Genomic DNA, 72,089 nt, shown 5'->3' on the forward strand with positions numbered 1-72,089 from the left:
CAAGCAGAAGGGAGGGTGGGAAGAGACCAGACTGAATTTTTTAAGATTACAACACTCAGAAGACTTCAGAGTCAGACTGACGAACATCTGCAAGTTTACCAGAGACCATTTGTGTCTTATTCTGCTCCTGCAGCACATTTTCAGGGACACACACAGTCTTCCAAGGTGCACCAAGAGAGCAAGGTCTAGAGCACATGGGCAGTGCCAAGTGAGTGGACAACAGCTCCAAAGAGGGCTGCACAGCTGCTTCCCCAGCGTGACATGTGCTTGGGGCTGCTGTGGTGAATCCAGGTGCCCAACAGGAGCAGCCCATTTGACAAACACTAATCTGGACAGGAGCATTTGATGCCTCATCAGTTTGATGGTACAACTCTCATTACCCCCTCCTAATCTCCCCCTCAAAACTCTATAAGATAATTTTCACCTTGGGAACACCATAGAGATATCAGGTTATAGTGGCTGAAATGAAGCATTAGTTGAAGAGCATGAAATAAGAGATATTTTTGAAAGTGGATATGGTTGATAGTATGCTATGGAAGGTTAAAAACACCAAACAGCCATGATAAGTGAGTATCTCTTGGGGAAGGGCTGAGGATGAGGTGGGAGATTCCAGCTAGGTGGACGCCTAAGCCTCAACATTATGAGGAAACCTGCAGATGTTTCAAGGTCTATTTCAATATGCAGAGCTCAAGCTCTGAGTCTATATAACAGATGGCAGTTTCTGAGTCACTAAACATTATTATTTGGCAACAAAGTTATGCTGTCTCAACCATTTCTCATGGGATTCCTGCCACAAACTGCTGTGAAAGTGATGTGTGTTCTGTAACATTCAATTGCAGAGTTTCTAAATCGTTGAGCAGAGTTCCATATAACTGTAGCACAGACACATATATAAATAAAAGATCTAAAGTAAACTTGGCATATATCAGCCTGAGTCAGAGAAATCAACACTGGATTCCAGAGGACCACCATTTTCTGTGTATTTCTGAATTATTTATTCTTGCATTTCATTACCTCCTAACAGATTAAATAATGATTTTTTTAAAGCAAGGTTTTGTAGAGAATTTTAGTAAATATGACAGGGGAATTATACCTTAACACCAAAGTCTGACATTGAAAGTAGCTTTCTCTTTAAGATATTTGCATAAACAACCACACCCTATATACAGATTGATTCCCACAGTGGTACTAAGAGTTTTATATGTCCTACTCAACAAGTAGATAAAAGCTCCAAGGGCCAGATACACAAAAGTTTTTAGGTAACTAAATAATTTAATTTAATTTAGTCTGAGTTTGGTGGGATCTAGGTACAGGATCTGGCCCTTTGTATCTTTGCAAGGCTATTGGAAGTACTACTCTTATGGACAGGATTAAGAAGCCCTAGCTCCAGTCTCATCAGCCTTTTCTCAATCGCATCAAAAGAGTTAATAGAAATAGCACATGACCTTTCTGTGATAAGGCTTTTTATCACAGCAGCCTCCCAGAGAGTCAGTGTCTACTTTGCAGAGCTATTAATAGACAACATTCCTACAGGAACATAGTTCATAGAGCTGCGTGCACAAGACATGCACCAAAACCTCACAGGCTCATATGCTCTGAATCAAAATAAACAAGCTGCACACACTGCACAGTTAAATGTTCAATACAAGCTCTCTACATAACAGCTACATACCTGAAACCCTAAAGGGGAGAGAAATGGTCAAGGGCAAGTAACAGCCTAATGATTTGGTATCACATCTTGGGCAACGAGATTGTTATTTTCAACCCCTGCTAGTTCCCTTCTGCCTGTTATACATTTTATTTGTATCCTGTAAGGACTGTTGACTAGGAATTGAAGGAAAATGATGAACTATTAGAGCAGAGGCTGTTTAGAAGAGATCAGAATTGTCTTACGTCTGGGAAGAGGAAATACAGAAAAAGGGAAAGGATGGCTTCTCTTAAAGCCAAGCAAACCTTTAGAGTTAAAGCACCTCCCTTTCAGAAAGAGCATCTCTTTCCTCCTTCTCCCACACAATGCCATGCAGTTTATTGAGTTAAAAGTCTGCTGAATTAAATGTTTCCTTCTCAGCAATATGCCAGTGATATCTTGAGCTGCTCATAATAGAAAGCAAAGCCTGCAAATATTTTTTGTGAACAAAACCATTGATCGTAGGCACTTATGCATCTAGAAAGTGATAACTCCTTTCAGTGCTGCCTTTTAGATTGTCATTTTTGGGAGAAACCTGCATTTTTGAAAAACAGAACCAGGGCATCATGTTACATAGGAAAAAAGACATGATGGTCTGAGCTGCAAAAAACAATCTCCATTTCTTCCAGGTTTTATCTATCAAAACAGGGCAACAGAGCTTTGCAACCCTGGCATTGTACACTGATGTCAAGGTGACTCTGTTATACCCTGTTCACTGTGCTAGGTATGGTAAAGGACCTACTCCATCAGCAGAGATTGTAGTTATAGTTTAAGAAATGAAACAGTTAAAATACACTTAGCTAAACTACAGCCATAAATAAAAACATGACAACAATACTGGACAATCAACATATAGAAAACTTCTGGATTTTGTTTTTAAAGTTTATGGTTTTCCTTACTATTTGCTTTACACATACACCATTTTTAAATTGATCTGGTGATGATTCCTAGCCCAAAAAAAAAGTTCTGTCTGATTCAAGGAACAAAAAGGCTATTATTATATGGACAACATCACAGTTTAATCTTCATTGCAAAGTATACGGAGTGAAATCCTGTTCCTTCTGAAATGCACAGGAGTCTATCATTGAGCTCAATAGAGACAGGGTTCAGCCATGAGCTGAAGGTATTTCTAAACTGTAAGATGAGGCAGCCAGCACAAAATCTTATTAGCTAACATCAAACAATGCTTAGACAAAAAAGAATTTTCATATTCATACAGTTGTGCTGTTGGAGGTGTTTGCAGTGAAGGCACATTAAACACATTTACAAAGTCAAGCTTTATGAGCTCTGCTTCTGTAACTGTGTACATGTGCAGAATTAGATGCTATTAGAGCTGGACCTTTGTGATCTTTTCTTCTCCTGTAATGTTTATAATCTGTCGCTGATTAGCGAAATGTCCAACAATCCTAGAGCTGTCAAACATTTTTTTATTTGATTTTGTAGAGAAGCAGACAGTAAGAGACATGAGATGCTCCCTAAGGATTTTATCTGCCCAAGTTTTCTCCTCCTCCATATTTTGTCCTCAAGTAGTGATGTCCATGCATCTCTGCTGGTATTCCACCTTGCACCTGAGCTTTGGCGAGAAGGAATATCAGCAATAGTTCTGCTTCTCAGAACCTCACCTCTTTTTTATTTTAACTGTCTTTTTCCTGGCAGTTATGAAGCAGAACAAAGTATCGATGCACAGGCTTCAATAAATGCCTGAAGTGTAAAGAAATCTCTGAAAGGGATGGGTGTTTTCCTTCCATAAGGCAGACTACATAATCTGGAGCACATTCTTTAGCCAAGTAACATGCTGCGTCTCACTTTAAGAGAAAAGTAGTGTAAAAGCATCTCACCTTGTTTCATCACTATGTGTTTTTACAGTTGTTCTGTTGCTGCTTCAGATGTTGTAAAATGCACCAGTTCAGTCAACTGCTGCTTCAGCATGCATGAAAACAGGCATGGGAAATTCAATACCCTTCTAGGGTTTTTTTCCTTCCAAGCTCCCATCAGCCATCATTCCATCTCTTCACAAACAGCATCCAGATGTTAACAAACATACCAAACTTACTGCTTTTCAGTGGCACAACCTTTTTCTATTTAGCTGTTTCTATCATTTATTTTGTCTGCCCTGCAGCCTTTGGTGATTGTTCATATTCCCAGCTTACCACAAAATATGTTGCATGAGCATCAACCAAGGAATTCTTTTAATATGAACCAAAACAGTATTATTTGCTTCCAATCCAGGGAAATAGAACCTTCATTTAAATTTATGTTCCTTGGAGCTTTCACTAATATTTTTCTGGATGGGAAGTCAATGTGGAACATCACTCAATGTTCCAGTTGGATCCTAATAGTGAACTTCTATTTTCAGAGTTCCAAACAACTCAGCTCCAAAGAGACTGAGGATCTTTTAAATATTTTTTGAAAAGTGCTTCATTTGGTAGAAAATAAGTCTACATGCCATGAACTATAGGTTTTAAGATCAATAAAGGTCTGATAAGGTTGAGAAGTGACAAAAGTTGAATATACTGTGCCTTGCACAGGCTTTGCAGCATCACTGAACACATTAATGATTCTACACTTTAAAAAAGTTTCTGAGTTAAACTTATGGGCATGCTGGTCTGAACAAGATTCTTTCAGGTCTTTGCAAATGACAGTGAGAAAAATTTAAAGGAAATGCAATTATTTAGATAATGAAAATTATCATTACAGTCAGCCTTTAGAGACACCTAAAAATTCTGAGACCTGTGGGCTAGATTTTGCATCAACACTGTCCTTAGGTCAAAGGAGCTCCATTCTAGGTAAATGGGAGAGAAAAGGAAGAAAGAAAAACAGGACAAAGAAAGTTAAAGCAAAGGAATGACAGTGCTGTCTTTGAGCACAAGCCTTGTGCTCTGATCCAGAGCAGCAAGATGGGGAAGAAAAATTCACAGCAAATGTCTTGGTTACAGTCCCCTGCTCATGCCAGAGTTTCAGGCTTGCTACCTATTTTCCTATGAAAGCACCTCACTTTCCCCAGGAAATTATTTCCCCCTGCTGCAATCAAGAAAAAACTTACCAGCAACATGAAATGAGACTGCAACTCAAATGCAGTAGATGCTGTATTATGGCAGGCTAGACAGATAAGGTCAGTTGTGACACAAATGTGATTATGGGAAAGGCCTCCACTATTTTGGTTTGTTTTTACACAACCTGTGCTCTGCAGTTGGGTATTTATTTAAAGAAATAACGCATACAAAGTGATCGCTGACTGTATGCAGCAAAGGGCCAGATGTTATTGGGTTACACTTCCCTGGACAAGCAGCACTACAAGTCTGAGCAGAACTGCTTCATTAAAAACACAAGAAGTGAAAAACAACTCTAGGCTGTAACAGTGCAGTCACTGCCTATATTCCTACCCTCATTTATCTAACAGTGTTTACTACTTTTTCTCCCCAGGAGTAAGATTTCAAATAATTACTCTTTTAACTTGCAGTCTCAAAACTCTGTTCTTTTCTTTTATAGAAAGGCTCCATAAAGTCTGATTCTGTTCACTTCCTTTCCAATTACAAGGTCTTCTGCAAACTTGGTCATTCATACCCAAGAAACAGCTTGAAAGGAACCCCTATGAGAAAAAGTGTTTAGAGGTGATTAGCAAAGCCCATGAAGATATTCGGGGCAAGGTCCAGGTTTAACTTCAGCTACAAGAAAATATTGAGCTTTTATTGTCAAATTAGAATCAAAACCACAGAGAACCCACAGAGAAAACCAGCAATGTTCAGAAAATACTCTCTCTCTACCCCATAAAATCATGGCTATAAGCAGGGAAATCTCAGGACTCCTCAGCAAGATAGGAAAAACTGGATTTTGCCTCCTGGAATAAGGAATTTGTACTGGAAGTAGGGAAAAGTTTCCTTAGGGAAAATGAAAGAAAAAGCAGGCACAAGTGGGATGCAGAGCCAAAGAGCTGGGAACCTTTGAAATTGGCCTGTTGCTGTCCTAATGAGAGAAGGGAAAAGTTGTTGGTGACTGAAAATCATACCTCAGATACCCTATTGCTCTTCCTTCAGCCTTTGACAGCTCCCAAGGAAACAAACCAGGACTGCAGTACTTTTGTTTGTTTACTTCTGTTTGAGCTTGTTCTTCCTCTCCAGGGCAACTTTGACATTCAAAGGGAAGGTTCTGGCTACCTATTGCATTGAGTTTGTGCACAGAAAGATTTTGGTAGCAGAAGGGGGTACAGGGGTAGCTTCTGTGAGAAGCTGCCAGAAGCTTTCTGATTTTTGTCTGATGGATTCCAGGGAAGCTGACTGCAAGGTGGATCCACCACTGGTGAAGACCAAGCTCATCAGGAATGGTGGTAATGCCTATGGGATTACAGATTTAAGAAGGGAAAAATCCCCTTTAACTGCAGACAGAGAGAAGAGTGAGAACGTGTGAGAAAAAGACCTTTAGAAGTGACACTTGGTGTAGCTCCTTTGGCTTTGTTGCCATTTTGGTGCTTGCTGAGCACTAGTTGAATCTTGTTTATGGTAGACGTAGTTTTCTACCCCAACAGAGAAAGTCACTTTTCAATAAATCTGTACTGGGCCTGCTGTGTTCTGTATGTGAAATTGTTAAGCCAGTTCCTTCCCCATTCTGCGTTATCTACTTTATGTAAATGATTCATGGGCATTGATTTGTTGGTTTGCTTTTTTTGAGAGTATGTAGTTATACAAAGGACTATATAAAATATTCATGAGGTTCAGATATAATACACCTGCAGTGTGGTTGCATTACCTACCAAGTCTTACCTCAGTTAGACTATTTATTTTGGCTCTGTTTTCATAATGTTTCACTCTTTCAAGCCATGTAACTTTTTAAACAACAAGGAAATTAAGAAACTAAAGTCAATGAAGTATGTTCAAAGCTTTCACTTTTACTGATTTTACCCCTCCAGATATTCACAGATCACAAATCTTGATCTGATCAGAGCCAGATGGCATGAGTATACCTAATCCATTATACTAAAGGTTTTAGAGGGGATTACTGAGACAGTAAAAAGCACACATCAAAGTAGAAAAGAAGAAAAGTTTTCTTCCTCTTTGCACTGAAAGAAACAAGCCAGCTCTTAAAATGCACACAAAATTAAATCATTTAATGTAACAAATGCTTCTCTTAGTAGGAATGCCAATGTTAAATGAATAAAAAAACTAATGTATGTATAAGAAGACCATGAGATGGTGACACGAATGAGTTTTGCCAGACCCAAGTTTCATCTCTGCCTATCACTGCTCCCAAAGGGAACCAATTGTGCAGTTTTCATTCCATTATGCTGATGTATTGCTTTTGCTCCTTCAAGAAAGGGGAAAAACTAGACGCTTCACCAATTGAAAATAGTTTTGTTCTTAAAAAGTGATCATTTGGTTTGCCTACTTCATATTAGAATTAAGAACTTCCACTAGCTAAGGGCTTAAGCAGTACTTTTTGATGAATTGAATTGCATAATTATGCTAAATAATACTAAATAAATATTTCTAACAATGTTTTTGAAATAAACACTGAAAAGGTTTTTATATAATGACCTGCAGTTATGAGGAGCTGAGGGAGCAGATTCACAATCGTTCTTTGATTTAGGAAATTGAAGCATCAGGAAAACAAAAGACAGCTATGAACAATCAATGCATCACTACTAAGGGCTGCACAGAACCACGAATACAGCAACTTCCCAGCAGTGGGAAGAAGATGGAAATACTGCTGAGCACACTGTAGTCCACCAATGCCCAATCCTCCCCAGCCTGGCAGGATTTGTGGCCTACTCTGGTGGTGGGCAATGCAATCAGTCCCCAAATACCCTGCACAGCCATTAACCCCATACACAACAGTGAACCTAATGCCATTGGAAAGAGAGAATGGCTTCATTCAGTTTACAGGCAGAAATATTCATGCACCATTCATAGACTATTTGGTCTGAGTGGACATCCTTTTAATGGCCTACACATGAGTAGGATGAAAGACTAAAACCCTCTGTGCACTAGCTGCCTGCTCTTGAGTTTTTAACTTATGAACAGACATCAACTTATAAATGCTATCTACATACCAATTCTGGGAAGGATTTTTGGAACACTGCTCTGCAGTTGGGGTGGGAGAAGTACAGAGGAGTCACAATTTTTATCGGTTACATAAACTTTCATTTCTATTATTTCTAAATATGCATTTCTCTTTTCTTTTCTTTTTTTCCCCCCTACTTGCTGATGTTGATTTGGCATTGTTTTTATCTACACTAGAATATGTGGTTCCTGTTTTCATGGAAAGTTTTGCTTTCACATTTTTGGTAATAACAACAACAAAAAAACCCCATACTGCTTTCCTGGCACTAATCAGCCCAATTTATCATGACTCCAGAGCTAAGAAGTTGTGGCTTTGTTATGGGTACAGTTAAGCACACTCTTTTCAGTTAAGCATAATATTCATCCTGTCTCTCAGCTGGATTTTACTTTCAATATACACTACCTAAATCTAGAACAGCTTCTTGTAACCACAATCAGAATCTAGCCCAGCCACTTAATTCAGGAAAGGAACACAAAAATACCACAATACCATTCAATGTGACAGCATTGTTATAACACATTACATGCTAAAATGTTGTGGGAAAGAATGTGCAAGTAAGTTAAGACTTTCTGCTTTGTGCTGCTTTGGTGGGGCTTGACGTATACAAGCAGTGAGATCTGTCACACCAAGTGTGTGGTTGGAAGGTCAGCCCCCATATGTGGCTGGGCACATTCAGTAAGACTAAATTCCCTCCCTGGGAATTTTCCTTCCTCCATAGCCTGGAATGTACATGCAGGCACAGGGATTGACAGTGCTGTTGTCCTAAAAACCTCCTCCACAATTGCAGGCAGCAATTCTCAAAGCAGCCCACACAGTTGAGGTAGGACAGAGGCCACAGCCTGACCTGTTCCAACCCTCCACTCACTCTTCTCAAGTGCCAACACACAGATCAGGGTGATGTTCAGCCAGCGAAAGCTTGAGGCCATTTCTTACACCTCTTTGACAAGTCCTGCTACTCAAAATCCTGTGGGCAAGTGTGAAAAGTGACAGCAATAAAGACAATGAAGAAAGGTGTCCTCATGGTAAACAGCCCAGCCTACACCCATACTGTGAAGAATCTGTCAGTTTTTATGGAGCAATGAGAACTGGAGCCATCTCAACTGATTTTTGCATCCTTGATGTTCTACATTATCCAAGAGCTCTGTTCTACTTTCTTTAGTGGAACCTAACTTTATGTGATGCACCAGCACATGCATTTCCAGCTATGGCACAAAGCATTTAAACCTGCAGGGATCATCTGCTCCTCACTGTGCCTTGAAAACATGCTGCTGGTGTGCACATCTTCCCTTGCCTCACTGCATACTTTGAGGTTACTTTTGAAACTCTTGTCCTTTATCCCAGTCAGAAGGCCAATTCACCTCACATCATGTATCAGAAATGAGGACCAAATGGGGGCCTGACACTCTAGAATTCCTTCTATAATTTTCCAGTGCTGAGCCCTTAGGACTTCACTACACTGGAAACTGCGTGTGCTACTTATACTACTTTGTAGGCTTTCCAAAATAGCTGAAATAAGAATTAAATTAATCCTAGATGCAAGACAGTGAGTCCAGAATCATGAACTGTAAGATTTGGTAACAATTCTAGAGGGAATCATCCCAGTTTGAAGCAAAACAAAGCTTATCCAGCCTCTCCATGCTTGATCAGCTGGGGCCACTCTGATTACTGTTGGGGAACTAGTAGGGAAGAAAAACCAGAGAAATCTCTTTGTTATTATAGGGCTGACCAGAAAGGGAACCAAATGCCTTTGTTCCTTAATTTTAAGCAATTACAGCCCATTCCCCTTTTATTCTCTCTAACTGGTAATCAGCCATGTCCTGCCACCCAAGAATGAAACTGCCCTACAAATATGTTACACACTAATAAAGGAATTTGGTTTTTTCCCCCATCATCTCTGTCTTCCTATTTTAGGAAGCTGGATTTGGCTTTATTTCCCTGCCCTCCTTGCCAGCAAAATTTGTTCTTTTCCCTGCCCAATCGATACCTTGAGTACATTTCAATTCCTTGCCATGTTTCTCCCCCTTGCCTATCGCAAACCTACTATTTTGCATTTGTTCTTTTAATTATGGTTTCTATATTTTTCCCTAAAACAGGCTGCCATGAACTTAGTAACAGCATTGCCATAAATGCAAAAACAGTGTTTAATGAAGTAAGTGAACAAGGAGACAAACTCCAAGGAGACAAAACTGCAGCTACACAGCCCACAGTGAGGAATGTCTCTAAATACTCATGAATAAACAAGCTGTAAGGGAAGTAAGGGCATTCAGTCAACGAAGATGGATGAAGTAACAGTTTCTTCGTCTCAACTGCTTGGCATTTAATATATCAGTGAGATGGCAGCAAGCCTTGGCTTTAGTACAGCTTGAGCCTGCAAGGATAACAGTTTGTACCTCTGCCTTTTGGGTGCCACAGTTACTCCTGGTCAGACAGTAGTGTGGGAATATTTGCAAGGTTTTGCCTTGAGAATGAAGGAAACAAATTATGGCATGCAATTGTCAGATTCCAAGGTTATACAAGTCACAGAATTGTAATATTTATTGTTCTTTTTTCTCTAAATGGACATCAAGTAGCCTTGCACTTTGCTGAGCTAACCTTTGTCTTCTGCTCAAAAGAGGATCTTTGAACTTTTTGTTCAATAATACAACTCTTCAACATATTGTAATGTGCCTCACATGAATCACAGCAGCTGAGTAAGAGGTAAGGACCCAACACTGACATCTTATCTTCTGTTAGAATTAGGCAGTTATAAACAAGGACAAAGCAAAAGTTACAAAGTTAGGCAAGGAGCTTGTCACCCTGCCAGCGTCCAACTGGAAGAAGCTTTCTTCTTGGAATACAATTTAAACAGATGTATGGATTCAATTAGCGCCCGCCCAATATGAATGGTGCATAATTTACATTTACGTCAAGCTGCCCTATAAATCTGATAGCTTTACAGTCATCTGCCTGTGAGTACCTTTCCCGCCATTCTGACTGGCTGCCAACATGTTTTGGCTATTTATGCAGTGAGAAACAAAGGGAGCTCTTTTTTGGTTCCTATGTCCTTTAATTTTAGTTTTGGGAAGAAAGCTCATTAATTTTCCTATCCTTCTTCCCCTGCAGTCTCTTTCAGAGGGAAGAAGAGGAAGGGGAGAAAGAATATGAGAAGAATAGCAGAAGGTGGAAAAAAATGTGAATGTCTCAAGCATGTCCTCATGACTTTAAAATGCTAGGAAAGAAGGATCACTATTTCCATTTCACTCCCCTCCTCCAGTTTCAAGCACTCTATGGGAGAGGAGATGATGACATTAAGAAGTGTATCACGAACAGCTGAAGCAGGAATATTGACTGTGTCTGAAACATCAGATAGGTTTTCTCTGTCAAAGATTTAGGAGTTGTGATGTAAAGCCCAACCATTTCCTTCTCCCATTTCACTGCTTATTTATTCCTAATACAATGTACAACAATCTTTGGGGGAAGTGTTTCTCTCCATTGATTCTCCAGAGATCTCTACTTACAGCCATATTTAAGTATCACTCATGTAATGCACACAATGCACCTCTAACATTAGCTGCTCTCCTTTCTTTTGTTCCCTAATTGATCCAAGGAAAGCAAATGAGGTAAAGGCACATTGCAAACAACAGCTGTTCATTGAGTTGACAAGAACTTTGGCAAACTCAAGTTGAACAGGAGACAAAATTTTGTATGAGGGCAAAAATTTTGTATGAGGACTCAGTGCTGTGACACTCACAACAAGACATGAAAATGAATTTCAAAACATCTAAAAGATTTTATAGTAGGTAGCCACTAAACAGGCAACAGCTGAGAACTGTTTGTATTAGTGAGTGATGCAAGAGAATTAATTCTCAAAGGAATCAGGAAAAGTATGCTCCATGGCATTCTTGGCAAGGTAATGCTGGCAGTTCAACAGGTAATTGTAGGGAAGGGTGGGGGCTTTTATCCCCTTTTGTCCTATACTCCTACAAAAAGAAAAAAGAAAATCCAGGGAATATTCAGACACTTTTTTAAAAAAAAGTTGTCATCTATGGTTCATTTGAAAGTGGTTCATATATTCCAGAGAAAAAACCTTGGCTGGAAAAGTCACAGCTGTATGTCACTAAATCTTTTCATTACAAACCATCTCTTCTGATACAAATTAGAGCTCAGATCTTGCAAAAGGTCTGCCCTATAATGAGAAGAAGCCATGAGTGCTCCTGTCCAGAAAAATACTTTGGGCTGAGGTTTTATTTCCAAGCAGAACTTTGTCCAGATTTTCAGAGGGCACAAGTACACCCAAGGCAAAGCATCTGGCATGAGTTCTGGCACCCCCACACCAAGTGTGGTGTGGTTCTGTAGCATACCTGGGACAGCATCAGGACCTCCCAGGGTCACTGCTTCCACTTCTGTTCTCTTGCACAGATAGTTTGCCACTCTCTATCCACAGCATCTGCTGTTTGTCCCTTGTCAGATCCTCTTCTCAACCCTGAACTCAGAAGACAGAGGCCGTCAGACAAAGCATAAATCACCCTCTCACCTGAAGCTGCAAGGCTCAACCCTTTCACAAGGCAAGCACCTGAGCACTGACTTCAGCTGAGAGGCCACTACAGTAGCAATCTAATAATGTCAGCTCATTCAGCTCAGAGCTTGGCAAAACCACATCACTTGTCCCTTGCATGCCATAGGGTATCTTCTGATGTTCAAGGCTGCTTGCAAGGAGGCTTGATTCCAGAGTCTGGCAAAGTTGGCTGTCAAAATGATTGTCTGGGCTTTTAGCCTACGTTTTCCATTTGTATTTTTCATGTTTATACTAATTTATGCATATAAATAAGCTATATGTACCCATTAGCTTTTCTACATTTTAATAGCTAAGTATTTCTGAGTGAAAATTAAAGAGATGTTAATAACATGGCAAAGCTAATTAAACATTGAGTATGTTGCTATGTAGCTAGCATTTTAAGAAGAACTACAGCTGCTGTGATGGGATTTCATTTATGTACAAGAAAGCAGCCTCTTAAAACAATCAGAAATAGTTCGATATTGTATTTTTCTGAATAATCTCTTTCAGCTGTCTAAATAATTTAAAAAATCTGATGGGAGAAAAATCAAGCCATTTAACAATTGTACAAGAAAGCTTCAATTTATACAAAGAGGTAAGGCTTTTTCTTCTTATGCCCTAGATGATTGTTGTTGCAATAATGCTATATACTTATGATGGATCTGGATTAAGTAATCCAGTCTTAAACGGACCAAAAAGAGATATACACATATTAATAAGAGCACAGATAAAGCACATCAGCGGATATGCCAAGGATCTCTCAATTGCCAAATACAGAGACAGGGAGTATCTTTAGAGTTCAGTATATAGCTTCTCTGAATGTTAACAGCAAGCACAGACAGGCAATTTAAACAGACTTAAGCAGCAGGCAAGCTATACTGCACTGCCTCAGCTGCCTCTCCTGCTAAGGATCCTGTAACATCATGTGAAACACTTATTTTCCTATTCTTACTTTACAGAGTAGATCAAATTCTGAAATATAATTTTCCATATGAAATGTAATTGCCAACTGTAACTCTGTTAATGTAGCACTGCAAAGTTCTACTTCTTTTTGTTATATCCATGTCAACCATTAACTCTAAGCCTTTCCTTTTTTAGATTACAGTGTCCATAAACTCTTTGAAACTTACGACAGCTTGTTGTTCTGCTGAAGTATCACAACAGTTATACTACAGCTGTACTGACCCTGGCATCTCATGTTGTGCCTTCCAATAGCTGTGCAAACTTTAGTGGGTTTACACAACTTAAACATCTGCAATTTATACAGCTCAGTAGACAAGATCATTACACAGTTGAATGCCTCCAAGCATCACTTAATCTAGGAAGAAATGGTTAGTAAAATTAAGTATGAAAACCAGATATGGCTGTATCCACAGAGGAGTCAGTTCTGAAAAATGGCATAGTGGCTACATTAAAATGGAGAAAAGTCATAATTTAAAGCCATACTGCCTTTGAAGGAGAAGCCTCTGTTACAGCAATGGCACATAAAAGGATAGAAACAGATCCCATAAGCTCAGTGTTATTGAGACTGTGAATTTTTGGATGGTTAAAAAAAAAAAAAAGAATATATTCAATCAGGCTGACACACAGCACTCCCAACTTCTACAAAATTGCCCTTGGAATAAGATGTTGGCACACTACATTTGAGCAAAAGCAGACTTTCAGAATGGGATAAAGCACTGTGCCATTTAGAATAGAAGCAACAAAGATTAGATGCAGCTAACTATGATGTCTTATATAAATAGAGTCAAGCAGGTTATATCCCAGCCTTTCAACAACCTTCCCTCTTCAGACAGTCTGTCACTCCTATGACATAATAGGGAAACCTCCAGATGGGAGTAACATTTTCCTATGATGATTTTTACTACAATCTCAAGATTCATTGCAGGGTTATTTCCACTGATTGCCTCCCACAGGTCAGAACCATCCAGTTAAGATGTGCATCTAAAATAAGCATCGCTGTCATATTCCCCAAGGCAACAAAACATAAGGAAGATTTTGCCAAGATGAAAAACAAACAAAAGACCCCAACTGAGACTAAAAGTCAACATGCAAAACCTGTTAAATGGCAGCCCTATATAAAAAGACTGACATGAATCCTGCATCTTAAGATTTATGCTCCTAAATTTGGGTCTTTGACTCCTGAGTGAAAGATTTTCTTTATGAATGTCTTTAAGGAACTGACAATAGAAGTAGTGGTCAGAGATGATGGTTTGCTTAAGCACAGCACTTTTTGATAGAGAAAGCCACCATCTATAGCTATATGAGAAGAGAGTGCAGCTGCTGAGATGATGCCTTGAATGGATTGCAAGGATGGCATCTTCCACAGGATAACAAGAGACAACAAGTGAGGTCCCATTATTGTGACTTGCAGCCTTGTGAGATGATAGATGATGGGTGCTCAAATGATAATTTTGTACAGAGTATTTGCCTTGAACATACAGAGAACAGAACTTAAACACTTTAACCTGAACTACAGTCATCTTTATAAACCTCCCTCACTACATACTTGGCAGTAGATCTTCAGGCCCTCTGGCTTGAACCTCTAACCTATGAGCTAGGAAGCTCACTGGCATGACATGTAAGGGTGCAGAGGAGCCAGATTTTATTTTTCTCAGCTCCACTCCTGAAGCTTGCAGAAGAAGCAAGGCAAAGAAATACAGTCCAAAGAGCAAGCATATCTCTTAAATGAGGATAGAAATGAGGCAGATTGTTTCATCTAAAAAAAGTAGAAATACGATGGATGTCCCTAAGCTTTGGTGAGGCACTAGCAAAATAAGCGTAAAAAATTGTACTGTTAGAACCAGTCGATGTACGGTATCCACTCTCTTATTACAGAGTTAATCACCCAAAGCCCAGACCATGAGAAACAGACTAATTCTGGACTTGAAGAGACACAGAGGGAATCTAGCAAGACTTCTTCCAAAAACACAAAATGCTGCTCAGGTGAGCAAGCTAATCTTTGATTCAAAGGCAACAAAATGAAAGATTTTTTTGCATTAGGATTGAAAAAAATTATGTATATGACTTACGCTTCTGTGCAAAACATTAACAAAATGACCACACTGTAGCAGTGAGCCTAAATATAATTTTCATTAGAAATGTCATACAGAGTCATACTGAGACTATGTCTGACAGTAGGCTACAGCTTAGCAATTGTGGGTCTAAATCATTTGCAAGAAAAGTAGATATGTAACAAGCAATTCCCATTAGCCCAAATTAAGAACTTGAAGAAAAAGAGTGTTAAAATAAAATACCTACTGTGAAAGCTATAGAATGAGACTGTGATCCATATTTAACAGTCTTAAATTAAAAGACACCAGAGAATTGCTGGTTGCCTAATGCAACTTTGTTTGTTAGAATGCTGAAAGCAAGAGTATCTGCACTGTTACAAATTTATGTTTGAGTTGGTGAGGATTTAGAGAGCTGTAAACAGGCAAGATAAAACCCTGCATCTGACTAGGAACCCCAAGAGCTCTGAGTGTCCTGGGAATGATTTTGTGCATATGACTCATAATACTCAAATATCTGTTTTTTCACAAGACATATATATATATATAACATAAAAAAATCCACTGCAACTGAACTTGATGTGTCAAAAACTTCTTGTTCCAGGAAAAGTGTGAGATAATTAGGTACAAGACCATTCATTCTACATGATGGGCAATAAGGTGCCAGGCCATGTCAGCTATCCACTCTGGCATGGCATGGCAGGGCAGGGCACAAATGGACTTACTTGATCCAGCAGCAAGATGGCAAATGTTCTTAGGGAGACCAGAAGATGATACAACGATGAGCAGAACATACCCCAGAGCCTGAGCATAACAGGCCCTTAGGTTGTTCCTACATGTCTGGAATTCAGCATCACATCAAAGTGGATATTACATTACTATCATTTACATGTTTGTTTTAGGCACCATGTAAGTAAATTTTCAGCCTTAAGAAAATGACCTGGCAGGAACCGATCTCCCGTTGGGCAGTGTTTATTATCCGGGACTGAGATGCAGGGTATAGCCCCAGCAAATGACAGACAGGAGTCATTTTCAAGCTGTACAAGAGCCCCTGCTCTGCCTTAAGGGAGAGTCTCACTGAGCAGTAAGTGATGGGAGACAATTATCCTTTTCCATTTCCACATGACAAAGCACACAGGGACATTCTGCAGTATTAATTTTTGACAAACTCTGTACAACAGCAATTACAACAGAATATAAGAAATCAGTTGCTTTGTATTGCTAGGATAAATTCATTCACAGAGCAGTCAAAAAGCAACTTGGAGATATGTCAGTGATCTCCTACCTTAGGAAAAGCATCAGGGCAATAGAGATTTCTATTCCAGAAAAAACAAACACAAAACCAAACAAAAACCCAACAAAACAAAAAGAAATGGAAAAGCCAAAACAGAAATCAAAAAACCACACCCAGTGTAACACTGAGATGAGCTTAGTAGAAGAAATGAAAGTATATTTTGCCTGGCATAAGTAGAGAGTAGCTCAAGGTAATGTAATGATTTGGCTGGAACCTTGGCGTTTCCAGTTGGAAACCCAATCTCACATCCACTGAAAATCATGGAAAGACTTCCAGACATAAAAGTAGGTGAGATACAGACCGAATCCTTAACCAACACAAATGGGGAACAAGTTGGTAGATAGTATTGGTTTGCAACAAGGAAAGGTTCCCTAAAAGAAGAAATTCCTGTTGCAGGAAAATATTTTTCTTCACCATTATAATTTTATTTTGATTTAATGAGCCATTAGATTAACTTTAAAGGCACTACAGTACATCTCTGTGCAAACAGAATATATACCATGAAACATTTGTTCCTGTAGGTAGTTGCTCATCCCTAGATGAAAGCTTCAGAAGAGTTTTCCTCACCACCCTTTACTCTTTTCAAAATTAGTGACAAGCAGTTTCACTGCTTGTAGTAAAGCACTCTTTCAAAGAGTATTTGCCTGAATAAATCTGAATGTCTCATTAGTTTTGTAGATTGGGTACAGTTTAGTTGTGTTTGTCTGAGTCTTTGCTGTTTTCTCCAGACTTAGAAAATCCAGGAGCTGACACTTTGAAGAGTCTTTGCCAAGCAGGAAAACTTCAAAATACATTTGACTAAACTGACCACATGAAATTAATACATTAACAACTTGGAAGAGAATAACTTACTCATACACAACTTAGATATTGTTGCAACATGATCTTTTGAGCAGAAATATATGAAAGGTTGTTAAACCTACATTAAAAGAAGCTCTTGGCCCAGGACCCTCCATCAGCACTGCTGTACTAAACATCTGTCTGGAGACATGTGGACACATATCAAGTGCCCAAAATGTGTCCATTATACCCAGAGCAGAAACCCTTTGGCACCAGAAGGGAAGCACCCTCCAAATTGCCATCTCACCACCTCTGACCTGTACATTAGCCTTCATCTTCATCTGACAGTAGTAACACAGCTCCATCCAGGTTTCGGAGAAGCCACCCCTTGCAGACCACCCTCCTTCCACACTGCTACAAGCACTCATGCATGCACAACAAGCCTGGACACTACTGGGTCAGAGGAAAAAAATACCAGAACAAAGACTGTTGCTGCCTAGCACACCAAGCCACACCTTCAACAGCACTAGGAGAGGCCATCCCAGCAGTTTCAACACCCTCTTTCCATATTTTGCAAACCAGGAAGAAGAGGGAAACCTGGCTCTGCACAAGACTGGGGATATTCAGCTGTGCAGGCAACACTTGACCCTTTAGCTTTCAGATTTCAACTACAACCAGCCATGCCCCATCATGGGACAAGATGTCATTTCTTCAGCTGTCCAACTGATAAGCCAGTGCCACTGTCACATACGTGCTGATGTTTCACACCAGCTGCTGCCTAGGTTGCCACACTGCCACCCAGCACTTGCACGGATAGTAAGAATAATGTGTGATTGAGCATTGGGAGCAACAGCTCTCAGTAGAATTCAACAAGTTTGCCCCTTACTTTATACATTGCCCAATTCCAAACAGAATCACAAATCTCCCTCTGTGAGCCTAAAGAGTTGCCATCACAAAAACAAACAATATTTTCTGTTTACCACAGCTGTAGGCTTCAGACACATAGCCTGGCACCCGGTCACTAAACACACCCCTCACATCAACTGAGGCAACAGTTCCAAATAAGTTTACTGCTGCTTTTTCCTTTGTTTGTAACTCGTTCTTCTGCCTCAGTCCTTCCTTGGCATGAAGCAGTGATTGAGCAATAGCACATGCATCTCATATTTCCACTGCCACAGGTTCAACAAAGAGCACAAATCACAGAGATAGATTTATCATGGCTGCAAACCTCTCCAAGCCTGGGCTGCAGTTCCTCAGTCTATGAACAGCTGCATTTCTGACCTACAGACAGCCCCTGCATCAAGAAATACAAAGTATCCAGCATTATTTACTAACACTCATCAATACCCTTCCGGTTTGAAGTGTACCCTCTTAGCCACGGCGGGCATTTTTTCCAAAAACAAAACATTGAGTATTGGGAAGCAATGGCGAGATCCTCACATACAACAGGCTCCTCACCACTCCACACCATGCCACAGGAGTAGAGCAGCTGAGGTAGCCTGAGAATCTGTGGATTTGCTTTAAGCTCAGTGGAAACAGAATACAGCCAGGCACAATCCATTTTAGCACACTTTATATAAGTGTGTCAGGAAATAGAGGAGATGACAGAGTCCTGTGGTAGTGATTACCATCTGCAAGGGAGAGGAACAAACTGCACAGACCTCTGATCATTTGCAGGAATAATGCTTGTGACAATATAGACCTAGGAATTTTTATTACAATCTCTGTATAAATTATGTGATTTCATCATGTATTATCTAGTACTGTACTGTTAGAAGGAAACATTTTAAGCAGCAGTATAGACTACTGTTTTAAGAGGTGAACAAGTTCATCAGCAAGTTTGAAAGATTTCAACTTCTTGTGAACATCACTTTCATCCATGTAAAAGCTTTAAAAATTACAGTGAACAGCAAGGAAATAATTACATATTGCAGAAGAACAGATAAGATTTCATAGATGTTAACAGCCACACTGAGCTGTAACAGCATATCACAAGCTCTTTCCACAGCACTCTGAAGGTCCTTGTTCATGATCTACATTGGAAGAACCAGTGGAGGATCAGTAAACAAATGCCTACTATGTTGAGACATCCTAGCCATTTTGAGCCCCTTTGCAGAAAACATCTTCTGGCGGCAAATCCATTCCACAAGTAAATCTTTCTTTTTGAGGAATTTGTCATTCCCAGCTACAGGAAGTTCACATCAGTCAGTTCCATCTGCATCTGGCTGTTAGGTCACTTTCTTGTACAGCTTTGCAAAAGGGCCTCATTCTGGCTGTTATGATATCTGATGCTACACTACTCTAACTGGAGACTCAAGGTATGATATCCAGATCCAAGCAGGAAGCACCTACCCCTAAACATAAGCATCTCCTCAATTTGCTGTCCACAGTAATTCCAGCCTTTACACAACCACTGCTAAGGTAAGATTGGCATTGCAGGGATGCTGTGTGAACATTTGACATAACACAGGTCCTGTCTGCAGAAGGTAGAAATCTAAACAGACAGAAATGTAGGAAATGCACAAGTAAGTGATCCACCAGCAAAGGCTAAATAGGAGTAGGGAAGAGTCCACATCTCCTCATATCCCACTTTTGTGTGGTTTCCAGGGCACTGTCACCATTCACTAGACCTTTCTGAAGCAACTTCGAAGGAGTTTGCTAATTCTCTACCTTCCTCCATGTACAGAGCATACCACAAGGCATATGCTCCAGTGTTGTTTACAGAGTAACAAGTAACAGAGCAGTCTGTACAGCTTCCAAAGGAATTCTTGGTCGCTTACTCTGCGGTTACCATTAATACCAATATGTGTTTCCTGGCTACCACTCCTTGCAATGTTTATACACCAAGAACAGACGATCATTTCACAGAAACCAAAGAGCCTAAATGAGTGCAGAGACTAATTTCCATACAATAAAAAACTTGGTGCATTACATTACCAGAACAGGTTAAATTCTCAAAGCATTTTAAGTATTTAAGAAATATGCAGAGGGGGTTACTTATATGTAGGCACATAATTTCTACCATGTTAGGAATGCCCATCCATTCATTTTTAAAATTAAACTCTAAGAAGGTAATCTGAAAGATAAGGCTGAAATCTGCCCTTCCTGCATGATTCTATAATTAAGAAAAAACTTTGTGAAGTATTTGCAAGAAGTCCCACACTAACCAGCTACTTTTACATGGACAACAGCTCTTCCACCAATAATTCATACTAGTCAAATTTAAGGAGGTCTTGCTTAAAGAATCCCATCCACAAACTATTAAAATATTGGTAGCAATGAGACAGTTTCATACCCACCTTATTAGGTTTTGGGGCTGTGTATTGCAAGCCACTACCTAATGTAAAGTTTATTCTTTGCTTTGGTAGTGTTTCTGAGAGATTTTTCTTTCCCTTTCCCCTCTTAATAAAACATAAAAAGAGGTGAAACAGAGATTAGTCATATCTGAGACATTCCAGCATATTCGTTTGCCAGCCATTAGTAATCTGAATTCTGTGTAAAGTTCCCACTATAAAAGTAAAATGCAGGCAGATTTTGCCAAAGCTTGCTCAGATAAAGAGGGGATCCTTGAAGTTCTTTGCAGGAGCCAAGCAAAATGCATTAGCTTGCACTCTCAGTATGTAGAGCCAAGGGGAAAACAGAGACCTAGCCTCATACATTGGCCTTGTGCCCTTTCCACACCATAAAATTACTACGGCAACATGGAAGAGATGTTCTCCATTCCCTGCTGAAACGTCACATTGCTTGTATTCTCATTTCCAAAATCCTCTGCTTTACTAACAGGCATAAATGTATTGCTTCTTTTTGGATGCCTGTATATGTCCAGTGTTTCACTTCCTTAATTTGAACTTTGACAGCTTCCATACTGTCAATGAATGCACTGAAAGTGATGCTGTGGAAGAGGGTGAGAAAGAGAATGAGGTACAGCTCCGTGTGTGATATGATCTACAGAATTTCCTACTGCATGCAGTAGGAATAAAAGTAGTCATTAGTGAGATGAGGTATAAATTTTACACTCCTGTAGTCAGTTACTCAGCTGATCTTTCCAGAGTCTTGGAAAAGTGTACTGCAGCTATGCATATATATTATACTTAATGATGGCCATTAAGTCTGCAGTCACAAGGTTCAGTCTGCCTTTTGCAGCTAAATTCATACTGCAGCCTCCTAGATTTTGTAATAGTTACTGACATGGTACAAAATAATACTCCTGTGGAATCATGACCCTGATTAGTAAAGGGGTAACTGCACTCCCTTCTTCATCTTCATTGGTCCCTGTGGATTTATACTAACAATAAATTTGTTTCATTCTTTGAAGATGAAAGGTGCTATAAAGTGCACTTTATTAAAACCACTATAAAGATGTGTTATTTTTGCTCATATACCTGCTGAGTGATGGTTTCCAGAAGTCTAACAGCACCACTTGAACACACACACTCACTTTACCTTCTGGTTTGGAGAATTCCTCTTAAAATGTAAGCCACTTTCCCAGCTTTTGGTGTACAACTTCTTCAGGACTATAGATCAGCCTTTCTATAACCCAGAAAGCTGAGCGAGGATGCAGATTTACTGTAAGGTAGAAGTGATAGTCTTAATAGATTGAAATGATCCAGCAGACCAGGTTCATAGCCAGATACTGGTCTTGACTCTTATCTAGGCCATGAACTGGTGGGTTTGGTTTCATATGTGGCAGTGCAAATTTTCACCATCTTTGACCCCAATTAACAGTCTCCCATGATGATTGTAGTGATGATCTCTTTCCCTGTATCTTGCCTTTCCTTACATAGGAAAAGTCTTGAGAAACCCGCAGGACCATTTATTAACATCTACTGAAAAATTTCTTCCCTTTATTTTCCCTTTGGTGCAGAATCTCTGAATCACTGTTTCCCAAAACTGTATGCCAAAACTCACATGGACTTATTCATTGGAGGCTGATGACAAAAATGTTAGTGCTAGTAAAAGAACAGCCCAAGTTCCTAGTTCACCTATCATAACATAAATCTACAGTCACAGGGGTCTTCAGAAAAGGATGCTATCCCCAGGTATGCATCTTAAAAAATTTTCCCCTACCAAAATTGTCTTTTTCACATTTTCAGTCTCTCGCTGTACAGATCCTAGGAGTGTGATTTCTGAGAAGCATTCAATACCCTCAGACAAAGACTTTATTCAAATTACTAACAGTAGGCCTGCCTCCTTTTCTCATCATTTAACAGCTCTGTTAGTTGTTTCAATTTCTGTGAGCCCTAACTTCCCAGATGGCTTCTCAGACTGCATTGGCTAACCACTTTCACAAACCACGTATCCCTACCTATGCCTAGAGAGCCTTTTCCCTAAACAGAAAAAAAATAACAGTAATAATAGCTTTTTTTAAGCCAAAAAAAAAAAAAAATGAAACCACAGATCAAGACTTAACATGAAGAAGAAAGGAGTCAGGGAAAAATCACTATGATTAGCTATCACTAATCACTCAGTTATCTACCACTAATCATATCAGTTATCTAGTACCATATGCAGCAATTAAGTAAGAGAAGAAAATAATCTTTTACTTCAGTCACAAACACAGAAAAAAATAAACCAGAATAATCAGTAACATATCACAGTTTATGTTCTTGTGCAGCTCAAAGCATGTCCAGAGTTTGGTGAATGACAGCAGCTTTCCTGGCACTTGACAGTCACAAATTCCTGCCTTGATTACCTTTGCAACCTGGATGATATTTTTGCAGATATATCTTTTAAAATATTAACTCACTACTATTAACAACCTGTCTTGCTTGTGATCAGAGTAATAAAACTGTTCATGATTGCTCCTATTGCCTCTTACTTGGCAGTCAGAGGTGACCACAGCCTCCATCTTCTATCACCTCTGTCCATTTTCTAGGCTGCTAAGAAGTCAGAAGTTTCAAAGATTTAACCTGTTGCTATAACAATCCTAGTTCTTATAACTTGGCTTCCAAAATCCCTGTTTCTTGCCTAAGTTTCTGTCATGAAGAAGGCTCAGAAAAATCACACAGAAAACTCTTGAAAACTATAAGGCAGGAGGAGACTTTTCTTGTAGTGAGTGTCCCTTGTAGCTCTGTACCTCGCCTCCTGCCAAGTCTATGTTTGGAAAGGACACTCCTTTCCTTTCTACCAGAGCAGTTCCTTTGGAAACACAGACTTGCACAGGGAATGCAGTAAATTACCAGATATCTCAGCTGTCTTGCGTCTTCCTTCCACTCTGTTATTCTTTTAATGGCTTGCCAATGTGAAGATATTTTCATGAGACAGTAAACAAAGGGGTCTCATGTCCCTAGCAGATTTCCTTAATCAAGGTAGTTTGATATCATATTATAAGGCCAAGAAAACAGCTGATCCAAAACAAACCCAGATCCAGAGTGATGGTCACAAAATGGAAATACATCTCTCTAAGTTGCAGGCATTAATGAGCAGCTTCCCAGAGTGTCACTGTTAACCAGAAACATATATAGGTAGCAAGTTTTAAAAGTATATTAACATATTAAAGTCATATATTTAATATTCAGTTCTGTACTGCTAAAGGAATGAAAATAGGAGGTTTTATCTACTGGAGGGGGGGAAAAAAGGCAAAAAAGGAAGTATCTTCAGCAGTTAGTTTACTCCTATCTTTAGTATCCTATCTCACACAAATCAACCAGAGTACATAGGACAGGATGGTAGAATAAAACACATGGAAATGTATGAGAGTAGATGGGGTTGATTTTATTTTATATATTTATATTATTATATGTACACACACACACATAGCATATATGCAGACTGAAGTTCTATACACATACATACGCAGGTATTTCCTTTCCATCTCTTGCCCTAAATTCAATCCTGCTTTTAAATGCATAGCCCACACACAGCTCCCACAGATACCAGTGACAGTGCACATGCCCATCTCTGGGCTAAAACTACTTTATTTAGAACATCTTAGGCATGAAGCTCAGCTTCCTTTTTAATACTACTTTATATTTAATCTTTATTTACTCTGTGTGAATACTGATGATTCTAAACAAATTTAAAGAAAAGCACAGGGTTTGTTTTGGATTCCTAACAATCATTTTCAAGATCTACATCAATACATATGGTCCCATATTTTACAGAATATCCATCCCACCATGAGCTAAACTTCAACAGGGCAGGGAGTGGGGGTAGGAGTCTAGGCCTTTATTCTTGAACATAAACTTTTACATACACACAGCTGAACTGCATCATAACTTTAGTGTTAACTCTTGTGAATGTACTGTGTTTTTAAAATTGGTGTTTTAGAAACAAAAAGAACTAATAAACGAAACAGGCTCACAAAAGTGACTATTTTCCACTTTCCTCTCCCAAACAGCTAAAGAATATAAGTCTTGTTTGAGAAATATAAAGAAAAGTCATAGGTCCCACTCACACACCTGTTACATTAATACAGCTTACTTTCATTTGCTCTGTGTTTTCCTCATATTAAAAATGAAAGCACAAAAAAAAAATATCCACTGTAGCCTTACCTCACATATCCATCCATTTACTTCAGCTCCTCCACTGTAATAACATTCCCAAACATGCCCTCTGTGCTCTCAGTTCATGCACACTTGCTACCCAGCTACAGGTCATTAAGCTGCACACCTGCAGTGACTTAACTCATGCTTTCCTCAGCTCTGAACTGCCCCCAGCTAGAGTGAAATCATTCACTCTTCACACTCTCATTAAATGTTGTCTTCTCCTCATGATACTCTGTGCCAAATTCACTGATAAATCCAACCTGCAATACTCAGCAGGTAACTGAAGAGAAACTATTTATTATACCAGCTACACACAAATATGTAACTATTTAGGAGGAATAAAAAAAATGGTAATTTCCAGTTTAGGTGATGTGGATGACCATTGCCTTGAAACAGGTGCAATCTGTACATAACCGCATATGACTAAGCGTTTAAATGTGTGAAGAGATGCCAGAACCATTTAAAGATTTTTCTCTTTACTAGACACCATTTTAACTAAAAATACTTATTATGGGGACAGGCTTTGCATATGAATATTGCAGTTTTAAATGCTGTCTGTATTAAGAGTCTCTGAGAGACACATGTTATTTATGTACCACTTGTATGTCCAGAAAGAAACGGAATAGACATGAAGTTAAGCTGCCCACCAGCTAAAGAGTCCTTGGTGGGGAAAAAAGGCTTTGCTGTGGGTACTTTTAGTATCATTCAGGTTTTTTGAGATTTCTGTTTGCAAATGGTTTCATGGCTTGTTCCATGGAAGTAAATTTCCAACCATAAATGAAACTCTACAGGCAGAGATCCCCAGGGGAGTACCCATCATGAAGAATTCTTTCTTATGACCTTCCATCCATAGGGCTGAATTTATCTTTGTTGTAACACTACTGGTGTTAATACCACATGAAGGATCAATTTCCTTTATGGCATTTGTTTCATTTTTTAAAGCCAAGGAGGCCAGGTCAGCCACTCTGAAAAAGTAAACCACCTTATTTCTATTTCCACCTGCAATTTAGAGCCAACTATCCCTAACTGTGGGTTAGATTTTATGGTCAATGCAGGATGATATTCTAATGAATAATGTTGACACTAAAATAGTCACAACCAGTTCAAAACTGGATTCAGATTACCTTAGGGTGGCTCAGAACCCTCTCCAGCCTGAGGATATTAATAGTGGATGATTAAGAGGCAGGAGATAGTGATAGCCTGTGTATTACCCACAGCACTTCGGATGTATCTTTCCTATGGGAGTTAATGATGATAAACAGTCATCATCCCTCACAAATAGCTGGTAGCTGTCTAGGGCTGTGTTAGAGGCTAAATCTTAGGCATGGAGTACACGCTATTGCCCTTAACGTCTTGAGAACTACCATTTCTGAGTTAGCCACAGGCTGTGGTGCAGTAAACTCAGAAGCTGTCCCTCCTGTGATATATATTCCCTTTACTTTCCATCCAGTGTGCCTGACCTTCATGTGCACAGAACTGCTTTTGAAAAGCAGTGCAAAAGTCCATGGCTTCCTTGCTCCATTTTATATGGGACATGATTTATGAGTAGAAATCTTGTAAAAATGGAATTTCAGATGCATTTCCTTCACTGACAGGTTGGCAAACATCTTATAAATCACGATGCAAGTTCCAAAATCCCTGCTAGTGATCAACAGATTTTATCAAGCTTTTTATAGCTTTCAAAAACAAGTTCCACAGAATCTTGTTCTAATTTATTATTCACTTGCTATTAGAAAGTATCATTGAATGAGCGATATTTGCTACAATGCCATGCACACAAACCATCTGCAATACCTGCAAATAAATTATACCTTCTTCTGATCTAAAAATACATATTTCTTATTATATTCTTGGAAGAAGGGGGAAGTTACTTGGTAACAAAAACACCACAAATCTTGTGCACCGTGTAAACAGTCTCCTTTTATGCACTTTCTTCACATCTGTGCAAATAAAGCCATTGTTACAAGCACAAAGAGCCGTGGCATACAATACACACAGCTATGAAACCATGAGTGCTGTGTGTGTTGAGTCTTTAAATGCAAGTGGCACATCTGCTTTTGGCATAGGAGTGTAAATCAATCCAAGATGTTTATTAAAGAGTCAGTAACGACCTGTCCACACGCTCTTTCTTCCATCCAGCCTTGGGTTTGTTCTTGCTTTGTTATTTTCCTGGCAGTCAAGCATGGGCTCTGCACACTGAAAGTATGTGGTGTTTCTTCACGTACGGATAACATAACATGTCACGTAATATTGAACAAGTATGTGATGCAGAATGGTTTGGACAAAAATGTGAGCCAAAATGAAGTGGGGAGGAAAGGGCAAGTACAAACAGCTACAGAAAATGACTGAAAGGTTTGTTACTCTGTGAAAGGCAACCATGTTTCCTGATACCTTTTGAATTAACAAGCCCTAGATTTGATTCCGTGTTCCAGCTCTTGGCAATTAATGAGCAAAATTTGCAATATTGAAGGATTGTGAGTATTTTCTTAAGGAAGTCAATAACTGACTTTGCATTTGCTGAAGGTATTCATACCATTGGGCCTACCTGAGCAGGCCTGTTAGGATCAGCTCTTGCATGGGTTGACCAGCAGGAAAGTCAACATAATATTGGAACCGGCTAATACTGACACTGCAAACTGGCCCTTTTGTGATTTTACAATTGCTGGTGTATTGGGCACAACCTGCAACGTTCCTTTCCCATGGATTGAGGAGCTCAAGGGCTTGCTATAGGACATCAGTCCAAAGACAATAATACCTTTTGTGGGCAGCCTCTTTGTGGGCTACCTGCATGAAGCAGCACTTAAAAGACTGGACCTCAGGATGAAGGCAATGGCTCTGTGTCTGACAGGAAAGCCTGGGCCATGCAATGCTCCTTCCTCTTCCATCAAAGGATGTGCAGGAAAGCATCCTAGGAAAGGGAATCCACAACAGCTAGTCAGGAGGAGTAACCTGTGTCCCAGTGAAGGGCCTACTTTGAGTAACCAAGAACTTTACTGAGAAGTGAATTGAAAAATACAATGGATATTGTATTCTTGACTTGCATGTGGGGAGATCATAACAGTGATGTTGTCCTTCAAATGCATTGAAGGAAACAAGACATGTCCTGTCAGATACTAAAGGGAGGCTCATCCATTGAAAAGGCACTATCTCTTTTGTATGATGGCAGTGGAAAACCACTGTTTTAAGAGACAGGATTGAAAAACAGACTGTTTGATGGGAAATGGTTTTGGAAGGCTTGTTGTGCAAAAGAGGGAATAGAGGCTGCTGGAAGTGTGCCACCCAGTGTTTTAAACTTGCACATTTAATTGACTAGACTGAACAAATAGCTTCTGTAATTGTTTATTTCTTCTTTGTTAAAAAGGTCAGGATATATTAAAAAGCTGGATTCCATATGCATATGCTTCAGTGATAATATTACCTATCAGCTCTGTCCCAAAAGTGTCTAAGATTGCTGTAAATTTGTTAATTGGGTGTCTTTTCATCTGTAGCTGAAATTCAGCTGCATGAGTGACCCAGGTGGATTTGCTCAGCAATACAGAACATACCAGGACAGAATCTATACAGCAATTTCTACGGCAGGCTAGAATTATCTTGATCAGACTTGTTATAGCATCTTGTTAAAATATTCTAGCCAGGGAAAAAATATTAATTAAATTAAATCAAACTACTCACATAGCCCAGAAAAGTTAAAAAGGGGAAAGAGAAAGTAATGCTTTCTCCCATTTATTCCACCCACTCTTAAGTTTCCTCTTTTAATTTAATTTTATTTTATTCCATATGCCTGATAATGGGACTTTGTGGAACTGAACCTTTTGCAAGTCCCTGTGAAAGCTTTTTGGAGAACATCTTGGACAGGTCTCTTCATTTCCATTTAATTTTGTCTTTCTATGGCTGAAACATTGTAATTTAAATGAGTGCTTTCGAGCTCAGATTTTTTTAATGCAAATGTGTGCTGCTTTCCTATTGAATTGAAATCATCAATACTTCTTTTTCCCTATGAAAAGCAGAATAAAAAGTAATATTCTCAGGGCTGATGGTGAATTGGGATGTTACTTTTTTGTGAATTTAAGCTTAAAAAGGGAGATACATACAATGGTGAAGTATCAAAATATTGGCTCACTCTTCCTTCTGCCCAAGATATGATTAAAGCAGTTCTGTATATTTTAAAGAACAGCTGATGTAGGGAAGGTGCCAAGACACAGCAGACCAGCCACACTCCCTCAAGGCATTCTGTGTAAGCTGCTTAGGGGAGTGCACACAGAAATGAGACACTATGTGCCTTCAGCAATCTTATGGTGCTATATACCACCCTTGCTTTTGAAGGTTGTGGAGCATTTTAATCTGAAAAGTAGGTGTACTCTCATTTTGAATTTTTTTGGAAGCTGTCTACCAGGAACCATAGTCTGAACTTATAGAACATCTTAGAGGGAAGTAAGTAATAGCAAAGAAGGTAAAAAAAATAGATCCTTGGTTTCCTTTAGAGTATACTGCATGCCTGTCTTCAGGCTATTCTTTTAGTTATAATGTCTATAAATGTAGGGCTTTTTAAAATCTGTGAGTGTGGAAGTTCTCCAGTAAGCATGCCTCCTGGAACAGGAGCTTTCTGCTCATCAAATATTGCAAGATAGGAAAAACAGCACATCTCATGCCCCCAGCATCAAAAGGGTTGGCAACACCTGAGTTGCATCCATCCCTGGTCTCTGCCAGACCAAGAGGCATGTGATGCTGAAGCACGTGGATTGTCTCACCCCTTCTCCCATTGGACAAGCACTCATCTCACAGCAAAAAATGCCTCAGTCCATGCCCAGTAGCACCCATGCCAGCAGTATTAGCAAACAGACCTCAGAGACTGAGCTCCCCTTTTAATCACAGAAGTTGCTATTTTCTCTCAGTGTCAGTGGCTGTTGTTCCAGCTCAGGCTTTATACATATTATTACTGGACTAAGGAAAACTTGAAGTGCTGCTTGCCCTGCAATACCAGATTTATGGATGAGGAGACAACTTCAGCCTGCCAGGTGATAATTTGGCACCCTTCTGTCAGTGTTAAAATCCGTATAGCTGTAAATATTTATTGGATATGAAATATATTCCAGCTAACACATTATCATATGAATAAATCTAACCTTAAGTAAAACATGTGCTCTACATCTTTTATTCAGTTTATAAAACTCTTGATTCTTGCTCTGTGCATTCTCAGCTTAATATAGCTATTCCAATGTACAGCAATCTGTGCCATGCCTTGATTTCTAATGCAACGTTTTGCTTCTTGCATTTCACCTCTTACAGCTTTTGCAAAGTTTTGATTTGATAGGACAAGCACAGTGAGGGCATTAGGACCAAGAGAAAGACGCACACATTGCTCTGTATTATGTCTGGCAAAGTGCTTCCTGACTGAGTGCCGTAGTTATGTGTGAAACAAAGTCAGGGACCGACTACTTCTCATCTGTTGATCACAGTTAACTTGAAGCCTCTGAACGGGGGAGAGCTGTCAGATCTGCTTTCAGAGATACTGTGCTTCAGTCCAGGAAGCAATTGGAAACTTTGAAGAAGCAGGATCTACTCTGGAAAGAAACTATGAGAAACGGGATTTATTTCGACTTAGAATTTTAAAAGGGGGAAAAAAAATCAAAGCTTTAGTTACTTTTTTAATCAGCAAAGCATGCACTTTCCTAACTAAGCTGGGACTCCGTATAATAACGGATCTAATTTATCTCACTGGATCCATGCTACATTTAACTACAGTAAGTACAATATTAATAGGAATGTTATTTTTTTTTTTTTTCTGTAAATAGTGAGGAAAGCATGAAATGGCATCAGTGAAATGTGAAGGGAGCAAAAAAATCCTCTTGGCAGATAGTGAAAACCAGGGTTTTTGTGCAACCCGAAGACTGAAATCTGAGGAAGATCCAAGTGATATTTAACATGACCATCTGTATCATTTTGTCACCAACAGTATGTTCTTGAGGAAGAAGTGCAGATATGGATCACGCAAGCTGCAGTTTCTCTTATTGTTTCTGATGCTGGGTTTTTTGCTACTGATGGTTACAACGCTGAATCCCCCACCCAGCAACCAGAGCAAGGAAGGGACTTTCCAGCCTGTGGAGTTCAACGCCCGGGAAGGGTATCAGATGGACTTTGTGGAGACCCAAGAGATGCTGGAAACCCAGGAGGAGAGCCAGCAGTATTACCCTTTGGATGGTCTGTCGCCTTTCATCTCCCTGCGGGAGGATGAGTTGATCATGGCTGTCGTGTCGCCCACCGGCAAAAGGAACCACAGCAAGGCCAGGAAGGACTATCGCGTGGTGAAGCAGCAGGGCAGGCGGCCGGAGGGGAAGGCAGAGGGGGGCCCCGAGTCCCAGCCGCTGTCCCTTCCCCTGCAAGATGGGCAAGGGGCTGCTGCGGGGGAGCGGCCGCTCGGCCTGGAAACCCACGGCTTTAACGAGGCGCTCAGCGAGCGGATCGCGCTGCGCCGGGACCTGCCTGAGGTACGACACCCGTTGTAAGTAAAACACCCTATTTCACTTCTGCGGGAAACCCTGCCTCCTTCCCCGCCGCCGCGCCCCCCCCCCCCCGAACCTCTCCTGCAAATCCCGCACCTCTCTTTCTCTAGACCTCGCGTCTTTCCTATCGAACTCCCCGCTCCGGGTCGGGCGCTCCGTTCCTCAGACCAGGGACGCACCCAGCCTCCTTCGGGAGGTGGTTCAAGCCCTCAGGAGCGGGCGGGCGGCAAAGACGGAGGGGGGCACGGTGCGGGAGGGGCGGCCGGGGTTCGCTGGGTGAGCGAGCAGAGGCGCGGGGCCAGCGCCGACGGGGGCGGTGTGAGTGCGGTGTGAGCGCGGTGTGAGCGCGGTGTGAGCGCGGTGTGAGCGCGGTGTGAGCGCGGTGTGAGCGCGGCCCCGCCACCCCCGCGCCCTGAGGCCGAGCGGGCGGCAGCGCCCCCTACCGGCAACCGCCTCACGGCAGGTGCCGCCCCGGGCCCCGCCCTTCTCTGTCCGGCCGGCTGTCCGGCCGTCTGTCCGGCCGCTGGGCTGCCGAGGGGAAGGGAACCCGCGGCGGGCTGGCGAGCAGGAGAGGCGGCGTCCCTCCTCGGCCAGGCCCCGTCTCAGCCCATCTGCCAGAGCTATGAGGTCACTGGGCTTACAAAATGATGAATGAGTCAAGAGTTAGGGATTCCAGAGCAAAAGTGACCCGGTGGTCACTCATAAAAGTGGAGCCGACTCTGCACTGGTGTGGCCTCACTTTAAATACCGTGTGCAGTTTTGAGCACCACAATGTAAGAAAGATATAAAGCTGTTAAAGAGTGTCCAGGGGAGGACAACAGAGATGGCAATGGGTCTGTAGGAGAAGCTGTGTGAAGAGCGGCTGAGGTGGCTTGGTTTGTTGAGCCTGGAGGAGACTGAGGGGGAACCTCATTGCTGTCTACAGGTTCCTCACAAGCGGAGGAGGGTAAGCACTGATCTCTGTGCTGACCAGTGACAGGACCCGGGAATGGCCTGAAGTTCCGTCAGGGGAAGTTTAGGCTGAATATTAGTAAAAGATTCTTCACCCAGAGGGTGGCTGGGAACTGGAACAGCTCCCCAGGGAAGTGGTCACAGCACTCAACCTGACAGTTCAAGGAGAGTTTGGACAATGCTCTCAAGCAAATGGTTTGACCCTTAGGGTGTCCTGGGCTGGGCCAGGAGTTGGACTCAATGATCCTTGTGGGTCCTTCCAAATCAGAAAGGAAACTCCTGGGAGGAAGGAAGGTGGATATCGGTGTGTTGGACAAGCTCTGCCAACACTACCACACCTGTCAGCAGCCAGGCTGTAAGGCCACTGCAAAAAATGTTTTATTTGAAGCCCCAGGTGTTACATTTGACTTGAGAGTCAGTTGCTCCAGCAGCCCAGGAGGGGCTACTCATCACGCTTCTTTTAAAAGGATCTGAGGTGTATCTACTATCAAGAATGGAAAGTTCAGGTTGGACATTAGGAGGAATTTCTTCAAAGAAAGGGCAATTAAACATTGGAATGAAATGTCCAGGGAGGTGTGGAGTCACTGTACCTGGAGGTGTTTAAGGAAAGACTGAACACGGCACCTAGTGCTGTGGTCTCATTGAGAAGGTGATGATTAATCAAAGACTGGACTTGATGATCTCAGAGGTCTTTTCCAGCCTAGTTGATTCTGTGATATGCTTCCCTTCCCAGGAGGAAGGCTAGAGATGTGAGTGGTGCCTTGTCTTCTGTAACAAAAATAATTGTAATTTTCTCCCAGGACACAGTGGAAAGATATACCAGAAAACATTTTAAATAAGACACAGAATTTTTTTTTTTTTGGTCAAACCACCATGTGTGTTCATTTTCACATGTTTAAAGACAGCTGGCTGCTCTAATTTTAGGGTACAGTCACAAAGAAAGCGAAATGAAACAGTATTTTCTGTATTTACTGACTAGGTTCAGTGTTAATTTGGTTAAATCCATTAAACAATGACATGCTGATATTATTTCAGTTATTTTTTGGCATGCCTCACTGCTAACTCTTTGAACTATGTAATGTTCAAAGGAGGAATGACTACCCTGCTTTACTGCCTGTGGTGGAAAGCCAAAAAACAGTTTTACTTTGGCAGCTGAAGGGCCATCCAACAAGAGGCAGCTTTAGTTAATACTGATCTTGGTAAAATTTAAGCCATGGTCTCAGAGTTCTTGGATGGATTTTGCTGCCTGACTAGTTACAGCCTAAAGAACTCTCAACACCACAGCTTACTGAGCCCAGACTGAAACCTCAGATCTCAGCATCTGAGGCTGATCTAAATCCAGATCATAAACTTGCAGCAGGATATGTCTAAGCCAGACCTGTCCTTTATGGCACAACACACAAACCACAATGATAATTTTTAGGTGTAGTTTACTCTAGGGGCCTGGCTTGCAATTGTGTCAGTCCAGTTTTACAGCAGTGTAAAAAGAGAGCAAACCAGAATCAGATTGTCTGAGTTTCTATTCAGTTCGCATCATGTCGTTCATCACAATGTCTATTATTATTTAATTAGAGGGAAGCCAACCAGTTAGAGATGTTTCAGTGAGTTACTTCCATGGACTAAGTCTCCCTCATGTCACTTGAAATTGGATGGCAAATACTTCATATCAGAAGTGGCCCATCCTCTGAGGTACCTTCCTCCCTCAAAGTGCTTTCTGCTGTTATTAGTTGCTCCAGCTGGGACTGACACTCTCCTGGGATACCTGAATCAAACCTGCCATTGTGACTTTTATGGTGGGGGTTCTGCCCAAAAGAAAGGTCCATTTTCCTTTCTTGGGTTTGAGTGTCAAATGGCAAAAGAAACTCACAAGGTATCTACAGAAGTTTTAAGTTTCATTACAAAAGTATAGCTTCCTCTGGAGTGCTGTTTGGAGCTGAATCTCAATGAAACATTTTCCCGAAGGTGAGTGGGAGTCCCTGCCAGCTCTGCCTTTGCCTTGTCAGAATTGCTTTCAGTTCATTGCTGCATGTGGCAATTCCTTGTTTTTCACAAATTAGATTAAATCACTATGTCTCATATCAGTCACAGCCCTGACTTTTTGAAATGCCAATTTATGATAGACAGTCTATGAAACTGCTCCAAATTACAGGGAAGGTATTCTTGTATACCAGTACCCTTGTGCATTTTTGTGAAGATTAGATATCTATATTGCAAGTCTTTGCCAATCTCCATGGCAACTAAGCACTTGCCATCAAGGTTATGTGTTCAAGTACAGTTATTTTCAATTCTTTTCCAATTAAGATTTCACAACAGCCTTATTTTCTATATAAAACAACCTATAACCACAGTACTAGCAACTACGTGCTAATAGCTATAGAATGTTTCTGGTTAGAAGCTGCCTGGTAGTAAAAGGACTGCATAAGATCTTCACTTTTCTTAATTACTTCTCAATTCTACTGCTTGAAAATATTCACTCCCAAGTCATGAGATTTTCCTGATTCTGCTGAAAATGGAAACAATCACCTTATATGAGATTGTAACAGTATTGTTGATTACACAAAATTAGTAAACCAAGGACAATATAGATTAATTACAGTGTAAAATCATCAAGAAAATACGCCTTTCTGCACAAAAAAATATAATGTGAACTATTGAATAGTATAATAAATTATTAAGATTGTGCTCATTTGAAATATATATTCCCAGAAGTGCATCTATAGTAACCATTTATGTGTATTCATAATTAAATCATTCGAACTATGGGTTCTCTTAATTGATTAGCAGCTTTGGGTCTGGATAGTGTCTAGCAGCATAGGGCCTCAGTTCATGAACGGAAGCACTAAGTAAAATGCTAATAAAAAGAAATACTAGAATTATATCCCTTCCATGAGTTTCTGCTGAGTAGCCAATTGTTTAACAACCTCTGTAAAATTTGTATAATTATTTGCTTGGCAATACAAAAATGCTGAAATAACAATGGGCTACATTCAGCCAATTGTGTAATTCCTTGAAGAAATTCTTGCTGCTGGAGATTAAATGAGTTAGGACACTGAATGACTGTTATTTGGGAAATGAAAAGATTTTTTTAATGTCCTTTCTAATGTCAGCAAAGCAGTATATAGACACAGTCTTTGCATATCTACAATGGGCATTTGAAGGCCCATTTTTCTGGAAAATATGCATCCTCACACCAGAGCAGATGGTTTTCATATGCAGTTTATCTGAGGAGGAATGGGAAGCATTTGTCATCTTAAAATGTTTGAATTATTGTAGTGGTTTAACACCGGCTGAGAATTAAACTTCCCCCTGTTCCCCTCTGGTGAGGGAGGGACAAAGGAGAGACTCATGAGTTGATTTACTGAAAGCAAACAGCAATGGCATAAGAAACAATGTCAGCAGCAATATTAATAACAAAAGTACACAAAAAGAGGTGCTTTACACACAAAAGGCATTCACCACCTTGACTTAGCTCTGCATGGCACTGAGACAAAGACAAGATGGCAGGGGGACGTTCCTGTGACTCAGCAATGACAGTGGTTATTCCCAAGGCAAAGACAAATGGCAGGGGGATATTCGTGTGACTCAGCAATGTCAGTGCTTATTCCCAAGGCAAAGACAAGATGGCAGGGGGATGTTCCTGTGGCTTGGCAGTGTTATGCAGTTATTCCTGAGACAAAGACAAGATGGCAGACTCTCCCTGCAGCCAGTGTTCCCCAAGCCCAAGACAATGAAAAACAATGACAGAACAAACCCCCAAAACTTGATTGTCCATACTGCACCACTCCACCCACTTCCAGACTGCTCTGCTGGTTTGATTGCACACTGACTCCCGGCTGGGAGCCTCATTCAGCAGTGATTCATTTTCATTGGAAAAGCAACCTGTATAAACTTCATAGTGAAAATACATTTTTTTCTTAAATGTACATACATTTGTAATCATGGCCCATGTAAGGATCCATGTCATTGCCATAAAGGACTGAGATGCTAGCTTCACTCACTAGGATCTTGGTCAGGTAATCCACAGATATACTCATCTGTTGTGCAGACAAGTTATTTTGTTAGTCTTAATGGTACTGCAATTGTTTGCTCTTTTTTCTTTTATGTGAGAAAACATGGAAATTGGTGGAGGCTGGCTGACTTGCTTTATCCCTCACTCTGCTCTAATAATCTTCACTTTTTCTTTGTGTTCTGGACCATTTCTGTTTGAGCTCTGTTTTTTGAAGCAGACAGAGCAGGAAAAAAACCTATGCCAGGACACAGGAACATTTTCCTCTTTTTGTATTATAATTTTGATAGTGCCATTCCCATATTTTAACTTCATATTCCAGTTTTGAACGCCTTAGTGCTTCCTTTTCTTAGAAGTGAGCTGAGATCTTAAACTGCTCTCTACCCCTAAAGCTTTAGGTGCTGCTTACAACTTTGCTCTGAGAAAAAATTTAGCCATTTGTTCCAGTGTTTCCAGTGTCTTCCTCATTTTCACCCATGTAGGTGTCTACAGCAAAAATACGACTCCAGTCTGCCCACTGCTAGTGTCATCATCTGTTTCCACGATGAAGCCTGGTCTACGCTGCTGAGAACTGTGCACAGCATTATGGATACAGCCCCAAAGGCCTTCCTCAAGGATATCATCCTAGTCGACGATCTCAGCCAGCAAGGTAGCTCCCATTTCTCTCTGTATGTGAGTTCCTTTTTCCAAAACTTCAGGGAAGAAACCGTCCTCCTCCAAGAACTGTGTGAGGAGAGGAGAAGGCAAAGAGGACTTGCAGGAGATGAGCTAAGCAGCGCCCAGAGCTGGCTACCAGGTTTCACAATCCATCCCTAGAATTCAGCGTAGACTTTCAGCTTTGAAATATGTTTCTTTTTTCCCCCACATCATTTACAACACTCTGAACTTTCTTACTTTAAAATAAGATCACAGTATGCAAATCTTAGGATTCCCACTGGACCAGATCTGCTGTCATAATTTCCAGACCTGCATTTTGGCTGAAGCATAGAGTGGAAAAGTTCACATTGCTAAAGTAGTCCAAACTAAAGTAGCTTGGCTTGGGAAAGCCAAACACCTGTAGTATCTCACTCTCATCTGTGTATTTTATGAGATGATGAGAGCATCCACCTTTTGCTAAAAACAGGAGAAGAGGCTGTTAAGACTCCCACAGGAATAGCTTCCTACCTTGTGAATCTCAGGTTCCATTAGTCTCTACTTCCCTTTGACATTATGTTGCTGTAGAAATATTTGAAACGTGGCCTACTTGGCCATTTAAAACAAATACCTCTGAAACATTTTACCAGCAAGAAGTAGCATCTCCTGCTTCCTGTTTCTTTTCTGTAACAGCTTGAATCAAAACAAAAATATTTCAGTGACTGTTCTGTTTCTGACAGGGCCCCTGAAGTCAGCTCTGAGCGAATACATCTCTAAGCTGGATGGTGTGAAGCTCATTCGGAGCAACAAGAGGCTTGGAGTCATCAGAGGTCGGATGCTAGGAGCTGCACGGGCTACCGGGGATGTGCTCATCTTCATGGATTCACACTGCGAGTGTCAGAAGGGCTGGCTGGAACCCCTCCTGGCCAGGCTCTCCAGCAACCGGTAAATATCCCTGGATATGCACATTTCTGCTGAAAGGGATGTGTTTGGAAAGTGTTGGGTAGTTTTTGTAATCCTGCCTTGGCTCCCTTCTTGCTCCTGGTCACATCCCTTTTATTTTCTACCATATCACTATATGCATCACTTTGATATGTGGGAAGCAGGATAGGTCTCAGAGCTGATAACCCTCACTTTACACCCAGTGTAAATTTCAAAATTTGTATCCAGTTAGAGCTTTAAGAAGGCTCCCTGGTGGTCTGAATTAAAAAGGTTTCAGTCTCAACCTGTTTGTAAATCGGCAAACATCCACCAGAGAAAGCTACTGCAAGACTCCATTATTTTTACTTTTTAGCCATCTCACTGATGAAGCCAAGAATAAAATGCTTTGTCCTCCTGAGCCAGTTTGGCTGTGTACCAACATCACCTTTTGGCCACCATTTCTCTTCCAGAGAAAAAGCCCAGATAGCCTGGGCAGCCTAGACAGGTCCAGCTAATCACCAGTACTTTCACTGACACCAAAGCAACAGAGTAAGGTAGCGATTCACATTTCTGAGTGTTTCATGTTTAGGGTGATTCTTGGGCCTGCTCTCTACTGTGTACAGCTATGCTCATCTATGAAGTCCTTTGAAAAGATTAAAACCACTGCAAATGTGTCTAGGCTTACATGTCAGTAAATCTTTTTTTAAAGGGACTTTTTTGAAAGAAAAAAAATTGTACATTAACTTGTCACTTGGGAAAAAAATAATTGCTAGAGGGGGTAAAATAAAAAAAAAAATCTTTAAACTCTTATTAGACTGTTAGTCACGCTAAACACCTTCAAAGGCTGTTCCCAAGCACTGGAAGAAGCTGCTTTTGTGGCTTATTATGTTTGCTTATAAGAGAACTAATGTGCACTTTTTGAAATTATTACATCATTTGAATGAAAACATTAAGAATACTGAAAGCAAGAGTAATGCTGTGCTAGAATGTCAGGAATATTCTTTTCAAAAAGGTCCTCCTTGGAAAGGCAAATTTTTGTTTGCTGACTAATTAGATTATTTACTGTGAATATATTTCATGATTCTTCTGCCTTGAACTATAGTCTATTTTTAATGTTCAAGCAAAACTACAGTGTGTATCAGTTGGCCAGTCTTTATGACTGTAAGAGTGTTAAAATTTCTAAAATGAAAAGTTACAAATGGTCTCAGAGGAGAGCTATAGTGGAGAATTACAACAGCAAGAGAGAAATTAGGACCCCACAACCCCACAATGTCAAAAACTCACTGTCAAAAGTTATCCCTTCTGAGGGAATGCAAAGCCTCCAAGTATGCTATCATTCAGAGATTCTGTAACACTGTCACCAGAGGGTGGGAAAGGAATTGTTTTCCTTTATAGGGCCCATATGTTCATTCATTACATCCAGGAGATGTAATGAATGAACAGGAGAGCAGAATTTAACAGTAAATAAACTAATATTTAATTGGATTAATGAAACAAAGGTGGAAACCTGATTGAATAATGGTATGGTTTAAGCCATCCCTTTTTGTGTGCTGTATTAGTCACTGTGTCTGATCCTGGAAGCTTTCTCACTCCTAGTGAGGAGAACCTGTGACATCCTCTGCTGAGGAGGGAAGATAAGGTCTAAGGCACCTGGCAGTCACCTTCCCTTACTGTCCCTCTTTCTCCAACTGAAGAATGATGACAATAATACTGACCTGATAAGGAAATTAATTCATGACTTGTCATTAATTGCTTGTAATGCTTGCATGGGAAAGTAAAGCATTAGTATAGGTAACTTGGCTTCATTTAGCACTTGAGGAGCTGTTAAATTGAATCATGTGCACTCCCTGAGACTACCCAAATGAGGAAAGCACAGGAAGTTGAAAATGACTGCTGAAATATCCATTTTTCCTCTTCTTAATGTACCATTCAAACTATAACTCAGGCACTTTTGGTGGAGGGACGGGATGGTCAAACAACCACCTGGAGTGAGTCAGTTGTTTGCTGGCAAGGACCAATGCAGCCTTTCAAAGCTCAAACATTTGCAGGAGCTTAAGGGAGATGTAGAGTGGTTTCAACCTTGAAAATTGTGATTAAGCCTAATTTTCTATACTCCTGATCAAAGTGTGTCAGTATTATTGTGATCTGTCTTAGAGTGATGCTGAGAGATCCTTGCCCAGACTGAGATCTCACTGTGAGTTGAACATACAACAAGAGAAATATTCCCAGTACTTAGCAGACTGTAGGATAAATATAAGAAAAATTACCCCAGTTTTACAGGTATAGAAACATTTATACAGAAATACTTGGCAGATATTTGACCTGTTCTAGGTAATGACATTTCATCTCCCTACATGATGGCTTTATTCATTAATCCAATCTAATTTATTTTCTGAAAAATGTATTAAGTCATTCTAAAATCATTGGATATACGCTTATGAGCACCTTGATTGGGACTAGTTCTGTGAACTGTACCTAATAAATTGACTGGGAAGCTGTGCATCAGCTTAGTATATTGCCTAGAGAATGGTTCAATGATTTCTAAAGCATTCCTTGACATTTTGATTATTCAGGGATGAATACTGTAGGTACCTGGACAATATTAGAAAACTACATGAGATATCCCACAGATCATTTAATTTGACAACTGTTTGTGTTCCACGCTAATTCCAGGTGAGTAGCATGGTGCATAACAATGCAGCTGAGCCATTATTACAGTCATCTTTGGAAGGGTTTGCCTTTTCCAGGAGACTGCAGAGCTGCTATTTTGTATTCCATCCAAAGGCAGGGAAAGGCAGAGGGAGCATATAATGAACTGTTCCATGAAGCCTTAAAAATGTTGTTCCTTTGATCTAAGAAACACAGTGGCCACTGTGCTGAAGCAGGATGATGAAAAAAAAAAAAAAAAATCCAAAACATATTTCCTTAAAATACTTCATTAAAGCAAAACGAACCATGATTATATCCTTGACAAGGAATTCCACCTCTAAAAGAGGCCTGGGCACCATAACTGTGGACAGAAAGGGTGGTTTGCAAAGGGGTAGCTGAACCTTAGGACCTTTTCCCTGCTCCTCATTGCAAGGGCTGTTTCTCTCTGTGCTGGAGCACTGCCTATGCTACAGCTCAAATATTAGATTAGGAAAGGGGAGCCTGTTATATTATTTTTAAAAGCTTATCTGTTTCTAAAATTCAAAGTGCCTCAGCACTGTGATTCAAGGTCACTTTAATGAAAATGCTGATAAACAGAATAAGAAATTAGCATAGCAGTGGAAAGGTGTTTCATCATCTGTGTGCTCCCATCAGGAACAAATGGAAGGCTCTGCTTGTAGATACAGGAACAGAAGGAGTTCTGCTGTCCACAAATCTTCTGTGTGGTCCTGATTTTATGATAATACACAAGAGAGAAGGGAAATATTTTGCACTAGAGATGAACAGCTTCTTCATCTCTTTTATTCTGATTCTCCACTTTTTCAGTGGCCTATATCCCAGCTTTTTGAGCTACTAAATACATGAGCCATCTGTTTTCTAACTTCTCACAGGCTTGGGGAAACATGATGTTATCCATTCAGAACCCACACAACCCCAGCATCTGAGCATGCAACTCCATGCTGCTCTCCCTGTTTTGAAAGCACACTTCCATACACTTCACATGTAACAGCCTGCTTCCTGGGATTTCTGTGTTTGCTCCTTCCTTTTATATCCCCCATTTGTCAATAGCACTCATTTCAAATTCAGTAAATGTTCTGCATTTACATGGTAGGATATGGGAAGATAAGCTTCACAATCTTTCGCAGTTGATCAGGATCAGAAGGTGACCTATTTTAAAGAAGTTGAGGTGAAGAAAATAAAGGCAAGAGTCTAAAGCCAAATTAAAATATTACTGCTAAACACAGGAGCAATATAGATTTAGGCATAATTCATGGCTCAGTGCCATGACTGACCAGTGTTAAAAGGTGTTGATTACCTCTACAGATTTTGTTACTATACATACAAATTTTAATATTTTAGCAAAAAAGGCAAGTTCAAAAATTATTATTTTTAATAAAGCATTTCCAAAGCATTCCCTTAGCACTCTGCTTTGCAGGGATTTGCTTAGTGCTTAGCATATTAATAGTCCACCCATTCGAGTAGACTGTTCCTATGCCCTAAGTTAGTCTGGAGTTGGTCTGTAAAGCAGAATTTAAGTAATCCTTTATAACTTAGCTTTGCCATTCCTTATCACTGCATTTTATCTTCTTATTAACCCTACCTAATTTCAAGTGGTCTGTATTTCTAAGACTTCAGTTAGCCAGCAAGGGGCTCTCAGTGGAAATGCAGCATTTTGTGGAACCAGCTTGGGTCCTCAGTTACTCACTGAAGTTTTGATTGTGTGCAGAAACAGAGAGCCAGGATAGGCTGGATTTCTTAGCTATCTAATTTTTGCAAGCTATGATGCACCTTGAAATAGGTTGAGGAATATACATAATTTTCATATTTGGTTTTTGGTTGGTTTGAGGTTTTTTTCCCCCTTCTTTAAAGGAGGATTTAAACAGATTAAAATCCATTCCCTTCCCAGCAAAATAAAGTATAAATCAATACAAAAGAACTTTCAAAAAAAGTGTATCCAAAACTTCAAAACAGATACATTAATTAAAACTACCTCTCCCCATGTTACTCAGTTTAAAATTAGAAAAGAACATAAAGTCCATGTTGACTGTAAAGGGTCATGGGAAGACATTTCATTTGCAATTGTATTTGGTAAAGAAATCCCAAACCAGGAAATTGTTCTTGTTTGGGTTGCTGTTTTTCATGGAATTGTGACCTTTTGTAATTTGTGTGAGTTCCAAGCATTTGAAATATTCACAGATTAGTCAAACAGTTCAAAGCCTTGCTGCTAGTTGTAGTTGAATTTCCTGTTTTCCTCTTTCCTCGGATTCCACAGAGTAAAATTAGCAGTAGTTTCTACTTCATTTCAAAGTGCTGAGAAGCTGCTGTCTGCCAGTTACCCAGTTAAAAACAAGAATAGCTAAGAACATCTTCCAATTACCATCTACTGCAAATTTGCATTTAGAACTACACAAATATCAAACCCTCATTAAATATGCAGAAAACAGCTATTTTACATTTTTTAAATCATACCAACCAGAAAATGGGCAAAGCACTGCTTGATTAGGATTAAATTTGAATATTGACCAATTTTCACACAAGATAAAGCTATTACATTCCTGTTTCAGATCAGAAAGACACCCCAAATATTTCGTTTTAAGAAGGTGTGTTTCTGTTGGTTTCAGCAGAGCTACATTGGGATAATACTATACTTACACAAGGTGAAGGTCTAGAATTATTCTTACAAACATACTCTTGAAAATTGTTACTCTTGGCATTCTGAAAAAACTACACAAGTAGTAGCTCTAAAACACACTTATCATTTTTTACTGTATAATTTTGTGGGAAAGGAGATCAGATTTCATTTTGTTCTGGTTATGGTTGAATTTAGCCTGGGTAGAACATGACCTATTCCTGTGAATTATTTTCAGCTTAAACACTGTAATTTTCTGTGTCATAATTTGCAGATAATTTGGATAATTGCTTGGTCTCCAAACTATCAGAATCCACTATGTCCTTATTGGTATGTTTCTTGTATTGGAATCTTGAAGAATCAATGCCCAGTTACTAGAACTACTATTGTGGTGCCTACTCTTGTGAGCAATTGCACTGATACGAGAAGCACCATTGGAGTTTGGAGCTTTATAGTAGCAACAAATTCAAGGTGGATAAAAAAAAAAAAAGACAAATTTTAAATAGTTACAATGATATGAAAATGTAGGGTTGTCTGAAATGTCTGGATCATCCAATCCAGAATATATCTGAGTGTGTCTGTATTTGCATTGTCTCTATCTGAACTATCCAGGATCAGTTCATGTGGTCTAGCCTGCATGGTCAAGGTCTTTTGAATGGTTTAGTCCACATTGCTTCTGGCTTCCACTCAAGTACACCTTCCTGATATTTCCCTCTTGAATCTGAAACTGTAAGATAAACTACCCTGGGGTCATTAATTCCTCAGTCCTGTCTGAATGAGAATGGATACCCCAGTTGCAATAGATAGTGTGGGTTTCAGCAAGCAGCAGCAACCTGAGGTGGGAGCTATAGCTGCATTACGCTCCCAACCAGGCAGCTGTCAGAGATGCTCGTATACTGGAGAATGTAGCAGGCTGTAGAAATTACTGTTACAGTGACTTTTTATTTTTTGACATTTAGTCATTTAAAATCCACTTAACTTGTCAGATGGATTTCCCCCAGCATATCAAAGAAAAGAAATGCCTGTTTGCGTGAGTCCAGTGGGACACTACCTTTAGTAACTTTTAGAAGCAGGTAGTTTCCTTTGCATGCTGTTAGTGCGTAAAGCTTTCAGTAGAAAGGACTTTTCTGGCTTGAGAGCTGGATGGTTTCTCCTGTCGTGGATACAAAACTCTATCACAGAGACATCATTAGGAGAATCAGGGAAGGATATCAGCTTTATTATTTTTAATATCACTTCTTTCCATTTCTTCTTGAGTCCTGCAGAAGGATGACAGGAACTCACTGCCTTGATGAATATGCCTGCAAATGCTGCATGTGACCATAAAATTTTCTCACTCATTTATAAACTAGATGCTTGTTTCTAAGAGTCCCTATTACTGCATATTATAAAGGATGGTTTTACACCTGAGCAGAGAAATAAAATCACTTTTTTATTTTGAATCTTCCTGGCTTAAGCTCATCATAGGACAGTCTGCTCTTACTAGGAGACAAAACTGAGTCATTTTAAAGCAATCTTCTGCATGGTTCATCTTTGTATTATCAACTGGCAAGCAGTAGTCTGTTCCTCTGTGGGCTTCTAAAATCCTCTACAGGAAATGTCAACTGTGAAAAAACAAAGTTGGGAGTTTTCCCCCACTCTGATACTGAAAAAACATTATTCTAGTGATTGCAAAGGCAAGATATGTCAAGATTACATTAACATCACCCAGAGCTACCATCTTCCTTAGCTGGTTCTGGCCTCTGCCACAGAAAAATACAAATGTCTCACTGCACTGGAGACTTCTGAGATGTCCTTTCTTCACTGACAGTATTATGTTTCAAGCAAATTTCTCTCCTTGTGATTTCTGACCAACATATATATCTTAAAAGAGGAGATAAAAACACCTACATTTTGCCCCCAAATTGACAATTTCATTTTTCCCTCCCTCTGTTTTAACAGGAAGTTATTTCCTAGGGAATAATTTCCCACACAGATATTCCTACTCTAGAACAATAATAATGTCTTTCAGTATTCTTTAATTCCTCTTAAATATTACTGATTTTTCTCCAGAGGAACTTCTGTCTATAGACAAGCCTTTGCACTGAGACCAGAGACTATGTTTTTAAGCATAACTGAGAAAAAATGGATAATGTTATTCTTCAACACTTTTTCCCTGCAGTCCCTAATACCATTTCATTCATACTCTGAAAATTTCCAAATGTGATATATCAGTGACCTGAAAACAAGGAACACTGAAGAAAATTCTGAACTACCAGTTAATTCCAAGATGATGTGCAAGTACACTGTGAAATACTGTGACTTCTTTGCCATAGGGAAATGTCTAGTACCGCTTCTCAGACTGATCCAAATCTAACTTAAGTTAGAAATCAGTTAAAGGATTGTCACTTACAGTGCAATGTCTCTGTTCTTGCACTTAAAAGTAGATTCCACACCGTGACACTGCATTTGCAAGACTGTGATAAAATACAAAGAGGCACTGGCTTATGAACTCAGTAAGAAATATTTTTTCAAAACAACCAGCAGAAAAAACTAAGGATAAGTGAACTCTTTATTGGCCTGATGTGGCAGACTCATGAAGTGTGTGTAACATCTACAGGAAAATCAAAGGATGGTAAAGTATGAGGCCAAAATCATCTGCTATTAAAATTTGCATCCATGCAGAGCCTGTAGCATCAGAGGTTGGGGCCTCTGTGTGAAATAGCTTTATGAGAATTCTGATGGTTAACTTATAACAAAATCCTAGATAGTATTAAATGACAATGCAAGGTACAGGGTATCAGTAAATTGTTGATCTTTAGACTCCTCACTGCATGCTCAATATTCCCAAGCACTGAGCCAGAGCTTCTGTCAGCAGGGAAACTAAGGACACTCAGCATTTAGAGGAGTGTTTGTGCTTGACAGTGTCAAAGAGGAAAACTAATGTTTACTAATAGGGTAATGAATTTAATTTATGCTTTGGTTTTGGAAATAAATGGTATTGTCTTTTTCAGAAACAGTGTCGTCTCCCCTGTCATAGATGTCATAGACTGGAAGACCTTTCAGTACTATCACTCTGTGGGCCTGCATCGAGGTGTTTTTAATTGGAAATTAGATTTTCATTGGGAGCCAGTGCCAGAGCATGAAGAGAAGGTACGACAGTCTCCCATCAGCCCTATCAGGTAACAGTCCATCAGACAATGTGCCTTGCTCAGCTCAGCAGCAAAACTGTACAGTTTGGGTCATCTTGGGTCATCTTCCAGCTAACGAGAGAAAGGTGCGGTTACTTGCACATGCTGAGTTAATAACTCTGAAGGGATAGTTTTTTTGTTTGTGCTGTTTGTTTTGGTCTTTAGTAATCATTCTAATTAGATTGCTGTCACACTTCCAACGTGACAAATACTTTCCACACATTGACACAACTAGAGTATAGCCTGACCAGACAAGGTGTGGAGGTTTGTAGGGAAAGCAAAAGACAGGTCATACACAGTTAAAAGAGATGTCTTAATCATGGTCTGTTTGTCTCTTGTTTTGAATGTACATGTATGTGCAATGTTCCCCATTGTTCTGAGTCCTATTTGATAATTCAGCTCTGAGCTCCCTTCCCCAAGCAAAACCTTGAATTACACTCCAGTTGTTCTTTATTTTGGTTAGATAATCAATTAGTTCATTCAAGCTTATATGGAATTACTGAGTCATTTTGTAATACTCTCTCTATGGAAATGGTGGAATTTTTCACCCTCTGTGTAATTTCTCATCCATAACTCAAGGTGTTCACTTTGAAACTGTTTTCCACACAGGAGTCCTGCAGTAGCTGGTGCAGTGGTGGCCATGGATCGACATTACTTCCAAAATACTGGAGCTTATGATTCTGACATGACCATGTGGGGAGCAGAAAACCTTGAACTATCTATTAGGGTAAGGACCTTAATTAAAACATCAAGCTGTGATAATTATTGTAATTTTAAGGAACCTGAGTGATAAAGCAAGAAGATATTTGTAAAAACCGTGCAGAACATATTGTGTTATGGAGACTACAGCCTTCCCTGCAGAAATCTATCCCCACGCTCCACAGCCTGTCAGGACTATACAAGAACATGCAGCTGCTGTGAGTTAGGAGCATTATGTCAGGAGAAGGAAGTTTTGCTCGCTATCACTATCTGCCTGAGGCCTGAGTCACTGCTTTTGGCACCCTCTGAAAGCTGCCTCTACTATTCCGGAATGTTAATATGCACCAAAGGGAGAGTACGTTTATTTCTTTGCCAGCCTGTAGTTTTAATAGCAAATTGTTAATATTAAATCCTTTGCATTGATTTTTGCTGAATACAAAGAGTAACTGATATTGAAAGTTGCAGGCACAAAGGGCGTAATGTTTTTATTGTCCCAGACAAGGGAAGTTGTGCATCCAGATCTCTCCACTACTCTGCACTGTTTGTGAACAGAAAAACAAAAACATGTAAATAGCCATACTGGGTCAAAACAGAGGTTTGAATGCCCAGTATTTTCTCTGTCTGTGTGGAGCAATGTATGAAGAAGCATATACTAATGCTCTTGCTGTTTCCAGGATTTCCTGAAGCAGAGTCTAGAGTAAAGAAACTTCTCCATTTCAGATCAAAGTAATCTAAATAAGGTAATCTCTTTTTGTGCTTTCACTTGTGTTTCAGACTTGGCTCTGTGGTGGCTCTGTAGAAATTATCCCATGCTCCCGAGTTGGGCATGTCTATCGAAATCACTTCCCCCGTGCTTTCTCCTATGAAGAGGCCATTGTGAGGAACAAAATCCGAATAGCAGAGACCTGGCTGGGCTCTTTTAAAGAGAACTTCTACAAGCATGACACAGTAGCTTTCTTAATCAGCAAGGTAAAGACATCTGTAGAGGTTTGTTTCTCAGTTTTGTGTTGAGATAGGTGAAGGGAGAGGAATAGGAATGGGGCTGTCTGTATGCAGTCAGATGCAGGAGATAATCTTTTCATTAAACCTTTCAGTGAAAGAGCTGCCAGATCAGGAAGGAGAGAGAGAAACTTGTGCCTAAGTTCAGCCTTGTGCTGAAGTTATGAAACTTTGTGGAGTATAACCTCTTCAAAGGACTCCCCAACAAGCTGTGGTTTGTTTTTTCACTGATAGTGCATGGAGGGTTGTGATGTATCTTAAGTGGAAGCCTGCAGCACTGTGTGCTCAAAGAACTGTCCTAGGGGGTTCATTCTTGGCTATTGAAGGTCTTCCTCGTATGGTTCCTGAGGATATTCAGTATTATTCACAGGTGAGTGGCAAGTTATAGTGTTTCTCCTGGAAAGCAACATATCTGAGTGGTCTAGTGACAAAAAAGGTGTGTTTTTTTCCCTGAAGTGATGTATCCAGAAGTAACTGAACTGAGAAAGTCAGATATCAACACACCACTATTTATAAGTTACATTTTCTTAGAAACATGGCTCAGACATCTGACTAGACATTCCTCCAGGAATTTGGATTCCCAGCAGCCTGTAAGCCAGGACAGGCTTGCAGGCAGGTGTGTGTAGCCCTGGCACACAGCTATACTTGAACCATCTGCAGGTTACACAAAATCCAGTAACTACGGCATGGCCACACCCAGTTTTTAAGTACAGTCTCCATGGCAGATCAGGGGTGGTCAAGGAACTGTATATCCCTTGTATTACAAACAAGCAGATGTTTGTTTATTGGGAGTCTTGCAGCTGTGGGGAATGTTGTTGGTGTAGTTAATGTTGTTAATAATGTTAATGTTGCTGCAGTTCTCAGAAATTCTCTGGCTCTGATACCTTTTCATGTACTCATATTCTTTCTACAAGGCAGTGGACAAACTTGTGAGCAGTTTTGAATGAAAATGTATAATTTATCTTCCTGTTCATTTAATGATGCCATGTGTTTAAGGAGAAAAAGATTCACTGAAAGCATTTAGGCAGAGCATGGGTAGGTGCTATGTGGTTTCCTATCCATATTTGCTCCTATGTTTCATAGAATCATAGAACCAGAAAATGGTTTGGGTTGGAAAGGACCTTAAAGGTCATCTCATTCCAACTCTCCTGCCATGCATGAGGATGCCATCCACTAGATCAGGTTGCTCAGGGCCCCATCCAGCCTGGCCTTGAGCACTTCCAGGGATGAGGCATCTACAGCTTCTCTGGGCAACCAGTTACAATGCCTCACCACCCTCTGAGTAAAGAATTTCTTCCCAATAATCTAGACCTGCTTTCTTTCAGTTTAAAACTACTGCTTCTTTTTGTAAGTCCCCTTTAGGTAGTGGGAAACTGCTCTAAATTCTCCCTGAAGCATTTACTTCTGTTTAGTTTCATCAAGTGATCCCAAACTTGCTCTTCCCTTATGGGGGGAGGGGACTTCATTCCCCTTCTCCACTCAATCAGAAGATCAGGGTCTTGAGAGAATGGAGAGCCTGACTGCCAGCAAAGACTGAGAAACGCAACTCAGCCTTCTCCATATCAGTCACCACCAGTTCACTCTTCTTGGTTATAAGCAGGGAGAGGGGTTACACTCTCCTTGGCCTTTCTTTTCTGACCTATGTATTTATAGAATCCCTTCTTGTGATTCTTTGTGTCTCTTGCCAAGTGCTGTTCCAGCTTTGCCTTGGCTTTCCTGACCCCACCCCTACACATTCAAACCATATCCCTGAACTTTCCTCAGGTCACCTGTCATCGCTTTCACTGTCTGTGTATTTCTCTCTTAGTCCTCAGTTTGATCCTTGCTCAGCCATGCCAGTTTCTAGCCTGCCTTGTTCAATTTCCTACACACCGGGATAGAGAGCTCTTGCACTGCAGGAAAAGTGTCTCTAAAGAGCTTCCAGCTTAAGGACAGTTTTCCAGGGGATCTCCTTCACCAGCTCCTTAAACAGCTGGAAGTTTGTTCTTGCACAGTTCAGGGTCTTGACTTTTTGCTCCTCACCAGGCTCACACTCTCTGAGATCACAAACTCAACAAAGGCTTGGTCTCTACAGCCCCAGGCTGCCACCTATCCTGATACTTTAATGAGCTCATCTGCACTGGTGAGCACCACTGGCTCCAGTCGTACCTGTCCTGCATGCCTCAGTCATTCAGGACTGGCCATCACCCAAGACAGCCAGATCCAGCAGGAGCTGCATTATAGTGGGGAAAGGAACAGGACTGTATTGGCATGACTTCTCTCTTGTCACCTAGTCTGACCTCCTTATGTTCCACCAGTGGATCTGCCTCTCCAGTCAGCCTACTAATTGTAGAGCCTGGAACTATTATGTTTTCCTTTTTACTCTTATTTTCACATATTTCTAAAAGATCCGCCCTCTTTGTCTGTGTTGCAGGTTTGAACTCCACTGGTCAGGAGCTTTGTCAGTCAACTGACTCCCAAAGGGTTATAGCCACTAGACCAAACCTTTTCAAATGGGCAGTGAGGTCTTCAAATCATTTAATAATTCCCTGAAGGCTTTTTTTGTCAGTTCAGAAGCAATTTTCCCTATTAAAAACTACAGTGACCAATGATACAGCTTCCTAGCTGTAAGCATGAGCTTTTGCCTGAGTTTATTCTAGCCAAAATACTTTTACTACTTCTGAGTATGATGCTCCCTCAAATGATCAATTTTATGATCTCTGTGTGCAGTGTACCATAACATAAATGGCCCTTTTTGTGTGTTCCTTTCTTTCACAGCCGATGTTTTCAGCCTGTCAGTGCAGTGGGATGTTATTCAAAAGGCACAAGCAAGCAAGGACATTATTGCCACTCAGCTGCGAAGGGCCCTGAGGGGATTTATTGTGCTGAGAGGGCGAGCAGAGCCACCTATGGGCCACTACAGAATTCTCTGTGAGCCTTCACCACCACCACTTCTCGCTGCAGAAAACAACCAGTGACCCCCATTTAGATGGCTTTATAACCCATCTTTGTTTATGGACTGAATCACATCTTGCACAGAATGCTTGTGGTGTGAGCATTAAACAGATGAATTAGGCTCTTCCCACCTTTCTACTACTTCAGCCACCAGCTCTTTTGCTCCTTTTCTTGTGTGCTTTGCATATTTAATTTACAAGCACAGTTTCCTTTCAGATTGGTTTACAGGGACAATGACTTTCTTGACATTATTTACACCATTTGCAGCAAATGCACCAATGCAGACTGTAACTAGAAAATAAGATTTACTTCCATTGTCTTCCTCAGCCAAAGCAGAGTCTCATAAGAAACAAGTCTTTTTAGGGGAAGCATTTTACTTCTCTCTTTCCCTTTTCCAGGAAAACCTCTAGAGGACAGGTTTGTGTGATGCAGAACCCCTAAACTTTGTTGTTATGCTTATTGAATCTAAGACTGACACTAAAGTATGAGGTTCTCTTTAACATACTGCAACTATTAAGCTTTGCCTGTAGAGTTTCCAAGGGTTGGCAAACAGTGACGTATGGAATGATTGATCCCTGCCTTTAGAGACTGAACCTCACCTTTTATCTCTAAGGCCTTCATTTGTTAGTGGTTTCCATGCTGCAAAGTCCTTTTCTTTTTTTCTTATGGATACAGAGAAATAGCTGGTCTGGAAAATAGTTATTTACAGGCAATTCTCTGCTTACATTGCTAATTCTAATTTGTGACAAAGAAATCCAGACCAGTTTCCTGGAATCCCATCCCAAACTGCACTTTTAAAAGTAGAAACATGAAGAGGGGAGATCTACTGCTGGCAAGAAAGAGGAGAGAGACTTTTAAGGGTCGTTAGATGTTTTTAATATTTGGGCACTGAGAGATTTAGAAAAGCGTTTTGTGTGGTTTTGAAACTGAAGAATTAGACACATAAGTGCTTAGAGGTTTTGAGAACCCTGTTAGTCATATTTAGTGCTAAATACCCTCAAATATTCAGACTGTCAGTCCTTTGCAGAACAGATGCCTGCAGCTGCACCAAGAGTTGAAAGCATTTGTCTTTTTTCATAATAGAGTTGCTACCAGGAAAGTTGAGAGCTGATATTGTGTATTTTTAATTCAAGAAAACAGAGAAATCATAGTTAAGGTTTTATGCATTTATAGCTGCAAAATGCCTTTGTTCATCAGATTTAGTAACTGTAAGATAACAGACAATAGGTGGTAGACTACATTTTGGGCTAAATTCTGTCATCACTTATTCCCTCTGATCATAAAGGACTGACAGTAACTAGGTCATTTGGGCCATTGCAGGCCAAGAAACTGAGATTTTATCAGCAGGAAAAATTCTACATTAAATGGCAATCTAATACAATCCCACTGAATTTCAGTGCAACAACTATCAAACTTGATCCTGAATTTTTAAAACAAAAATATGACAAAGACTGACTTATCTTGCAGTATAATAATAACTTTTAGAGAGTAGCATTTTCACAATGCTGCTTCTGAAACACTTCTGTCACAATGCCAGACTCTGGCTGTTTTGGCACAAAGCTTGAGGAAGCCTATAGCTGAATCTCCCCCTTTGCATATGTCATAAGAGATACATATCAGTATCTGTAACATTCAGGATAGAAAAGGTGGTAGAAATAATTCCTGTGTAGTCATTTCCACTCTTAGCATCTCTAACACAAATACACCAGGAACCTTGTTGCCCTTTCTCCCTTTCTCCATAAAGGCAGAGAAGCCAGACTGCAGCGAGCGCCTTCAGCTACAGAAGAGACTGGGCTGTAAAGATTTCCAGTGGTTTGTATCAAATGTGTACCCTGAACTCTCCCAACCTCGAGACACACCAAGGTTCTCTGGCAAGGTAAGAGAAAACACACTATAAAGAATGATCTCTTTTTTTTTTTGCATTGTTCAAAGACTCCAGTGTCCTGAGGACTCAGTCCAAACAGGCAATGCAACCAGGGTGGGGGGAGAAAAAAAGAGACAAAGAGCTGGCCCAAATTCTCACATAAATGTTGAAAACCAGCCAGGACCTGAAACCAGAGTGTCTGACTCAGTTCAGTGTCACAGCTCAAAGGATCCTAACCTTAGGTTCTTCAGGTGCCATTAGTAAAGGAAAAGAACTGTGTTGCTCATGCAGATGGCAGAAGTGACAGCAGCCAAGATATCTCTGTGCTGACCCATGTGCACAAAGAGAAAAAAAAAGCATTTCTTCAGTCCTGCACTTCCCAAAGGACAGAAGTGATAGCAATAGCAGTTCCCTGGCTGACTGTGTACAGGACAAAATATTCTTAATGTCTGGTTTGTTTGGTTTTTTTTAAACAAATAGTTGATAACTATAATTCATTAAATATTAATTTATTCCTAGCAGCCTTACTGGAATGGAATTTCCCCCAACAAGGCAACAAGGTCTACTAATTAATTCACACTCAGCTATCTTTAGATATCTAATCTGTCTTTAGACAGATTTTACTGTGTCCTTTTACTATTTTATGTGCTCTTTATTTTCAAAGTTATCTCGAGAAAAGTGTAGGAACTGAGTGTGGATCACAGGAACTGTCATGTTTCTTTTCTTCTGCAATATCTTGTGTTTTTTCTGACTACAGTGTTCTGTTGAAGTGTGATTTTCCACTAGCATAAACATTTTGATACCTTTCTTTTAATTATCACAACAGTTAAACCCAGAAGTGAATCTCTCTAATTTAAAAAAAACTCACTGGGTAACAATGACCCTTGGAGAAACTGCCTTTTACATCACATTGGTTTGCAAGATCAATATGCAAGATCAAGTCCAAAAGAAAAAAAATAGTTCCTGATTTATGAACAAAATCATATATTATAAAGGGATACAATCATAAAATGTTAGCTGAAGGATATTTTGCATCCAATTGCGATTTATTTCAGTATAAACCTTTACTTACAGCTTTACAATACTGGTGTTGGCTTCTGTGCAGATTACAGGCCTGGAAGAGCTACTGCAGAAGGCTCTATTGAACTCTCCCCTTGCAGTGACAGTGTCACCCAGGTAATGTGTACTTTGAGTTTATATAGGCACTGTGTCAGATCTGGGAGCCATGCAGAAGACAGACACTCCAACATGTACGTGGCTGGGTTGACATTAGTGGAAATACTGGCATATTCAAAATTATCATGTGCTAAAGGCAACAATGCCCACTCTTCCACAGCTGAGTGCCACTCAAAAAATGCCAATGTCCCATGTGTCATTGAGGCAGATACCCACTCTTTGCTCCAGAAGACATCATTAAGTGCTTACTTGTTTAGTATATTTGGTAGTGTCTGGAGACCAGAAAGCTGGTGAGTAACAAACACATAACATTTCCAGAATACTGGGGGGGGTGGCAGGGGGAGAGGTGTTTCCCCATTAGTGACTAAATCTTAAGATTAATGACTAAACAGCTGTCTAAGGCAGGAGGTAAATTCATTTAGACTCCCTGGCTAGCACTGGTCTAGCTCAGGGTGAGCTGCAGGCATATTTCAAACTGCAGCACGTGAAGACACTGTCAGAAACACCCTTCTGTTCAAATATTTTTTCAACTGGAAAGTTTTATGATGGTGTGGGTTTATGTTACACATAATCATAGTTCACAAAGCCTTTCCTTAGGTAAATAGTTATGCCAGGATTAGCTAGGAGGGGGGACTGCTTTGAAGGGTCAAGGCTGTTGGACCTCTGTCACTCATGTTTGGGTTGGATCTTAACAAACATGTACAGGAAACTGTCTTTAGAATTAGCATTTAAAAATGAACTGGGATGTTCATCCATCATTGTTCAAACAAATCCTCCCTTTCCCAGCACTTTGAATATAACAGCATGAAGAAAATCTGGTTTGGTTCTGCTCCGCTGCTTTGCTTTGACGTCAGACACGGGAAAGTTATCCCTCAAAACTGTACAAAGGAGACAGACAACAGCAACCAGCACTGGGATGTCCAGGAGGTCAGTAGTGGCTCTGCCATGGGAGAAAGGCTGATGGTGACTGTGGGATCACTGGGTGATTTCAGAATTTGTGTGTGAGGAAGGGATGAGGTACCTGAAGAGCAAATTTCACTTCTGTACCTTTTTCACACAGAAAAATTAGGATGCCTCTTGCCCACTAACACTGTCTATGTTGGTTTAGAAACAAAAACTACAGAAATCTTACCTAAAATCCTATGTCTTTGTTTTACCTGTTTGTCTTACTGGCCTTATAGGAATAGAATCAGAATGTGAAATTCTGAATGTGAAATGTGTGAAATGTGAATTTCAGCGGTTGTGAAAATATGAGCAGGGCAAATCCTTTCTCATTTCTTTCAGATTGGGGAAGGGTTTGGAAATCCTGACCCCTCCCAAATGAGAGCCCTTTGTGGAGCTTTTAATGGGAAACATTAAATTTTCTCCTGCATTGTAAGAGAAGAGCAAACTTCCTGTTAAAGGAATTCACTGTTTTTCAGTGAATTTTGTCCAGCAGAGCAGGAACTCCTCAACAAGACTGAAAAATATCATGCTCTAGGACAGCCTGGGAAAATAGCAGTTACTGTAGTTGTAGGGATGCATCAATCCTCTGGAACAGTCCTACTATAATTTGGTTTGATTCCTAAGGCAAGCACTGGTCCTTATGAAATGTTGCTGCCTATAGTACTGATGTTGGTGCTGATGAGAACCTGTAGCCATAGGAAAAAAGAGTGGTGGGAAAGAACTCTGCACCTACCACTCATATTAGCTTCAAAAGTAACTTTGAATATTCACCATGCTCTGGGTGACACAAAGCTAAATCCAGTCACTGTGATTGGAGAACTGCTTAAAAAAAAACCTTTAACAACCAGTTATTACTGGTGATATATTGTATATAAATTTTCTGAATCATGGCCTAGCTTTTACTAGAAATCCCTTACTTTTAATTTGTTCTTTCTTTCCTTTCTTCTCTCATCTTGTAGAATGGAATGATTGTCCATGTCCTTTCTGGCAAATGCATAGAGGCAGCAAAGAGTGAAGATGAGAAGGACTTGTTTCTGGGTGCATGTAACAAGAATGCAAATCAGGTGTGGCAATTTGAACGTTCCCATGGGCTGCATCAGAGGTGACTGACAAGTCTCTGCAGAGGTCAAGTCTCCAAAGTTCAACATTACTTCTGCTTGGGATTTAAGATGCATTTCCTGCAAGGACAAGAAAGACGTTTGTGTTAGCTGTAGCATGCAGTGAAGTCAGGAATGTCTCTTATTTAAAAGCCTGGCTCCTGGTTAATCCAGCTCTAGCTAAAATTTCTATTTATTCTGTGAAGCATGGAATAGAGACATTGTGAGAATCGATAAATTCTCAACTCTGCTATTGCAGAAGAGAGTAAAGTTTGCCCTTTGAAGGAAACATTGAAAATTGGCTGCCAGATAGCTTGTCTTCAGTGTATGCTGTGAGTTCTGAAGATACAGGAAAAAAAGTGAGATTTTTGAAACTGTAAGAGGAAGCCAGCCAAACCAGGACAGGAGTTTAGCCTTGTTTTACAGTGCCCTTGACTCACATAAAACAAAGTAGGTTTTGTATGTATAAAAGTAATAGATGTTTCCACATGTAATGGCAAAAATTTTGTTTTCCAATTAGCCTGAGCCAAATTTCTACTCTCTGTGAGATTACACAGAACATAAATTAACACTTAATCAGGCACTAAATGCTCTAATTGACTTGGACTACTCACAGTCCCCGGTGTTTGGCACACCCTTCCTTAAATCCTTGTCCACAGTCTAATTTGGATGGGAGAACGAGACTGAAATATTAACAACTTTTTGTTGTTGTTTTAATTATGTTTAAGGACAGCTCCTCCGGAAACTTTTGTAGCAGTAAGGAGGGTAACAACTTCTCTGCTTATTTGGGAATAGAAAGAATCAGTGGCATCCATTTGTTTTTGTAAAGCCATGGGATGAGCTTACTATTATTACTATTATTACTATTATTACTAGTATTATTATTATTACAGTAACAGAAGTGCTGGCTGAAAACAGCAAGTGAAGGGAAACAGCCAGTTTCAACAGTGGCTACCTAGGAAGAAAATACCAGTTTTCTACCATTTGCTTGCATGTTGAGTTAAGTCTTTCAAGCTGTCAGTTTTAGCCAAGAAGATTCTGCAAATTCTTGCTGTCCTGGGTCTCCAAAATGATCCTGAAAAGACCAAATTTTCTAAAGAAGCTTCTTCTGTAGAGCCTGCATTGCTGCTGACTTGCTGTCTTTCAAAGGAGTCAATGAGAGATGAGGTTCAGTAACGAGAATGCTCTCACACAGTATGAACTTAGCCAAACAAACTTCCACTTCAGTATCTCATTAGGGTACTTTACTTTTTGAAGATAAAGTCAATAATGCTGACACCTTCCAAGATCCTGCTAAGACAGAAGAACAAAGATTTGGAAGTCTTCCTACACCAACACCACATCTGATTTATAGTATAAATCAATCATAGTCCTATGCATGCATTAAAGACAGGGACATCATTAATGAAACTCGCTTAGGTTTTAAATTCTTTTCAAGAGACAGAAATTTGTGGGTTTTTTTTAAAAAATACAGCACATTGTTCAAACTTCAGAGAAAGGAAGGAGTAACAGATTATTCTGCTCAGAGCTGTCCAGTCACCTGCTCTCAGTAAATCATAAAAATTGGTATCAAGCATATAAAATTGGTTACAACAGAGGACATGAAGAGTATTCTCTGTTGTGTTGTCCAAAACATATTCCAGTCTCTAACCCTCTCTCTACTTTGAGTGCTACAGATTCCATGCTATGTTCAGGCATCACTTCAATCATCTTGATTACCACTTATGTTTACTTTGATAGCATCAGAATCTATTACTATTTCTGCTGTGTCACTTAAAATTTCCTTTGACATTCTGGAAAATGCTTTAAATTTCAGCTAAGATGATGTTAGCAACCTTTTCCAGAACACAAAGTGATCCCTGACCACTGCCCAAATCTAGGGTGAGAAAAGAGAATTTTTTGAATTGCATAAAAGCTGAGTAAAATGCTGTTTTAATGACATGTGATTCCTTTATTTTAAATTATGAGTATGCCATAATTTTAAATTATGTATTATTTATTGTATTTTGGACACTACACTGGGACCATAATTCCTTCAGAATTTAGGTAAATGTTAAAAAAATGTGTATACAAATACAGTAATTGACCACAGGTGAGATTTATCACAAAGAAGAATGAAAAGAATTTTGGTTTAGAGAGGAAATGTTTGGAATTTCAGAGACATGGACATCTTCATTTATACTTCTTCTTAATATAGTGATAAAAACCTAGAAAATAAGGTTTTCTGTAGATATATGTACAATAGAAAAATATGTTACCTAATAACTCTTTGAAAAATAAAATGAAAATCTATGGCACAGTACCATTCAGAAAATAATTGTTAATGCACTAGTTTCACTTAGTAAGGGAGTAAATGTGTGTTTGGTTTCCAAGGGAACTAAATTCCAGAGCATGGGCCAGAAGGGACCTACAAGGTGGTCTAGGAGGTCTCCGTAGCGAGGCAGCCAGGGGACATGGATTGTGGAGCATGCTTCCCTCTAATATAAACATAACTTACTACACACAAATTAAAAAAACAAAGGGAAACCATCTATCCCTGGTTTTCCTATTTTCCTTCCCATATGGCTTTTAAATAGATTGGTGGTTGTACCAATACTGTTTCCTCGTTGTGGTCATTTAGACTTTGCCCCTGTGGTTACATCCATCAGCAAAACTCTTCTCCTCATGGAACTGGGTGCAAAAAAGAGTGCTGGCTAAGCATGCTGGTATGTTTTCCTCATTTTTACCCATCTTTCATGCAATACTAGCACACAATGATACTTTGAGCACCACAAAACATGGAATTATTTTCAATTCTTTATTTAGACAAGGTCAATATTTCAGATTCCACTAATTCCCGTGACAGGAGAGAAATGTAAGGACAAAATGTTTCATGAAAGAATGAAGCAGTTTTAACTTTGAAGGCCTCCAAAGCAGAGCTTCAGGCAAGAGCAAAGGAATTCCAGCATAACACAAATAAATATCTTATAGTGTAACTCCACCTGTTTCTTTGAATTTCGCAACCCAAGCACAGTGAGTGCTTTGAGCCAAACCCACCCATGAAGCTGAGCTAAAATGTCAGATTCAAGAACAGGTCACCTTTTGGTTGACGGCACTTACTAAAAAGCCTAGTTTATTCCTCTCCCAGCTCATGGTAAATGGAAGAAAATAAAGATTTGAAATATTATTCAAAGTACTTTTAAACTGAGCCCATTGATGCCATTGGTGTTGGTCATAGGCTGGGGTTTGTCCTGATATGTGAGCTGCCATCACTGGCACAGAGAAACAACGGCAGCATTTCTCTCCATGTGTTAATTTGAAGTCAAAATGGGGAAGGAAGGTTTATCAACCTTCATGCTAATCCTGTAGCACAGAGATGTTGAGGGTATCTCTCAGTCCATGTGTAAGTGCTTCCAGGTCCTGCCTTGAAGATGTTCATTTAGCTGTAATACTGCCTGCTGATTAAAATGGCAATAGCTTCAATTTCTGATATCCCCAGGAAAGAATGGAGCTATGTTCAGGCATCCTAGACAAGAACAGTAACAACCTAGGTTTCCATAACAGCTAAAAGGTGACATGTGAGTGACAGCTTTTAGATTCTGAATTTGTATCTCATTTTATCTCAAGCAGTTTGATTCAAACTGCAAACATATTGGAAGAGAGTACAAAAAGGAGTGTTTTGCAAATAGGTAACATGTTTTTAAGCTCATGTTTTTAAGCTATGCAAACTGCACGTGTCTGCCCTGAATAAAGTGTATTGGTGCACAGAGAAACATTTTTATTTCCTTCATTGAGTTATGATTTGTTAATGCCTTATTTTTCTCATGCTGCAGCACAGCTGGTCTGCAAAAAAACCACCAGAAACCATCCAGTGGTAATACCCTCATTCAGCCATCACCTGACAGTCTTACAGAAAATTACAGGACTTGCCCCTGTCAGCATCTTAGAGGGGGTTTGATTTTGCAGACCTTTGCCATCATTTCCATTGGTTTCATTGGAATGGTCTGAATAAGAACTCCAAATGCAGAGTCTCTGGGAAGCATGAACTCCAGCACACCCCGCAGGCAGCTCACAGCTGCTTATTCACCAGGTGGTTTGGAAGGATGTTTTGGAAAAACAGTCTGGCTACATGACTTGGAATAGCAGCCATAGTGGTTTTGCTATCTTTCTTGCTGCTAATTTTTTTTTTTTTTTAATTATCTATCACTCTTGGGGATGATTATGCTTTAGACACATGGAACAGGATTCACCTCTGTTAACTGGGGCCACCTGAACAGTAGTCACAACTGAGGTAGTTGTCTAAGTTCCTCTTACTGGTGAGCAGAGAACAGTTCCAGATGTAACCAGTGACAAGTATTTAACCAATATGTGTAAATCACTAGCTTGCTTTCTCTACTGATTAGAGAGGGGTTCTTGATTAATTTAGATGTCATGTATAAATTTTAAACTGGAGTTAAGTGGAAGTAAAATAATCCTAAGGGGTACCCAGGCTAAAATCCCTTCCAGGAGCCCAGCTTCAATGCCCAGCTCTTCCAATTCCCCCAGGGTCTGGCTTTAGGCACAGAGATGAAGGCCAAGAACAAACGTGCTATCATCTGCAGTTTCCTCAAATGAGTTAAATCCAACAGCACACTTTTCCAAGATAGTTTCTTTGTTCCCAGACTGAGAGACCACACTGTGTTAGGATGCTTTGTTAAAGAATGATCTAGTCCCAAAGGAGTAAGAATTTAAATTTTCAGAAGTGTCTCTATAATACTTTGAAGATGTTAACTCTAATATTAATAATAAATCTTCTGTATCTTTCTGCTGACTAGGCTGGAAAGCTGCAGCAGAATTTTCACAACACAGAACAGATACAGGTTCCAGGATTGTTTGCAAGCTTGAACGTAGTTATTGACAGACCAGTCTGAGGGCTGAATGCATTACTCAGTTTCTAAGTACCTGCACAATGACCTTTCTTAGAGTCTATGGCCTTTGCTAATACTATCGTGATATTTATTTACACCAATGGTAATGTTGTGTTACAAATTGAGAAAAAGGTGAAAGTAATTAACTTTTCTAAAATTTGCATATTATAAAAATACTAAATATATTTTTAAATATCTAATCTATTTTGTGCAATTACTCAAAAGACTGCTCCTGCATTTATTAGTCCCTCAGTCTTACAGACTGATAACAAATAATCTAATAATGTCACTTACATTGTTACAGACATAAATGAGTTTTAAAGGATTACATCCCTTAGTATTGTATTTTTCACAGCATTTTTTATTCACTTCTTATTACGCTATTAGGTGAAAACAGTTTTTTTTACAGTCTCTTTTTTATTGCTTAATGTAATAATTACGCAAAAAAAAAATTAACTGCAGGTCTGAAAGAAAATCAACTGGTACTTTGATGTATCAGGAGTTCAAGATGGAGAACATCAGATATGTTGAGTACAAGCCCTTGGGAAGCTGCTTCTGTAAATCACCATTTATACATCTAGTTTGGGATTACTGAACAAACCAAAAGTGGTCAAAAGCTATAGCCAAATCAAAATGTTTGATGCAAACATGTCATATAGAGACAACAGGTCATTGCATTAGTGTTGTCTTCTTTTGCTTTCCCTCCTACTGGCACACACTTTGCCTGCTTAGAAATCAAGAGCCAAGCAGTGAACAGAGTTTAATAATCAAAATATTTCAAGTGGGCAGATGTGTAGAATTTATCATGTCAATAAAAAATAAGTCTTGCAGTAAATTTCACATTGGACAAGCTGTCTTATAAACCCCTGGCTTTCTGTTGTCTTACCTAGTTTGTGTATGTGTCATACTCATGAAAAACTTACCATCTGTGGTGGCAAGAGCTGTCTTCACTTACAAATCAGTCAAAAAACCACAGAGCCAGGAAGACCACTTAGTCTGGCTGAGCACTGATGCTCCCTGAGCCCATGCAGTCCTGCTGATGGATCCCTGGCTGCCACAGCAAGCTCCCAGACAATGGTGAGAGCCACTTCTTCAGGGCAGTTTGCTGTTGGTTCCTTTACATGCAGAAGCAAAGGAAACATTGATTTCCTAGTGCAGCAACCTGCGGTCAGTCTGTGGTGTCTGCATAGATTGCACATGCACAAGCCCAGGAGCAGAGCCTGGTGCTGATGCTAAGGAAATAACTGAGTTTAGTGTTTTGGCTCCAGCTCCTGCTGTTGAAACAACCTTCTGTGTGCAGCCCGTGACAGGACTCTTAAGATTCTCTAGTGCCAAGAACAACTCTTAAAGCAGCGATGAGAGGAAAGGGTGAAACAAAATAGGTCCTGACACTGGAAAAGAACTTGATAAGCAAAATAAGAACAATGAGACCATAATTTGCTAATTACACGATGTCTGTCTTTTCTATAAAACATACAATTTTGGCAGTTTCATTCAAGATTAGATGTAACATAATGCTCAGACTTGGCAGATAGTGGTGATTTCATTTTGAGGAGTTTCCAAGCTTTCTGAATTTGGTTTCAGTGTGGAACAAGACCCCCACCATTTCCTTTGCTCTCTGGAACAGAGCTGGAATGGATGAGAGAGGTCCCAAGTCAGGTTCCTCATGGCAAAGTGCTGGGCTCTGCTTCCTTGTCACCCATCATAAGAAAGAACCTTTCCTCTGGGCTGTCTTGCTTTCAATATGCTGGCAAAATTTCCATGAAAAATTGTTTGTTTTTTTGCTGCTAGCCCTTGTGAACATGTCTACAACAATTACATGCCAGCAAAGACTGCAGCCTCAGCAAAATGAGGAAAATCAATATTTGATTTTTAACGAAGAGAAAGAATAAAGGGGCAATGGGAAAAGGAGAATTTAATTTCAGTTCCCAACTACCTCCATCAATTTCTTTCTATGGCACTGAAGCACTGCAGAACAACGCAACTGGGCTACTACAATAACAGAAGCCTCAGGTTTCTGTTGCAACTACTGGTTCCTAATGACATGCCTGTCAGGGAAAGGCTTTTTTACATTTTCATGTGTAGAACTGAATATATTTGCTTCCTAAAGTGGGAGCAATGAAAATGAGAATGAGGATGGCTCATGAAATGACTGTCAACCTCAGCAGCAGAACTGAACCCAGTACATAAAACAAACAATTGACAATCTCTGATTGGAGTTCAAAGTTAGGCCACTTTGTTTACCAGAAGATGTTGCTGTGTTTAGTAGCAACTAATTGCAGAAAGGGTTTTGAAGTTTGTGATGTAATTTTTTAAAAAAAACTCAGTCCTAGGCCTCTGTAACAGTGTCAGATTTTTTGCAGTTGATGTGTTGATTTAAATAAAGTCACAGCTATTTGCAGAAACAGCTTATATAAAAATGTCCATTTTCAAATATCCTTTGTTTTTACTTAGTTACTGTATTAGAGGGAAAAGCACGAAAACATGATTCAAAAGGCAAGAAGCCTAAAAAAAGAGATGTAGATGTCTATAACTACCTGAAAGACTCCAGATCATAAAGTGACCTTATGAATTTCAGAAACTTGGTGATTTTTGAGCACACTGGATTTAAAGACAGCATGCCAAGGTAGAGAAATGTGACTTCTAAACTTTTGGGTCCAATTCTGATGCCTTTCCTTCATTAACATTAACACAAATACATGCTGTCCCCCACAATGAAGACTTCAGGGACCAGACACTCAGGTCCAGCTTGTGAAAATCTCCTAGTCCCAAATTAATAGGTATGTTTTATCTCCATTCTTTATTGCCTTTAGGACCTCTAGTGGCAAAAAAAGAAAAAAAGGCTTTTGTAGAGGTCATCTGGAAAGCTCTTAACATGAAAGCAATAGTATGGTCATGAACTCCAGCCAGTAAGAATTGAATGTGAAAATGCCATTTAATTAAAATACTGGATTTTCTCCAGAAAGAATTATCTCACCTTCTTTCTCTTTATATACAGCATACTGCAAAAAGAATAAACTGAAACATACCTTGTGAAGGAAATTATGCTTTTGTGCTAACCGAGGAACATCATGGTACGCTGATTTTTAAAAAAAAAGCACTCCCCTCCAGCACCCCAAAAAACATCCTACTATTCTTCTGTGCAGAAGTGTCCAAATCCAGGGCTCCTACTGCCTAACTCAATGGAAGACTGAAGTCTGCTAGGAAAATGTCCAAGACATAAAATACATTCATAGCTACCGGTGACTGTTATTTCATGCATGTCAGTAATCTTGTTAGCAAACCCTCAATTACTGATATTTCATTATGGGGTTTCAAGGTGACTCTGGATGACAGGTAAAAACACAAATTTTCTGCTTCTCAGTAGGAAGACTGATAAACACTGGAAATGTACTGCACACCATGAAAACCTATCCCTCCAGATAACTCCCATTTTGACTCTTGACAACAAAAAAACGTTGGGTTTTGTCTGAACCCTTTGCCAGATCATTGCAGCTGTGCCAGTACTGTTAAAACCCATCACCTTTGTGGATCTAGGATTTGTCTCTCTAAACAAAGAAGCATATTAAGCTGCAAAAAGGGAAAGACCAATTAATACCCGCTCCTATACTAAGTCTCATCAGCACAACTCTATTATTAAAAATGTTTAAAACACACCTGCAAAATAAATAGCAAAATTAGTAAACCCCCTATATGTGGAAAAAGTCTACAGCCATCAAGAACACAGGACAGCCATATCCTTTCTTTTTTCTTGGTTTTGGCAATAGAAAGACAGTCCTAATGGATAACACAGGAGAGCAAGTACCAGCAGAACTGACAAGATGGTGGAGGTATTTCTCAAACAGTGAGAATGTGCTGGTGGTCATTTGTTCTACCGAGACCAAGATTTCTCTTTTTCTGCCTGGACATGTCAGAAAGATGTACAAATCTGTAACTGAGGTTTTGTCCCTGCCCTATTTAAGAGGCTCATCTCATTTACTATGGACAATCTTGGAATTGTCATTTCTTGGCAGCCATAAGCAATGAATTACAATATGCTACATCTGGGGGAACATGCCGGAAAGAATCTGCACGGTAAAGATCTGGAAAGAATGAGCAAAAGTAAAGAGTATTTCATATTGATAAAACACATTTGAGAAGTTTAAAATATGACAGCTCAGTAAGAAAGCAGACTAATAAAACTGAGTCATTTCAGACTTTCTGAAAAGGATATTTCAGGTGTGGATGTAGCTCCAGGTGTGGATGTAGCTCCTCAAATCTCACCAAGGTCTTTTGTTCCCAAGTCAGTGTAGGGCAACTGCTCAGGAACATCAAGAACGTGTGTAACACAGCAGGAGAGTGTTCAGGTGCACCCAGTGGTGTGGATCACAGCCTGACCTCATGAAGCAAGGTCACCTTATAGTGACAGAGGCTAATTCTAACCAGGTATCTTACATCTGAAGGGCATTGTAATAGAGATTATACAGCTGCTGAATTAAGTAAATGAATAGAAGAAATTCAACTGTAATGTCAAGTAAAAAAGAAAAGATAAAATAAGGTTCATTATGCATTGAGTAACATCACCTGAAAAATTAAGTTTTGAAGAACCAGAACTACTCAAGGTTGGTGTCAAGTGCCAGCCTGGGTGGCAAGATAGTGCAGGGTGAGAAATACTGTGAGACTTTATATTGACTTCTTCAGAATTAAACTAATCATTTCATAAAGGCTGAAATACTTCACTTGACACGCTGGGACCAAACTGATTTTTATGAATATAAAATTGCTTCCCCTCTCTTCTGTCTATTTTTCAGTTCTGCAAGAGATAAAAAACAAACAAAACAGGAGCTGTATCTGACCAAGAGCAGTCACAGAACATGTCTTGAGGCATTTCAAATATGGCTCTGGTGAGGACAATGTCACACTCTTAGAAATCAGGGTTTTGTCTGTGCTTCTTCCTCTCCCTGAGCCATTAACAGCCTCAGATGTGAACGACACTGAAATGCACTTGCTCAGTCTGGATTTTTGGCTGACACAGTGAAGCAGCAGTAAGACCGAGGCTGAAACATTTATGAGAGAGAGAGTCATGAAGGGCAGAAAACCCAGAAATGTATTATTTACTGCACATGTTCTTTATTCTCTCCTCATGGGTAATTTATTTGAATTCTGCTCTTCTGTTGGGTGAAGTGAATCTGAAGTAACATCCATGAAGCAGCCTGTGTTACTCCAGTTTACACGGCTGTGCAGGATAGCAGGATCTGCCTTGGAGCATTTTATATTAGCTGTGTCCCAGAGGGTGCGTTATGCCTAGGGCTCAGAATATTCCCAGCCAGTTTAATTTTCACAAGCTACCCTTGCAAGGCAAGCTGCAAATGTATTTACAGATCTAGCACAATAATTTCTTACTCCTCAGGTTGGTTAACCTGTAAGAAATTAATCTGTTTCTTCAGACTTCTATTTTTGCAGGTGCCTCTGCTATAAAGGCCTCGGCCATACAAAAGTGAACTAGACAAAATGTGCAGACGCTTTATTTGGCATGGAAAGAACCCAAGGACACAGCCCTGCTACGGTTGCAAAAATAAGAAAGAATATGGGGAACTTGGCCTTCCTCAGTGGAAACTCGACATTTGGGTGGCCCCGCTGCAGCCTGTGTGGGGCTGGCAGTCGTTGTCTCTGAATGAAGAGGCTGACTTAACCTGGATCTCTATCAAATCCTCCCTCTGCGAGACCGTGCATTTGGCAGAGGTACTGACAGAAATCCTCTGGCCGAGAAAGCACAATCAAATCCTGTTAGGCACAGTATCTTGAGAAGGGGATCCATTAGTTTAAAACACTGGGAAAGTTTAACTGTAGTTGTTTGGCATTTACTCCGGTTGCTGATTTATTTGAATTCTTCAGTCACAAAAATCCCAAACTTGAAAAAAAATAACAAGAGGGGGGGAAAAAAACTGATCTAAGGATCTGCAAGAATCATAGTGTTTTTTAGGGGGCAGATTAAATTCTTCCATTGTGCATCTTCTATACATCACCCCCCACCTGTGTATGCACAGGAGACAACCAAGCAATCCTAACTACTGGGATGCTTGTGAGGTTTACTGAGAAACAAATTCTGAGGGTTAGTGCCTGGACAGGCACTAACAGCTGGGGTGGGAAGAAAATCCTTCCTCTTGTAAGCAGGAGGAAGAGTGTCCTGAATCATTGCATCCCCCCTGGCTGCCCCACTACCATTGGGGTTCAGTGTGCATAGAGGAAATCCACACAGCAAAAGCTTAGGTATCAGCCCTCTCTGCTGCTCACCCTTGCTTCCACAGCAAAATCCCACCTCTAGGTAGCCAAGCAGTTTGTGATGGAGATGCTGGGGCCACAGAAGCGTATTTTGATGCCCAAGGCAGAATGCCAGTTTGGTGTGCCATCACCTGCTCTCTTCTGGGCCTTATGTCAAGGGATATTAAAAATACAATCTTCATTCCAGTTCAAAGCAGAGCTTGAACTTCATGAACCATCGCTGGCAGGCACCACGATTCTCTGCTTGCCATGTCCTTTTCACAGTCCTGTGAGGATTGCAGTTGCCTGTCACTGCCCCACTGTGCACCATCCCCAGGTTCGGGAATTTTAATGTTTGTCTCAAGAAATGTATTAAGCTCCCAATTCTGCAGCTTTTACTTGCCCAAGGAAAGCTCATAGGCTCTGACCTCAGGCTGTTTGAAAAGCCTGTCAAAACCCATTTGTCTAGGAGATTGCAGCAGCAAATATCACAGTTAATGCTAAAAGGCAATTCTATGCCAAGCTCATTCTAGGTCACTAACTTCCTAAGGGTATTCTTCCAAGAAATAGCTTCATCTTGAGTAGTTCTGCAAGAGGAGAGAGACTGTGAGTTACAATTAACCCCTTCTTCACAATGAAATGCAAGAGTCCTTCAGTCTATCACATTTATCATTCAAGATTTATTCAGCTTAAACTTCCCCCCTTAGGGCCAATACTAGGAAATAGAAATACTAGATTTGAATGAAAGAAAATATTCTTTGCCCTTCCAAAAAGCACATTATTTTATACTTGTATCTTGGGCAGTATTCCCACTTCTTTTAGGAAAGTAAATACATTGTATTCAAAAAGAAATCTCACACTGAAAAACTGCATCAATTCAAAAGGCTTCACAGTCCAGAATACTCAGATACCCCTCAGGAAAGCCACTGTAGCAAACACAAGGAAATGCAAGAGGCACATAGACCCAGCTTTGAAGGAAGAGATGAAGTCATGTAAGAAGTGCAATAGGGCTAATAAAAATGAACATGCAAGAGAAGTAACACATTAAAAAATTAAACAAATAAAGCCAGCTAAATGATGGGAAGAGTGGAGATAAACCAGTCTTGGACAGTCCTACCAAAGGGCATCAGCTGCTGTTAGAAGGCTGTGGGAGGGACTAGCAGAAAAACTACCTGAATCCACAATACCTTAGATCACCTCATCTTCTAAAAACCACCTAGGCCATAAGCAAGAGACAGGAGAAAGACAAGGTTATTCTAAAGCTTAGATTCTAAAAATTTATTTCCTTAATTAAACATAAGTTCTAAGATAATGTTAGCCCAGAGCTCACCAAGTGTCAAAAAACATCATGTTAGGAATTTTTGGAAAATAGAGAACAAATGTATATGTACATATACACGGGTGCATTATGTGTACACTTACATAGTGTACACATAATGCACCCATGTCAAGAATTGTGCACAGTTCTTATTTCCCTTTCAAAAATGGTGCAGAAAAATAAGAAAAAAAAAATCTTAATAGTCCTCATTAGGCTAGAGAGCTGAGAACAGAAAACTGTCTGCTCCCCAGTGCAATGGGTTCAAAAGAATCAAGGAAACACATCTCTTCATAGAGCACACTTAACTTGGGCAATTCCTTTCCATGGGATGCAATGGATTTTAAGTTGTCATGTGGATTCAAAAAGTGATTAGATGAATTCATGGAATGCATATATTGCTCATGGCATTAAACAACAATGCACCAGTCTCAAGAAGTCCACGACTTTCAAACGGTGTGGGAGGGTTGTAGGGAAGTATCCCCAAATGCTTGTTCTGCTCATGGACTCTTCAGTAGCTGCTGGGCAATGCTGGGGATGGAACGGGAAGGCCCTTGGTCTGCCCTGGGACAGTCAGTCCTGTTCTGATGCACTTACATATTTTGCTGCCACAGCCCAGCTCAGCCTCCAGGCCAAAAGCTTTCCTTACTGGCTCTGAAATTACCCTCTTGAGTAGTTTTGCAAGAGAGAGACTATGAGACTGACAGGTGTTTCATCTGGATCTTTGCCTCTGGACTGTTTACATACCTAAATTCAAAATCTGGTTCTAGCTAAGGGATGCATGCCAGAATCCATCAATGTGGGAACACCTGTGCAGTGCACTGGGGGCCACAGAAGCCTCTTCATAATATAAAAGTCAGATGTGTTCTACCCTAGTAAGTGAAAAAGTAGGGTAAGTAAGGGTTCATATTTTATCTACTTTTCTTTTTTGATTAAAGGAACATTAATCTTAAAATTTATCACAGGCTACAAAATCAGTTCCAATCCATTATAGAGTGACAAAAATGATAAATTTATGCTGTAGTCTTGCTGTTGTCTAAAACCAAATACCTTAAGATGGTATTGCATTGCAAAGGTACACGATTTTCATGGAATCAGCAACAGTCCTACTATCAGAGACATGAAAAAATAAAAATTGTTAAACAGTATCTTTTTCAAGATATTTGGAAAAGAGGAAAAAAAAAAAAAATAAAAAAAGCAAAAGCTCTCCCTTGAAAATAGTGATTTATTTTCTAGGCTGTGTGAAATAGTCATTGTTACTAAAAATATACCAGAAATTTGTATTTTGTGTAAACACCACAGGACTACATACACAAAGATCATTCTAAGAAGTGGCGTAGCTATTTAGTGTTCTGGTGGATGGAAATCTTTTATTTGAAGTACTGAATGTGTCAAAACACAATGTGTTGTCCTCTGAGTCGTCCAGAAGGACAACCGAGACCAAAATAAAACCATTTGCCATGGAGCAGGAAAGGGCCTGAATAGGTCATGAAAGAAGTGACTTATTGCCAGCTCCTGTTGATTTTACCCTTTGTCTTGATAGTTGGATCTTTCCCTAAAGCAACAGCTTCAGCATTCAATCAACAAGATAAGGATCTCAGTTTTGACGTAAAAATAAAACATGACCACCCCTGGATGGGGCAGCTCTGCTCTGACCTTCACACGCCACCGTGCCTTCAGAGCGAGCTTCTCTCGGCTGGCTGCGCTCACTGACAGGGTCAATGGCATGGCAGTGACCTTCCACATGACGGGAAGCCTGGGCTGGACTGATGAGCTGCCAAGAATTTTGGAGAGGTGTGCAAACTGCTGAAAATGGTGACAGCAAGGGGTGGGAAGGAGTGATGATGGGTCACTTAAGGTTCTACCCTTTTGGCTGTTCCCTTTTGACCCACTTCCTCCCTGAGCACAGGTGACACTGTGATGGATGTTTTCCCTCTTGGCACAGCTTCCATCAGTTGCTGCCTCTGTCACTCAACGGGTTTGATCAGTTTCAGGGCTGATGAGCCCAGCATTTTCAGAGGATCCTCCCTGTCTCCTCCATACCATGGCTACTATAAAAAGACATTAAGAAATTATAATTTTAAATTATCATGAAGTAGAATCAAAGCAATCCACATGGAACTGCTAGGAGAAAACTCATGGCAAACTTGAATTATTGCACTAAATATCTTGATAGATCCTATTTGTAAAAACATCTCAAGAAATTTTCAGTGTAACAAATACCCATCCCTACAGTTAGCATGATCTGAGTGTTAAATGGGAAGAGCTGGAGATGGAACATGCAGAAACTGCTTGTCTTTGTGACAATACACAGGAGTCAGTTCACTATCATAAATGAAATTTTGCCAGTTTATTTGAAATTAATCAGTATCTGCTTCTTGACAGACAGACTTGGTAATCTATGTAATGATCTTTAATTCTGACATTCTGCAAGGAATGCCTGTTGGGTTTTTTTTGATGGGTGCTGAGAATCAAAATTACTGTGAGAATCAAAAAAACGGTTATGGAGAGAAGATATGTCAAGGTACTTATAAAGGGTCCTCTAGGACACTAGGACTTCTCTGATATATGGACAATGAAACAAGTGCAACAACAAAATTAGTGGCCTAATGACCTCAGCTCTTGGAGGCTCTGTGTCACAGACTTCTAGAGCAGCTTTTCAAAACTAATCGGGTACACCACTGATACACAGGCACAATGAGCCAAAAGTACATGACCTTCTCACTGAGTGTCTTTGAAATGCAAACAAGAATCTGATGGATCAGGGAGGCTAAACCACTTTAGTTTAATGAAGATCAAATTATCTTCTATTTCTTCCCATAAAATTGTGGCAACAGAGTGTATTGTCTGTTCTCAGTGTTACACAGGAGTTCAGAGGTGTTCAACAGTACAAGAAATTTCACAGCTTGAGTATCCGAAACTGCCCATAAATTGTTTCACCCTCTCTAGTCTCTACCAAGTATGAATTTCTCCATTAACGTTCACGTGATGCTGTTCTCACCACACTGGACTCCTCTGTGCAGACCCATGGATCTAATCAAACACATAATCAATCAATCTGCTTGTCAGATACAAGCAGCAAACAAGACTTCTTTGTGTCCTACACAATTGCCTTTTGAGAAACAAAGTGAGCTACTGGTTTGTAAGAGCACATAATACACAAGTAATGCATGAGGGGATTGAGCCTGTGGTGCTGTGAGGAAACCTTGTGACTGAATTCCTGACAAGGGACATTTCTGATGGGTTACTCACACTGCCCTGACTGGTGTTCTGGAATTACACAGTATGAAAGAATAGTTTTAAAAGATGACTTGCAATCAGTGGAGTCAAAAGCTTCTTACAAGTTAACAAAAGACAAAAGTGGGTAACCCTTTGGCTTTAGCATCGCTGAGCTTTCATGAAGGATGAACTCTTGCTGCAGAACTCCTCTCTGGAGAGCGAAAGGGAAAACAACAGAACAGCTCAACAGTTTTTAAATGTCTCTCTGAGATCCTCAAAGGATAATAAAAAGCCAGAAACATGACACCCATACTTGTTTTGCCTCCTTTTTGGAGGGGTCATCAACTACTGTCTTGAGACCCTTGAGACCCTGCAATGAGACAAGAGTTCAAAGTAATTTAAGTGGGCA

The 72,089-nt window shown here is 40.1% G+C and overlaps 1 protein-coding gene across 4 annotated transcripts; it reads left to right on the top strand.

Annotated features, from left to right (window-relative positions):
- The first annotated feature begins 26,716 nt into the window (after positions 1-26,716).
- Positions 26,717-59,774, top strand: GALNT15 (polypeptide N-acetylgalactosaminyltransferase 15). Of its 4 annotated transcripts, none has more exons than XM_015617402.3 (11): positions 26,717-29,862; positions 30,801-31,346; positions 36,787-36,953; positions 37,678-37,882; positions 46,130-46,297; positions 46,916-47,033; positions 47,780-47,974; positions 52,683-52,814; positions 53,877-53,978; positions 54,765-54,905; positions 55,883-59,774. In XM_015617402.3, the coding sequence occupies exons 1-11, from the start codon at positions 29,837-29,839 to the stop codon at positions 56,027-56,029; spliced, it is 1,947 nt and encodes a 648-aa protein (XP_015472888.1). In that variant the 5' UTR covers positions 26,717-29,836; the 3' UTR covers positions 56,030-59,774. The 4 variants fall into 4 exon arrangements, with proteins under 4 accessions (XP_015472888.1, XP_018861132.1, XP_018861133.1 ...); XM_019005587.2 differs by having other exon boundaries at positions 26,718-29,862; positions 30,640-31,346; XM_019005588.1 differs by lacking the exon at positions 26,717-29,862 and adding an exon at positions 30,413-30,588.
- The last annotated feature ends 12,315 nt before the right edge of the window (positions 59,775-72,089 follow it).

This window comes from Parus major, chromosome 2 (assembly GCF_001522545.3).
Source record: "Parus major isolate Abel chromosome 2, Parus_major1.1, whole genome shotgun sequence".
In the NCBI taxonomy this organism is placed as follows: Eukaryota; Metazoa; Chordata; class Aves; order Passeriformes; family Paridae; genus Parus; species Parus major.

Bases quoted from the DNA above. Each gene is read 5' to 3' on its own strand.
- GALNT15 (XM_015617402.3), top strand. From the start codon at position 29,837: ATGAGGAGACAACTTCAGCCTGCCAG. The intron at 47,034-47,779 runs GTAAGGACCTTA...CTTGTGTTTCAG, and splicing joins ACCTTGAACTATCTATTAGG to ACTTGGCTCTGTGGTGGCTC. The intron at 53,979-54,764 runs GTAATGTGTACT...TCCCTTTCCCAG, and splicing joins GCAGTGACAGTGTCACCCAG to CACTTTGAATATAACAGCAT.